Below are 72,089 nucleotides of genomic sequence, written 5' to 3'. Positions count from 1 at the left end.
TGGTCTGGTACAGCCCTGGGAGAAGTCCAGGAATTCTGAGGTGCATTGTCCTTAGAGACTAGACTCTTAAGTCAACCTTCAACAATTATTATTATTTATAGAATCTCTGCCTTCCAAGGACCTGAAAGTTTTGATCCAAATATATTCAAGCCACCTACTGGGTGGCCTCTACTTGGCCAACATCCCTCTTGCTTTAAAAGGCCAATTGCTTTCTTCCTTTCTCCAATTCCTTCCATTCCATTTCCCTCTGCTAAGGCCTTGCTGTGGTCTGGATTGACTTGTCCCCCAGAGTTGCTGTGCTTGGTCCTCAGTGTGGTGAGGAGGAGAGATGGTGTGGCCTTTCAGAGATGGGGGTCTGGTGGGAAGGGATTGATGTGGTGGGGAGGACCTGGTTAGTTCCTTTGAGACAGATTGTTGTTAAAAGACTGATCCTGGTCCATGAATCTCTGTGGCTTCTCATTTTGCCACATGATCTCTTCCATACAAACTTCTGCCTTTGTAGTATCACTGCCAGGAAGCCCTGAACAGAGCTGAACAGATGGGACTGGCCAGTCCTGGACTTGCAGTCTCCAAAACTCTGACCTAAATGATCCCAGTCCCTTTTTAAATAAAGTACCCAGATTCAATTCTTTTTTGTAATAACAGAAAACAGAATAAGACAGAATTTAAGTGTAGAGTGGCAAGTGGCTTGGACAGAGTTAGTCTCATAGCCCAATCTTGAATCTTCATTTAGACAATTATAGTTGCCTTTTCTTTTCTTTAAGAGAAGGCTATTTTTAAGGAATATCCTAGACAATGAAATTGACATGATTTTTACAGTACTCAGACTCCTCCATCATTGTATAAAGTTAAGATAAGTTGATATTTTGGGCTTGTTTCCATTAACTGTATATTCAGGAATGGATAAAGAAAATGAAATATAAAAGAAAATAAAACTCTTCCCAGAATAGTATTTACTAAGCCAGTGTATCTTACCAGTCCAGTAGGAGCATATGGTAGAGAAGACCTATCACTTCACTATTAGAAATCATTACTCTTGATTTTTGTTCCTAAAGAATTCATACGTGTTATGTCATCTTGGGTGAGAAGCCAAGGTTAAAGATTTAAGCAGTTGCTATAAAGAGATCACATTTTTATTGTTTTTCAGAAAGAAAATATAATTTTATGAATGCAAATTTCACTGCTCCTAAATGTCCAAAAAAATGCTTAGCAAAGGGAAATCTGAGCGAGAGATAAGTCTGTGCCTCTGTCATATGGAGCTGAGAGGCTGATGTCATCCTGCCTTTATGAGCTCCTATCTTGGGAGACTGAGTCCACTGTCTTGTGCTGTCTCTTGAGCAGTGGGTGTGGTCCAGCATCCATGGCAGTGGCTCCAGACCCTGCCTGGGGAAGGAGCCAGCTTCAGGGTACCTTCTAGAGAGAGGAACCACTTGCCTCCGCCTTCTCTAAAAGGCAGGAAACACCTTCATGGAAAAGTCCTGGCATGTTGACACAGCAAAAACTTAAGCACATAGCAAATATAATATGAAAAGTGGATGCCCTTAGTCCTTTTCCATTTAAAATTCATTTTGGAATAGGAAATGAATTTTTTCTCAAGCAGATATATCTATTTGTTCCTGAAGTATCTATATGTCACTGAGGAAAGAGGACAGAAATGAAAAAAATAATCTCTTACATTTTGTCAGCTTGTGACATTATTTGGAAATAGGGCCTTTGGAGACATAGTTAATATCAGGTTGTACTTGTCCTTGTAAGAAGAGAAGAGCCACACAGCGAGGTGAACAGGAGGAAGGGAGAAGTGAAGACAGAAGCAGAGGCTTGTGGGATGGAGTGGCAACCAAGGAGGCCAGGAATTGCTGAAGGCTTCCATAAACTAGGAAGAGGGATGGGATCCTCCCATAGGGCCTTCAGAGGCAAGATGACCCCACCAACATCTTGATTCTGGAGTTCTAGACTCCAGAACTCTAAGGGAATACATTTCTGTTGCTTTCAGCCATGGATTTTGTGATGCTTCATACTGGCATCCCCAGGAAAGGTACACATCACCCCAGGAAGAAATGGAGAGACACCTATAAAACAAGGTAGTCACCTGTGGATACAGCACAGGGAGAAAAATGAGTAGATAACTCAGAGAAGAGGCACGGACTGTCCCAAAATAGTTCCCACACATGGGAACAACAACCCAGACAGGGACCTGTGTTTTTGTACACAGGCCATTTCCTTCCATGGCTCATATACAAAACAAAGCAGTATGTGTGAGCAGGACTGAGTTCTTCAAGCCCAGATATGTTCACCTCAGCTGAAGAAGGTTCCATCCAACCTCTTTACTGAGTGACCATTCAATAAGGGTCTCCCCACACTGTATCTAACTTCTGTATGTTCTTCTCTCACTGAAGAGCTACCCTGCTCTTATTCTCTGCACTTCAAGCCAGCTTCTCAAGGTGGCTTGGATTTATCTAACAGCCAAAAGTTATTCTGTGTCCTTACACAGGTAGCTTGACATGATATAAGTGTCATTTCTGGAAGTAACTCCAGCAGCTGTGTACAGAATGAATGCTTTCTGTGAAACATAGCTGCATTTCCCTCTGAAAATATCACAAATCAATACCCTAAAGATCCCTGTTGTGGCCATTATTATCATTTCAGAGTGAGCTGCAGGTAAAGCCTTGCTAACATCCTCTTTTTCCTGTTAATCTAAGAGGCAGCTCAATAAGAAATTCGGATCTACGTTATTGTATAGCTGCACTGTATTTAGTCATGGGTACTTGCGACTTTGTCTCCAGCCCAAGCATGTGCACAAGGCTGGGTTTGCTAGCTTCCCCAGCTCATTTCCTGGTGCCCCTGAGTTGTTTATTTATTTTTATTATTCTGTTCCCACTTCAGCATCTTGTCCTAAAGGACAACAATATACAACCCTAATTTTTTCCATCTATCTTTGTGTACACAAGAATGTTATTAAGCCATCAAAGGAGCTGCACTGTGCCTGTGCTTATGAGTATAATTAAACTCAGACCCTCAATTAGTCATTTTAACCCATATAATGGATGAGTGCTCATTCCCATATTGCCACTAATTCTAGAGTGACCTTGAGAAACCCCATCATAAAGTAATGCAAATGATAATCACGCTCTAGCTGGAATGCTCCAAGGACGTTTATTTTATATGGTTTACTCTTGCATTAGCCATGACTAAGGAGGAGAAATAGTACTATTTTTGTGTTAAGGTCAGGTTATTGCCAGTATTTTTCATCTATTCAAAAAGTGTCTTAAAAGTGCTTTTAAAGTGTTGTGTGATGAACTGTGGACTGCCTTACCCCAGTCTCCACCAGGCCAAGGATATGCAGCTCTGCCTGGAGTACTCTCTTTCCAGGGTCTCTGGAAGGGACAGGACTTGGTATCTGTGGTGCGAGAACAGAGGAGACACTCACCCCTTGCCCCATCCCTCCCCATCTCCCAGACTCTCTCTGTAAAGCAGAAGAAGTTCTTTACTGGGCATTCTCCATATTTAATATGATCAGAATACCTAGTTTTCTTGAGTCAAGGCTCAACAGTGAGGTCATCTACTGTGGAGGGAACAGAATTCACTGGGAGCATAAGCAGGGGTCTTAAGAACTCATCTAACTGGTTGGCACTCACCAGAGCAGCCCCACTGGGGACAGGGCTTCCACTTCCCCAGCATGCCTAGCTCACTGACCCCAAGCCCAGCCAATAGGAGGTGGTGGTCTCTACTTGCATCAGGTTGCTCAGTTGACATGACAGAGTACCTAGGAGTGGGTGGCTTGAGTAATAGAGATGTCTGTAAGGATGTAGAGGCCAGGAGTCTGAGTCATGATCATCAGGGTTGGTTCTCTGAGGTCCTTGTCCTTACCTGTAGCTTTCTGTCTTCTCCCTGTGTCTTCCCATGGCTTTCTTTCTGAGTATGTGTCCAAATTTTCTCTTCTTATAAGGATTCCAGTCAAGTTGAATTGCTAAAGACTTCATGAATTGTTTCTTTAAAGACCCAGTCTTCAAATATAGTCACATTTTGAAGGACTTCAAGTGAGGACCTCGAGTATGAATTTTAGGGATATAAAATTCAGCCTGCAGCTCTCATAGTGAATTTCCCTGTTTCTTTTCACTCTGGGAAATAATTTTTAATAAATGAAACATTCTTATGGCAAGGTCACAATGACCAGTATGAAGCATATTTGATTCATGTGCAATATAAATAAAAATCATACTTATTCTCTAACTTTTAAAAAAGCTAATGTTATTAGTCTCTATTTCCAGATGGAAGTGATCATAAAAGTAGTCTATAGAAAATTTTCCATACATAAGCTAACACTCTCACAAAAGTTCCTGTATGAGGGACTTTCAGAAAAGTTCTCATATAGAAGATTATAAAGGCTGATTAATGAGTACTGGGCGTTTTTTTTTTTTTTTTTTTTTTTGGCATAGTTAACTGATGAAATCAATAGTTTCATTTAGTGATAAAATATGACTTTCAGAGAATCTCTGTACATATTCATCATCAATTCTAATTGATAAATCAAAGAGTAAATAAAATGACCTCTGATTAAGAATTAGGTGGTCTGCATTTGCACCCCAGTTTTGCAGTATCTTGTCCAGTGTCCTGAAGGAAATGTGGCAGCTTTATCTTGGCCTCAGTTTCCTGCCTGTGAAGAAAGGTTTGGCCTGCAGACCTTCATAAGGTGACAAAGAAACTACAACACTGGGGTCACTGAGGTAGCAGCTCTGTGTCTCAGTGTCTCTGTCTGTAAATGGGAATGGGCATGTCATGCAGGGCTGGGTTGAGGCTAAAGCGAGACCGAATGAGCTATGCCAGGTTGGAGCCCATCTTTACCTAAAATGTTCATTATGGATTTTTTTTTGCATCAATTTTGATGAAAAGTTATTTCCTTAAAATGTTATTTATCACAAACATGTGATCGCACACAACACTACTGAACTATATAAAATGGTTAAGAAGGTAGTTTTTTGTCTGTTTTACCCAAATTTTATGTACATTAAAATAATTAATGAATTTTTTTAGTGCCCTCTTAGCATTCCGAGCTGTAAACAGACAGTTGAGTTTCCATCTGTTTTCTGTGTCATATTTTTCAGTGAAGCCTGAACTTGGCAGAAAAAAAGGGGTTTGATTATTGGGCTGCCAAGTCAATAATTGAGTCTGAGTGATAATAACGTGTGACAACATATGTGCTGGAATGAGCAGAAGTCAAGGGGGAAAGAGGAGGGAGGAGGAATAGAGGTCTGTTAGTTCAGACTTCCTCTCCAGCCCCAGCAAAACAGCCCACTGAACAGATCCAGAAACTGAGGATCAGAGAGTCTCAATGTATTTTGCAAAGCCAGGCAGATAAAAAGAGTTGAAATGCCACACCAGAGTTCTCTGCTGCCCCAGGAATGCCTTAGGGAGTAGAAAATATTTCCATTATTTATAAACAAATGATGACATTGATATGCATAAACTCATATGGGAGAAGATCAGGACCTGACAAGGATGTATCCTGATGTGCTCCTCGTGCTCTCCATACCCTCTTCCTGGGTCTTCCAGAATGCCGACTGCCTTCAACTCCAGACTTTTTGCTTGAAATTCCTATGACATGCTTGAGATAGGAATGTTATCCTGGTTTCTTTCTAATTTCCCTGTGGAATAGAGGTAAAGAAGGAGAAGGCACCAGGAGAATGTGCTACTGCTGGCTTCCCTTTTTATCTCCCTTCTATAGCTAAAGTCCATTAATATTGGCATCACTTATTCTTTCTTTCTCCTTTCGTTTTATCAAGTTATCATCGATTTGACATTCAAAGAAATCAGTCACAAGCCACCATGCATATTCATTCACAGACCAACACTGGCTGTGGATGAAGACAGGTACCATGGAGGACGGCCTGCTGCCGGTTTGGGCTCTGGAGTGTAGGCACAGCTGGCCTCAGGCACCTATTGGATTTCTCTTGACCATCAGTCAGAGGTGTCCTTCACGATGTCATCTTTCATGGCTACCCATTCTTCCTTCACCCTGTGTTCTTGCATAGTCAAACGCAAGCCGTTCAAGTCACTCTTTATTAGATCTTCATCTGCTCTTAGGATAATTAAGCTTCCCTAAAGGAAATTTTTACTGAAGTTGATTTCCAAAGATTAGAGCCCCTACCTTCTAGCTTTAGCCCTTTTATTCACCAAAAACTCTCAAGAGGGAACTCTGAGCACTCAGGAATGAGGTACAGTTAATCATATTAACATGCAATTATTGTTAATTACTCTAAACTTTTCTACTATTATATCCACCAACACTTCACAAAATGAAAAAATAATTTCCTTGCATGTATGTGCTTTTAAAGCAACCAAACAATATGAAAGGAATCAAATAAGCCTGCTTTCCTTCCCTTACTTTCTTAACCTAGAAATAAACCAGTTAACTTTTTTATGTGTACATTCCAGAAAATGTATGTGTTTGTGGTTTGGGGCTTTTTGTTTTGGAGTTTTTGTTTGTTTGTTTGTTTTTGGTAAATCCAATATGCATCAATTTAACTATGTAAATACTCTCCCAACACTGGGTAAAGGCAAATTATACTATACACTGCATGAATTTTGGACAAGGGTCTCTATTTCCATCTCGATTTCCCATTGTTTACCCCAAGGAGCATCAGTAATTCTTCTGTAGCTGGGAATGAATGAGCTCTCCTCCTGTCCTTCTCCAGATGAGTGTGTCATCATAGTAGGAACTTTGAAGTGCTGGCAAACAGCACAGGTGTCCCTCCATACTTAGTTCTTGGGAATCATTAGTAGATTCACAAGCAAGCTTGAACTTTATTAGCCCATATAATGAATGAAAACAACTTCAGTGTGTTGTTTGCAAACAATTATTAGAATAAAGGTTTAGAATGTTGTGAGACTCACACTAACCTCCACGTTCTCAAGCCTCACTAATAACATCAGGATGCAGGTAGTCCCAAAGCGCAAAGAGGCAGTGAGAGGCTTGCTCTGCCATTGATCCTCCCGAGTTCCCCTGCTGTGTCAGGACTTCACTGACCAGGTTAAACAAGTGACCTTGAAGAATGGAGGGCATTCCACCACTGGCACAGTGGAGCCTGTGTCAGAGGAGAACCACCCCACCGAATCCAGCAACCTGCAAATATGTTGCCTTGCCTGACAAAAGCAATTTTGAAGATGTAAGTAAGAACAAGGGACCTTGAGATGGGAGACTGTCACAAAAATTCGGCCTGGGCCCAATCTAAGCATGTGCATGAGACCTCAGAAGCAGAGAACTTTCTCTGATTGGAGTCCGAGTAATCATAAGAATTAAAGATTGGCATACCATGGCTGGCTTTGAAGGTGGAGGAAGCCAGATGCAAGCCAAGGAATATAAGCAGCCCATAGAAATTGGGAAAGTCCTCAGCTGACAGCCAGAAAAGAATTGGGGATTTCAGTCCTATGACCACCAAGAACTGTATTTTCTCAGTATGTTGAATACTCAAGGAAATGCATTATCCCCTAGAGATGGGAAAGTATCTGTCCTATTGACACCTTGACCTTAGCCTTGGAGACAGACCTATGATGGGCTTCTTTTAGTCAGCTATTTGCTACTGTGACTAAAACCCCAACCACAACAATTGTAGAGAAGGAAGAGTTTATTTTGGGGCTCACAGTTTCAGAGGTCTCAGTCCATCGATAGCCAGCTCTGTTCCTTGGGGCTCTAGGTGAGACAGAACATCATGGTGGAAGAGTATAGTGCAGGGAAGCAGCTCACATGACTATCAGGAAGCAGAGAGAGAGAGAGACTCCATTTGCTGGGTACAAAACATATACCCCCAAAGGCACGCCACCAGTGCCCACCTACTCCAGCCATACCCTGCCTGCCTTCAGTTACCACTCAGTCAATCCCATAAGGTAATGAATGCACTGATTGTGTTAAGGTTCTCATAATCCAATCATTTCTCCTCTGAACTTTCTTGCATTGTCTCACACATGAGTTTTGGGGGGACACCTCACATCTAAACCATAACATGTAATCTGATGAATTTGTATTGTTTTAAGCTGCAAGATTAGAAGTAATTTGATTATTGTGGCAATAGATGTTTTTTTTTTTTTTGGTTATTAAATAGCTTCCGTTTCATATCTGGATAGACGGCTAACTTTGGTGGTATGTTCCATAGGTCATCGTGGATATTGGGACCGTTCCCAATATAGCATTTCCATATGTAGATAAGGACTTCCTTGCTAGCAAACATCATCATTGTGTTTGCTAAGGGTCTGTCTTTAACGTGCCTGACTCATCATCACCACCTGCTTCCCTTTTCAAAAGTATTCTTCCTCCTGTGCCAAAGTCAGAGGGCATCCCATACCCACTGTTCACTTGTCTTTACCTGATTTATTTCTCAGTGTTTATCTACAACTATGTGGAAATAAGAAACCAAAGCTTGGAGAACTACCCTGTTAAGTTTATCAGGATTAATCTTGTTCTTGCACATGGAAAGACATCAAGCAAGGAAATACAAGGCAAGTCCTGAACATCTTGGGGCCTGTATGCTATTTATAGTCTTTTCCAAATCATAACTTCCTTTAGACTACGATGCAACTGCTTGGCTAAGCTGGAATGAAGGAAAAAAGAGTTGTATATTTTTTATACCAAAGTTGATAAAGTTTCTGACTTTAGAGCAACATTTCATCAATAAAATTGAGACAATGCCTGTTAGTCAGTAAGTAGAAATGGAACAATGGATGCATTAATCTCTCACAGCTTCTCTGTCCTTCTTCCCTCCTGACAAATCTAGGGTAAGTTTAGTATTCCTGAGGTTTGATTATGGATACAGTCTTGGCAGTTCAACAGCTATTTATCAAGCTCCACACCAGGTACTGAGCTAGATGCTGATGACCTGAAGAAGAAAGGCCCATTCTCCATTCTTATGCATATGCAGGGAGGAGCAGTGGTGGGGTGGGGTTGTGATAGGGAGCCTTGAGTGAGTGGATGAGTCTTGGTGAAGATTTTGAGTTTGACTGTGAGTGAAATGGAACTTCATGGGGAGGACTCAAGTGCCAGTGAACATTTTCGAGAATCACTATACCCACTGTGTGGTGCCTCCTGGGGAGGCAGGGGATTGAGGAAAGAGGCCAGAGGCAAAGGACAGCAGATTGTGATGCAAGCTCAAGGCAGTGGCCTGGGGGATTCTGGAAGTGCTTTGGAGTTGGAGCCACTGGATTTACTGACTGACTGGATGTGAGTGTGTGGGAAAGGGAGGAGTCAAGGGTGTGCCAAACCCAGGCCTACTGAGTGAAGTAGGGTTTAGGTACATGAGGACCTAACCATTAAGGAAACCCCAAGTCAGCCTCCAGTTGGCACCGCCCCACTTTATCCCCATTTCACTTTCACCTGTCTTCCCCCCATTAATTTTTTTAATTTACTCCTTTTGAGCATCACTTGATCACTGTAGTTGTGAATATAATTTGCACTGGTTAATTTTACTCTTCTTGATATTTCCCTGTTCATCACCATTTTAACTCAAAGTCTCCAATGCAAGGTAAACTCAGAATTTAAAAGAAAACTAACAAAAAGGCTGGCTGGCTTCGTGCTGAGTGCTCTAATAAAATATGTTAGTCTGGGTAATCTATAAGCAAGAGTAACTTTTGCTCAGTTCTAGAGATGGAGAAGTCTAAGGTCAAGGTGCTGGCAGACTCAGTGTCTGGTGAGTGCTCACTACTTGATTAAAAAATGGGGCCTTTAGCTGGATGCAGTGACAATGCCTTTAATCCCAGTGGCTCAGGAGGCTGAGGCAGGAGGATCATAACTTCAAAGTCAGCCTCAGCAATAGCAAGGAGCTATACAACTCAGTGAGATCCTGTCTCTAAATAAAATGCAAATAGTGCTGGGTATGTGGCTCAGTGGTCAAGTGCCCCTGAGTTTAATTCCTGATAACTGACCCCTCCCCTGAAAAATGGGGCTTTTATGTACCCTCACATAATAGAAGGGGCGAAGAAACTCCTTTAGTCTCTTTTACAAGGGCACTGATCAACTGCATTAATGAGGGCTCCCTCAACCTGATCACCTCTCTAAAGCTCTCATCTCTTAATACCATGACCTTGGGGGTTAATTTTTAACATATGTATTTTGGGAGACAGAGCATTCAGAACTTAGCATTGGCCAATGCTGACTCCCCCCATGATACATATCAGATGGAGGATGGGTTACAGTTGTGGCTTAATCTTGCCACACAGTAAGTGACCAGTGCAGATGGGGAGTGCTAACCGTGGCCACACTGTCCTTGAGATGTGTCCATGTGCAGAACCATTGTTCTAAGACTGCTGCAATTCTTAATTTCTTCCATTGTAGTAACCTTGCACTATATATTTTATTTTTAACATTCTATATAAATATTCCATGATAAATATTTGTAATTAAAACTGAAATAGTGCAGTGTGTTTCTTGGAGAATTTTAACAAAGTACTGGATTAAGTGAAATCATTTTTGATCATTAGGTCTACTATTCTAATAGCTAGTATGTTTGCATGATATATAAGAATCCTCTCCCTGCATTTCTTCTTATGCAAAAATTAAATCTACTCTGTCTCCTCATAAATTGTTTTGTTCAACATATCTCTAAGACCTTTCCATGTACATATAAGAGATTGGTCAAAGGGGGAATAAAATGAGCATTAGAAAAAAATCCTGGTTCCTAGCTTTTGCTTTCCAGATTCTTCCTATGGGGCATGGGTGGCTTGGTGGTTTCCCATGAAGTCATTCTACGTACCTTGTGCTGAAGTTCTCAGATTGTTGTCATTTACCTAGAGCAGTAGACCTGAAGGAAGAATGTGGCCTGAGCAGACGGTGGAGGGCAAAAGTCCTCCCTTTTGTTTTTCCATTGTCTTCAGGATGGCCACCAAGCTGCTTAAGGATACAGCTTTTCAATAAAATCTTAACACTTTCTCAACAGAAAAAAAGAGTGGCTGGTGGGATAACAGATTAAAAGCACTTCGACTGCAGCAAGTATTTCTTGCTGAGAGGACAGGGAGTGCAACGTGACTCTTCCTGGCCACCTTGTGATCTGTTTTTTAATGGTGCTCTGTGGCTCCTCAGTGTCTTTGCAGTTCGACCTTTTTATGCAGCTTTATAATTCTTGGGTTTTGAAGCATTGCTCCCTGTACTTCTAGAGCAGTAAAAGGAAATTGTACACCCAGTGGTGCCATTACCCTTTACTAGTTCTGAGTACAAGCCAACTGGTGGCAGTAAACCAGGAAGAGTCACTCTGGGGTGTAACCTAGGGTTGGGGAGGAGCTTGTTTAGATTACCATCCTGCAATAGGAGGCTTCACGATGTCTGCATCCATCTTGTTATATGGAGCATCTAAAATGCCCTCATATGAAGACACAAAGTTTATATAAAATTTTTGGAATACTTTAACAGAAATGTTAAAACCAAGAAAACAGATACACAAATATTTGGTGGTTTGTTGTTGTTGTTCTTACATGAATGCAGTAGTTGTCCATTGCTGCTGTGATAAATGACTACCAATATTAATGACTTAGAACAATGCAAGTTCATTACCTCAGAGTTCTGCACACCAGATGTCCATGGGGGCTTGACTGAATTCTGTGCTGAAATCAAGATGTTGGTCATCAAGTTCTGTTTGGGAAAATCCTACTTTCAGTTTCATTCAGGTTATTGGCCAAATTGAGTGTCATACAGTTGTAGAGTCAGGGCCCCATTTCCTTGGGGGCTGTTGGAGGGAGTTTTTCTAGGTTCCAGAGGCCACCATGTTCCCTGGTCATGACCCCCTTCCTTCATCTGCAAAGTCTGAGTGATGGTCCTTCCTTTCATTGCTCCTCCTCCTCAGTCTGAATATTCTGCCATTCACTTTTTCTTATAAAGGTTGAGTGATTACATTAAGACTAGTGGGATAATTTAAGATTATTTCCCTATCTTAAGATTAATTCCATCTGTAAATCTACTTCCCAGCATTTCCTAGGTTCATATTTGATTCCACCAGGTGACCAGAATTTTGGAGGGACAGCTTTAGAGTTCTCCCCACCACAATGAAGAACAAAAGTGCAGACAAACCATGTAGGTGTTAATAGCAGCCTTGATTTTTAGATGAAGGAACTCTGCGCTGTGGAGTTTCCTTTCCAACATTATTCCTAAGTAGCAACTTGGTCCATGAACTTGAAAGTCCTTATTAGTGCTCCTCTTTACAGAAGCCAGCTCCAGCTTGCTTTTAATAAGGCTTTCAGAAATTTCTTTCCACAATTTAAACATATATCTCAATAACCAAGATTAAATATATATTCTTCTCCCTTTATGGGTAAAAGAAAGACCAAGTAATCTTAGTTTTACTGAGTTTTTTTGTGTATTTTTCTCTTGCATAAAGTAGAAATGTAATCTTATCATTTTTCTTATTTTCTTCCATCCCCTACCATCTCCACACTAGATATTTTTTCTTCTCAAAGAGTGGACCACAGACGTTAGCCATGGTTTTTTAACTAATCTAATTTAACTAATCATTTTTTTAACTAATCACTAGCCCAAACTTCCATTTGTTTCTAATGTCATATTCACCTAGCTAGAACCATACCATCATCGCTCGCCAAGCTATTTAAGTCAGCATTTTCTAGCATCACATGTTCTTTAGATCAAGTAAAAGACCACCAAGCGAGTTTTCAAAACTTCTGAGTTTATGAGGTAGCAAGTCACAGAGATGGGTAATTTTCTTAGTGATTAAAGGAAAACTGGTTTTATTTTTAATCACTTTCTCTCAATTTTGACACAGTACTTAAGCTGTTTTGATCTAAGGACTGCTTTTATTAGCATTTTAAGCAGTGTTTTCCCCTAGGGAATAGATATAGGAATATTGACTTAGTTGGGACGAGGGACTTATAAAACACAGGAGTTTGCTTCTCACCATTCTGAGATCAGAGTGGCAGTGTAATTGTGTTCTTATGAGAGTTCTTCACCATGTTGCAGACAGTTGACTTCCCCTGGGATCTTGCTCGTTCTCTCTTTTTTTTTTTAATTTTTCTTTTGGTACTGAGGATTGAACCCAGGGACACTTTGTCACTAAGCTACATCCCAAGCCATTTTTATTTTACATTTTGAGACAGGGTCTTGCTAAGTTGCTGAGGCTGGTCTCAAAATTGCAGTCCTCCTGCCTCAGCCTCCTGAGTCACTGGAATGATAGGCATGCACCTGAGATTTCTTTCTTAAGGGCACTAACACCGTGCATGAAGGCCTCACTTTTTGCTTAATTGATTTGTTTTTCCTTTGTTTCTTTCTAGTTATACTTAACAAGAAAATTGCTTTTGACATAATTATAAAAGCATGGAATATAATTTGCTCTAATTCCATCCCCAGTACTTCCACTTTCCCTCCTTCTCTCTTTTCTCCTATTCCCTTCCCTCTACTGACTTTTCTGCTGTTTACTTATAGTTTTCTTTTATTAGTATGAAGGCCCCACGCTTATGACCTAATCAACACTCAAAGGTTCCTCCTTCTCCTAATACCATCACTTTGAGAGGATTTCAACATGAGAATTTGTTACAGAGGACAGAAACATTCAGTCCATCACAAAGACCAAAGCTGCAGAGAGAGATGGGCACCCGCAGCCACTGTCCTGGAGCCCCTGAGCAGCTGGGACCTTCTCTTCCCCATTCCCTATCATGTGTAGCTGCTGCCAATTCTTTCACCACAACAGGCTGGGCAAGGCACTGAACAGTTTAGGGAGCTGCTGAGGGCAGCAGTTCAACCTTGAATTCCCAGGCTACAGTGATCCTTGGGAGGGTTGGGTGGGGAAGAAGAGGAGGAGGCACAGACCACTGGCACATCTTTGCCTCTGAATATACCTTCAGTTCTCTGATGGTGGTTGTTGGTGTTTCATAAGCTATCAGTGAGTGATCTGAGCATTCATAAAACCAAGAAGAGGCACCGAGGAAAGCTTACCATCTAGATAAGTGAGCTTTAAAAATCACATGTATTCTCAGCTTTAATCAGACTTTGAAGTACGCATTGTTAAATTTTCCTACAAGTAAATAAATTGAAAGATTACATGATTGCATATGGGGAATTTGGTGAGGAATCAACATAAAAGTTAGGAAGTTTGTTTTAATACTTGCTATTAATAATCCAGAACATAATGCCAAATCTTGAATGTCTTCAAACACACAATCTGACATTTAAAAGGAGGTAGCCAATTACCGATAATCCCTTGTTAGTTGTGTTCTTCCACTTCTTAGAAAATGGAGAACTTGAAATGGAAAGAATTGGTTCACATTGTTATTGCTCATGATTTGCTGAGGATACAATGCTTGTTTTCCTGAAAACCACCTGCTTGGTGAAGTGAATATTGCATTCTATTTTGCAATATTTCTTAGCATATATTATGTACCCAGTGAATGAATGAATGAATGAATGAATGAATGAATATATATATATATATATATATATATATATATATATATATATATATATATATATGTAGGTGTGTGTGTGTGCGTGTGTGTGTGTGTGTTGTGTGTGTAATCTAGATTAGCAGAGAAGAAAGAAAACTTGCTTTATCCATTTTTAATTTTATTTGCTTCTGGCCCAGGACATTTTCATTTTGCTATTGTTGCATTTGTGACTGGGCCATGTCAGGTAAAATGTTGAGCAACTTGCAGCAGTGGCGGTGGTGGGTGGTCTTGACAGGAAGATGGTATGCTGGATCCAAGGATGAGGGTGAGGGCCTTCCAATGTGAGATAGGATTCTGAGATTCTGAACCCACCACAAATATGGAAGAGGAGAACTTTGGGGGCATTATTGGATAACAGGGTAGGTGGGCATTCACCCAGGAGTTGAACTACATGGTACCATTTTCAGCTTCAGAACTTGTCACAAAACTAAACAAAGCCTAATGAGTACAGCTCCCACCCCAAGTGAGGAAACAACAGCGATGGCGAGCACATGCATGTTTGTGGAGCACAAAGGACCACATGCATAATTAGGTTTGCAACTAATGGTTTTAGCCACAGTGCATTTGCTCTTTTATCCCCCTTCTAATTTTCTTGTAATTTAGCCCAACGGGAAACTTCTAGCAGATGTTTCATAGAGCAGTTCACTCTGTGGTGACCATCAACTTTAATTGGAATTATGTAGCTAAACCCTAGGTAGCACTTGACAGGGAGAGGGTGTCTTGCTAAGTCAGGTATCTCTGGTTCCGCTCTGGGTTTTGTGGAACAATGTTCCCTCATGCATGGCTGACTCCAGAAGGCATGGACCCAGGCAGTTTTAAGAGGGCAGTGTTTAATAGTCAATAATGGAGGAGCTCACCTGTCTCTTTCTGATGGTTTACATTTATGAGGGGATGTGGGGAATATGGTACGAATTCAGCAACTACCGCTCTGAGTGCAGAATGGCAGTGGAGTTCACCACCATCCCCAGTCAGTAGCTGGGCTTTGGCCACTGAAGTATTCTGTCCCTGAAGATCAACAGTAATTACTGAGACATCATCATTCTTATTTATAAAGAAATTGCCTTCCTTGCGAAAAGACAGTAAGGAGCATTGTAATTCAAACAGCAAGACTGTGCTAATCTTTTTTAAAAAAATTAGGGGACTTTTTTTCTTGAAAATTGTTCTGACTTGACTGTGATGAGGTGCCAGCTCTGTACACAAATGTGGAGAGAGAGGTCAAGAGCTGCTCAGGGACGTTCAGCTTCCCAGTGAAAGTCTGCAGAGGTGCAGCTGATCCTAAAACAGATAATAGCACCTGGCACTTGTGGTGGGCATTCCACAGTGTTCTGGTCATTTACTGAAAATAATGAGGCCACCCTGCTGATGCCACTGGAACAGGGCTAGCGCTCTGCCATTTCTCTCCCCCAACATGGCATGCTCATTTCTGTGCAGACACAGTTGCAGGCTGCACTTCCTGTTCATGGAAGCTGTGGACTCAGGTTTTCAGGGGCCTCTTCTGGCAGAAGTAAAAGATATCAAGCAAACAGAAGGGCATTCTGAGACATGCTGATGCCCACAAATTTGTTGGCATTCTTTGGGGTAATGAAATCAACGATGGGGCAAAAAATAAAGTGGTGTACTTTGGCCTCAAGATGAACATTTCCACATCATATCTGTGTGTCTTATGCAGAGAGCCTCCTTCACATGCTCTGGGATATATCCAGGTGAAGGCAGATGACTGAAGGCAGATGACTTATGCCACTATCTACCCCCTCACACATATGCCCCTAGGAAGAATTTTGATTCTTACCTGGTGGAATTTGGGTACAACTCTTTGACCATATAGTAGGACCTTCTTTACTTGCACTCATCTCGTAGTGCCTGTGGGTCAGGAGTCCAGACACTAACCTGCTTCCCCAGTTGATATCAAGGTGTTGATAAGGATGAGTTCCCTGCCAATGGTTCCAGAGAAGAATCTTCTGATGGCTGGTTACTTCTAGTGTTGGCAGAATCCAATTCCTTGTAGCCACAGGACCGAGGTCTGTTTCCTTGCTGCCCACTCCTCTGGCCTTACCTCCAACCTGCTTCTCTCCCTTCCTTGCATGAAGCCTTCTCTATGTCAGAACGAGAATATCGAATCGAATTCTCTTACTTGGGGTCCCTGTGATTCCAGCCAAAAAAGCAGAGAATGCTTTCTGCCTTTAAGGTTCGTGTGATTAGAGTGCAAGGACACAACCTAGGACAATCTCCCTGTTTAAGGTCCAAAACCTTAATTCCATCTGTGGAGTCCCCTTTTCCATGTAAGGCCATCTAGTCACAGATTCCAAAGATTAAGGCATAGACATCTTTGAGAGGCCAGTATTTGACCACCTCTATGGCCCTCAAAGATACATTCATTCCCACATACTTTTATCTCATCCCAAGCTCTCTAAAAATTTATCCCATTACAGCACTTGATTCAAAGTTCTAAATCTCTTCACCTCCAAACTCCAAATCTGATTTATCTAAATCAGGTGTGGACGAGCAATCCACTAAGCAAAGCTCCCAGGAAACAGTCCCATCTATGTGAGACCTGTAAAAATGAAGGAACAGGTTATCTATTTCCAACATGTGGATGGGACAACAGTTAGAGACATTTGAGGTCCAAAAGGGAGGAAGTAGAAAGAAAAGTGGAGTCATGCCCCAAAGCAGCCTGGAAATCCAGCCCAGCAAACTCTACTAGGCTTCAAGGTCAAGGTCTTACCTTTTGTCATTCTCAGCTCTGCCCTCTGCATAAGATGTCAGAGAAAGGTGGCCTTGGAAATGCCACTTGAATGACTTGGATTCACCAAGCAGGTCAGGGATACTTGCTTCTGCCTGCCTTTGCATATCCTTATAGCATCATAAACCTTCACTTGCTTATTGCTGTGGAGACCCGTGGGGCAGCAGAGCCTCTGGTGATCCTTTCCCAGCACTCACAGCTGCCTACCTATGCCATCTAGTACCTAGAGATGTTAGGAGAGACACAGCACAGGTAACAGGGCTTGGTAAAGGGCACTGACAAGATCACTCCAGTGAACCAGGAGCTAGCCATGATGTTATGACACAGTGACTGGCTCAGGATACCAATAAAATGGAGGTGGTAAAAAGGGCCTGGTAAAAATGGAGAGGTCTTGTACCAGAACTGGCATTAGATGCAGAATTCTACCTCTTCTTGCCAGGTCCTCCCCTCTGTCAAAGGCTTTAGTGATCTGCTGACCCCACCTCTGAGCAGATGTGCTGATTGGTGTGCACACACCATTTAGCTGGACTGCACCTGAGCCCATATCTGTGATTTTATCCCACTCTTACCATCTACCTTTAAAAATAATTTGCACTGAATTCAAATGAGATTTGCTTCCTTGCTGGAAACACATTTAATGCCTTCTGTGTCCTTATTTCTTGATCACAACTCACAATTTTCTGCTATAAATATTAAGGAAAATTACCAATGTCCAATTTTATAGAATTACAATTTAAGGAAAGATTCTATTGAATGAGGTGAATGATAACCCTTCCATCCATTTCAGCCTGTGTTCATTTTCTATTGAACATTGAAGAGTCAAGTTCAAAGGTGATTGGTTCCCAAATCCTTCATATTGCTGGTTGCTGCTTGCAAAATATTTAGTCACATTACACACACACACACACACACACACACACACACACACACACACCTGTTTATCTGTAATCTTCTAAAGGTCAAAGACTAGGTATTATGTTGTCTTTTTATCACAAGATGGCATTGAGTATAGAAAAAGCATATATCTACTTTTTTTTTTAACTTGAATGGATTTATTTCTGTAAATTCTTTCTTCCTAGAATAGGTCCACAGCATCCATCTGACAAAATCCATAACTATGAACTTTAGCTCAATATTGTTAAGTATAGGAAAAAAGTTAGACATAACCTGAGTGTCCATTTAGGTGCAAAAAGTCTAAAAAATGTGAATCATGATCTCTTTATAAATGGAACACCAGAAGTCATTTTATGACTAAGTGAGATCTGTAGGTACCATCATAAAAAGAGACAATGATACATTTTCTAAGCATAAATGCAAATTTTCTGAGGAAACAGGTGGTTGAAAAACAAAATCATACCTGCCCAGGTCATTTATTAGGAGTAGAAAATAATCTTGGATGATAAACACCAGTGGTCACAGTGATTTCCATTGGGAGCTCAAGGACTGTGCTCTCATAGCTCTGCAAGAGAGCTCACAGCATACATTCAACTGAGTAGCCAGACCAGGGAAGGTGCACCTGCTGCAAGTGGCATAGGTGTCCGTTGCTGCTGGCCACCTTATGCCTCTGAGCCACCATCATTCTCTGTACTAGTTAAATCAGATGGAATACACAGTGCTCTCACAGACTATGCTGTGGAGCTTACACCACACGTTCAACTGAATGGACCTCCCGTTTCCCATAAAAAGTGCTTCTGGTGCAGATGGCCAACATGTGGGAGATCAAGCCAGAGAGAAAACCAAAAGATGGGATTTGAGGGACCAAATGCTTCTGGTTCCCTTCCTACTTTATTATCATTTTAAACCTCCATCATGGATTTTGTATTGGAATTACTGAGGCTGTGACCTTATTTCTGCACTGGTTCCTTACGGTGGGTGGAAAGTACATCATTCTTCTTCAAGTACCTGGTCATGTACAGCAAAAGCTGAGTGCTGTAGTTGAAAAAGTAGATCTTGTGTTTAGGAGGAAAAGGTGAAAAAAAGAAAACCTCATTGCCTACAAAGCAAAGCCCGAAGTTTCACCTAATGTGATTTTTACCAATTCTGTAATAGTTGAATAAAAGTAGAAACTTAGGTCCAAAGGCTTGTATGAAACCATTACCCATAAAAGAGACAAGCACAAGCACATTTGATAATATATATTGTGTCCATTTGATAATATATGTTGTCTCCTGCCACTTGCAGACAATAGGCATATGGGTGGATGGGTGTGTGTGTCTTGGTCCTTTTACCTTGTCTAGTGAGACTATATTCATCTTTCTTGTGTCTCAACATCATGTACATTTTAATTAAAAATGTTTTAAATTTGGGAGCAGACTGGACTAGAATCAAATAGAAACTAGAATATGCTGGAATTAATGTTGACAGAATCTAATGTTGATGAAATGTTCATTCTTGTTATTTTCTGCACATTTTTTGATTACCAGTGAAATTGGTAATTATTTTTTAGTAGTAATTGGACAAAATATCTTTATTGTATTTTTTTATTATTATTATGTCGTGCTGAGGATCGAACCCAGGGCCTTGCACATGCTAGACAAGTGATCTTCTGCTGAGCCACAAACCCAGCCCTGTGATTCATATGTTTAAAAACTTAAGGAAAAGTCTATGGGATATTAATGGGGAATGACATTAAGGAATGATAGGTTTCTTTTTAAAAAAATTAAGAAGTATTAGTTTTCAGTGTTATATGTTTCGTTTGGAAATGAGAGGGGTTGTTGTTGCATGATTTTTTATTTCTTTTAATTTCAATAACATCCATTTCTGGGCTGAGGATACAGTTCAGTGGTAGAGTATTTGCCTAGCATCTGTGAGGTCTTGGGTTCATTCCCTCTTCCTGCCATCAAAAGTTATTCATTTCTTATAATCAATGTGGTCTGAGTTCAAGGTCTAATCAATCACACCTCTAAAAATTTTATTTATTTATTTTTTGCAGTGCTAGAGATCAAATGAGGGTCTCATAGATGCTAGATAGCCAAGTATTCTACCTCTGAGTCATATCTTCAGTACCCTTGAAAGATATGGGCAGAGGTCATTTCTTTCTGTATATTCAGGACCTAGCAAATTGTTTATCATAGTTGCTTTCCCATATCTAATAAATAATTGGTTAAAGCTCATCATCAAAGAAGTCTCCCCTAGCTTTTTAACTCCACATCTCCCAAGACTTTACCTTTTCTTTGTCTTCATGGGAGCCATTGTTAGAAAAACACCGAAGCAGATGTTACTGCCTTGGGTTCCAACAAGAATAGTACAAGCTCACAGTCTCCCCTACGTAATGACAAAATGATTATTTCAGCCACCCAAAGCATTCTCGACAATAAGTCATGGCCTACTTGAGTATGCAGAGCTCACAGTCTTCAAGGGTTGCTCCCAAGTGAGAGATTTACACAAACACTACCATCATTCCCCTCTTGAGAAGTGTGTACAGCATTGTTCCTCAAAAAAGATCCACCAGCAACATTCATGTCATCAATTTGAGGCCAAGACTGGCCAAGTCAAGTCAGGCCCATCTGTCAGTTGGGTCAGTATCATGATCCCTGGGATCTCCTTATATTGATAATATCAGATAATGTCAAAGTACTCAGAGCAATATTGTTTGGTCCTAGAAGTGTGTTTGGCTTAAAAGATCTGATAAAGCCAGTCAGTACAGCCAAATACCTTTGGCATGTAGACTAGAATGAGCACTAAGCATCATTTCTGCTTGCAGTTAAGATTAAGCAGGGAAAGCAGCCACCTGTGTGTTGGGATTTTGGAGCATCTTGTTACAGAGCCCAACACTGCTCCATTCTCAATCCTTTTACAGTAACACACAGAGAGGATTTTTCAGACATGCTATTGGGAGCTGTTTGTTCAACATACATGTATGAAGAACATAGGATACAGGTAGGCCCGTGCTTGCCCTGGAATTACAAACACAATTACCAAAACACATGAGATAGGACCTCCACATCAGGGCTTTAATTGGGCTGAGGCTATGTCCTCGTTTGCACAGAAGCCTCAGTTTATGCCAATTATCCCCTAGTCCATCTGACTTGTATTGTCCTGAATTTCTCCTCGCTCGCTTTTTTTACTTTTTTTTTTTTAATTGAACCCTGGCCTTGTGTATGCTAGACAAGCATTCTACCACTGAGCCACATCCCCAGTCCTGGATTTCTCATTAAAAAAAGTATCATTATTAAAACTTTTATTAAAATGAGATGGGAGGGCTGGGGTTGTAGCTCAGTTGTAGAGCACTTGCCTATGGAAAGCATAAAAAATTCAGAAAAGAATTTTGTGTGTGTAGTTTCCATTCTTAAATATTGATGGCATATTGCTTAAAATCTTTTTCTAACAACATACCCACTGTCCCTTTTTTTTAAAAGGGTTCACATATGTGATTTATACAGCTCTTTCTTGCTGCCTGTGGGAGTCTCTCTCTTACAATTTATTCTGGAGCATAATTGGTTTTCTGGATTAATTAGGCTCTTTGTTCTCAACATTCTAAGAAGTGATAAATGTGAAGAGGTATATATATCTTTCTTTCTTCTGTGATGTCATATTTTTACAGAAGGAGGTGCATTTTCTTGTGAAATTACCTGGCCAGTTTTGCACCTGAGGTGCACCTCCCATGAGGATCAGAAAATAATGTGCTGCTTCCAGATTGCCCTTTCAGAGAGGGGCTGAACTTTTTACAGTTGTGCTGGGCTGTATGGGGAAACTAAAGAAAAGAGAGAGAGAGAGGAAGAGTGTGTGCCAGATGCCTTTTGTGTATGAGAATCCCAGCTGAGGAGACAGACAGGCTACAGCAATGGCACTCTGAGCATTCTTTAGCAGAATCAGGGTGGCCAGATACTGTGAAGAGTGGGGATTCTGCTCAGCCTCAAGGTGTCCTGTCCTTATCATGCTTGTGTTTCATTTGTTCCTCCTTTATTAGCTTTAAAATTCTTTATTATTTTTAAAATAAATGTTATTGTGCCTACTATAGTATACCCAAGTGGTGTTATGAAATTAATAGTAAATAAATAAACATATAAATGGTTATTACAGTGAAACAAATGAACATCCATCATCTCACAGTTACCAATTCTCCCCACCCCAACCCCCTATGCCTGGAGCGACTATAATCTACTAATTTAGCAAAAATCCTGAATGTAGCACACCATGTTTAACTGTGGCCCTCACATTGTTTACTAATCTTTAGACCTGTTCATTCTACATATCTGCTACTTATGTTCTTCTCTCACCCACCCACCCCACTTTCCTGGTAATCACTGTTCTTTCTGTATAGCTTTGACTTTTTCTTTTTAGATTCCATATATGAGCAATATTTTTATTTCTGTGTCTGGCTTATTTCACTTAGCACAATGTCCTCTGCTTCATCTATGTTGTAGCAAATGGTAGGATTGTTTAATGGCTGAGTAATATTACATTGTATAAAAGTGCCACAGTTTTTTTTTTTATTATTTTGTTGACAAGATACCTAAGTTGTTCTCACATCCTGAGTAATGCAAATAATGTTGCAACAGACATGGGCATGAAGATATCTTTACAGGTAGTAATTTAATTTCCTGGTATATACTCAAAATAAGAGATTCTGGGTTATATGGTAATTATTTTGATTTTTTTTAGGAACCCCATACTGTTTTCCATAATGTTTGCACCAGTCTATATTCCTACTAACAGTGTGAGAGGGTTCCCTTTTCTCCATGGCCTTACAAACACTTGATATCTCTTTCCTTTGCTAACAGCTATCCAGACAGGTGTGAGATGGTAACACAGTAGCCTGTTAGCCATTTGTATGTCATCTTTGGAGAAATGTCTATTCAGGTCCTTTGACATTTTTTTTGATACCAGGGATTGAACCCAGGGGTGCTTAACCACCAACCATATCCCTAGTTCTTTTTATGTTTTATTTTGAGACAAGGTATCACTAAATGGCTGAGGCTTACTTTGAACTTGGGACCCTCCAGCCTCAGCCTCATGAGACACTGGGATTGCAGGTGTACACCACTGTGCCCAGCTCCTTTACCCATTTTTTAATTGGGATATATGTTTTCTTGCTACTGAGCTGAGTTGTATGAGTTCTTTATAAATTTGGGGTATTAACTATAAGATATTTGGTTTATAAATGTTTTTTCCTAATCTATATGTTGCCTTTTCATTTTGCTGGTTGTTTCCTTTGCTACACAGAAGCTTTTTAGTTTGATGTAGTCCCATTATTTAATTTTTGCTTTTGCAACCTAAATTTTTGGTGTGATATCAAAAAAAATCATTTCCAAGGCCAATGTCAAGGAGATTTTCCCCTATTACCTTCTATAAATTTTATGATTTCAGGTGCTACATTAGGTCTTCATCCTTTTCAAGTTGATTTTTATGTATGGTATTACTGCCCAGTTTCGTTCTTTTAAATGTAGAAATCCAGGTTTTTCAGCACTATTTTTAATAGCTTTATTTTGTTTATTTAGTTTTATGTGGTGATGGTAATCGAACATGGTGCCTCACGCATGCTAGGCAAATGCTCTACCACTAGCCCACTCTTCCCATTTCCAGATCTATTTATTGAAGGCATTATTCTCTTCCTCTCATTGTGTTCTCTTGATGTCTTTTCAAAAATTAATTAGTTGACCATATATGTTTGGATTTATTTCTGGGCTCTCTATTCTGTTCTACAGTCTGTGTGTCTGTTCTTATGCTAGTACCATAGCATTTTGATTACAATAGCTTTTTGTTATAGAATTTAAAACCAGGAAGTGAAATACCTCCAACTTTGTTTTTCTTTCTCAGAATTGCTTTGACTATCCAAAGTCTTTTGTGATCCCATGAAAATCATAGTATTGTTTTTTTTCTACTTCAGTGAAGAGTTCCATCGGAATATTGATAGAGATCAAATTGAATCTGTATATTGATTTAAGATGAGCATTTTAGCTGTATTCTTTGGATCCATGAATGTAATTCTATGCTATATTTTTCCATTTAGTTGTCTTCTCTTCAGTTTCTTTTATTGGTGTTTTATAGTTTTGAGTATAGAGTATTTTTACCTCTTTGGTTAAATTTATTGTTTTTTTTATTTCATTTTTGGGGAGGTCATTATTTGGGTACATAAATGCCACAGAGTTTGTATGTTGATTTTATATTCTGAGGCTTTATGGAATTCATTTAGTAGTTCCAATAGTTTTTTGTTTTGTTTAGTTTTTGGTGTAGTCTTTCTTGTTTTCCACATATGAGATTATGTCATCTGCAAATAGAAAGACTATTTTTCCTTTAAGATTTGGATCCCTTTTCTTTTTTTCTTTTATTTCTTTTATTTTTTTCCTGTCTGATTGCCTTTGCTAGTACTACCAGAACTGTGTTTAATAGAAGTGGTAAAAGTAGGCATCCTTCCCTTGTACAACATCTTAGAGGAAAAGCTTTCAGTTTTTCTTCATTGATTATGACATTCGTAGTGTTTTTTTCATAAATGGCCTTTATTGTATTGAGAAACTTTCTTTCTAACCTAAACTGTTGATAGTTTTTATTTAAAAAAAAAAAGATGTAGCACTTTGTCAAATGTTTTCTCTGTGTCAATTGAGATACTAATGTGTGCTCTATCTTTCTATTAATATAAAGTATCACAGTGATTAATTTGTATATATTAAACCCACCTTGCATTTTAGAGATAAGTCCCTGTTAATCATAGTATACAATTTGTGATATATTATCAAATTTGATTTGCTAATACTTTATTGAAGATTTTTGCATCAATGTTCATCAGGTATATTGGCCTATAGCTTTTCCTTCTTATGATTTCTTTGTCTGTTTTAGGTATCAAGATGACTGAGGTAATTACCTCAATCACTTTTGTTATTCATCTCTTCAGACTTTCTATTTCTTCCTGACCTAACATTGGTACATTTTCTTTCCTTTAGGTCATCAATTTTGTTTGGCCTATGTATCTGTGAATTTTCCAAAATTTCTACTGTTTCTGATTTATAGTTTCATAACATTTTGGTCAGAAGATACTTGATATGACTTCAGATTTCTTAAATTTGTTAAGACTTGTTTGTGGCCTGCCATATGATCTATCCTGAAGATGTCCCAGGTACATTAGAGAATAATGTACATTCTGCTATTGTTGGATGCTCTAAGGTCCACTTTGTTTAAAGTGCAATTCTGTTTCCAGTATCTCCTTATTAATTTTCTTCCACTGTTGGAAGTGGAGTATTGCTATTTTTATATTGCTATTTCTTCTTTCATGTCCTTTTCATACTTTCTTTATATATCCGGGTGCTCTGATGTTGGTTAAGTGTAAATTTACAATTGATATGTCCTTTTTGAAGAATTAAGCCCTTTATCATGAAATAATTACCTTCATCATCTCTGTGACAGTTTTTGACTTGAAGTCTAATTTATCTGACCTAAGTATACTTACCTGTGCTCTCTTTGGGTTGCTATTTGCATGGACTATCTTATTCCATGTCTTCATCTTTAAAAGTCCATGTGTTCCATAAAACTAAAGCAGGTTTCTTGTAGACAGCATACTGTTGGATCATGTTTCCTTTGAATCCATTCAGTCACTCTGTCTTTTTATTGCACAATTTGTTAATTTCATTCAAAGAAATTACTGATAGGAAAGGATAACTTCCATTTTTTCATTGTTTTCTGGTTGTTTAATTCTTTCCTTTCTGGGATGCCAGGAGTCAAATCTAGCATCTTGCACATGCTAGACAAGTTTTCTAACACAGATCAACTCCCCGTTCTGTTTCTTCCTCTTTATCGTGTATCTGCTATTGTTTTTTGCTTTTGGTTCACCATGAGGTTTACATAAAATATCTTATAATAAACTATTATAAAAGATCTAAAAATTCTAGATTTTTATTTCTCTCAGTTATATTTTTTGATATTGTAATTTACACATTCTTATACTTTATATATATATTTTTAATATCTTCATTTTATATATTTAGCCACAACCCCAGCCCCTTATACTATATATTTAACAACATATTATAGTTATCGGTTTTTAACTGTTTTGAACTGTAGCATTCATACTAGAGATATGAATGGACTTACAGACTACAATTATAATGTTAGATTATTCTGAATTTGATTATATATTTACCTTACCAGTAAATTTTATACTTTCATATGCTTTTACATTATTAATTAGCTTTTCTTATTGAAGAACTCCTATAACCATTTCTTGTAAGGTAGATCTAACAGTAGACCCCACTCAGCTTTTGCATGTCTGAGAAGGTACTTCTTCATTTCTGAAGGTCAGTTTTGATGGGTATAATATTCTAGGCTGTCAGAATTTTTTTTTCAGCACTTTAAATAGGACCTTCACATTCTCTCCTATCCTGCAAGGTTTCTGCCAACAAATCCATTGAAAAACTATATCCACTAATATAAGAGATCCTTTATGTGTTACTTGTTCATTTTTGTACAAGTAAAATATAAAAAATTTTGATATTTTTGCTGCTTCTTATTCTCTCCTAGACTTTGCCTTTTGATGGCTTGAAAATAATGTGTCTTGCCGAGGACTTCTTTGGGTTGAATCTTTGAGCTAATGAATCTGAATATCCATTTTCTCTCCCAGGACTTAGGAATTTTTTCAGCAATTATTTTGTTAAATAAGTCATTTGTCCATTTCTCTACGTTCTTCTGAAATTCCTATAATGAGAATGTTTGTTCACTTAATGATATCCCATAAGTCTTGTAGCCTGTTTTTACTTTTTTTTCATCCTTTTTTACCCTAAGTAATTTCAAAAGACCTGTCTTCAAGTTCGTCAATTGATCTTTTGCTTCATCTAGTCTGTTGTAGGTGTTGGCACCAAGATTCCTGATAGGTTCTTTTAATGGTATCTCTTTGCTAAATTTTTTATTCAAATTGTGAATCATTTTCCTGTTTTCACTAAGTTGTCTCTCTGTACTCATATCTTATATCTTGCAAAGTTTCCTTAAAGTCATTATCTTGAGTTCCTTTTAAAGCAATTCATATATTTCCTTTTCTTTAGGGTCAGTTAGTGGAGAAACATTGGGTTCCTTTGATAGTATCATGTTTTCTTGATTTTTCATGTTTCTTGTGTCCCTGTTCTGATGTCTGTACATGTAATAGAATGGTCATCTCTTTTAAACTTTACAGAGTGACTTATGTAGGGAAAGACTTTCACCTGCGGATAGGTCTTAGGGTGGTGGCTGGGAAAGGTACATGACTATGGTTCTGAGTAGACATAGTGGTATAGCTTCCATGTAGGTTCTTAGCTGTGGTCAATGTCAGTGATGTCTGCTGATGTTTCAATGGCATAGGCTGTAGGAGATTGTGTCAGTGAATGTTTTTAAAAGAATGCTGAGTAACAAAAGTTTGGGGGCGTCTTCTTGTTCTCACTTTCCCTACAATGATGAGTTTTGGCATTGAGTCTGACATGGCCCACAAGAAGTTGCAGTGGCATTGGGCCCCAGGGTACAGGTTCTTAGAGCAGTTATAGACCCATGGTTCTGGGATCAGGGTCTCTCAAACCTACAAGGACACCTGGGACTTGGATCCTAGGTTCATTTTTCAAGACACTTTGGGAAGCAGATTGCCTGCATAGCTGATTCTGAAGCACACTACAGCAACTTGGATCAAGGGAACTGGGTTTTACTTATGATTCTGATCTTGGCGTCAGGGTCCAACACTGGCCTGCCTTCAGGAAAGATGGGGTGCTCTGGGGGTTTAGTCCCTAGAAAACAAGGCTCAGCTATGATTTGGGAACCAGAGCCAATAGGGACATTAGCAACTCTGATCTAGGAGATAAGGTCCCCAGTAAGATGACACTGGACCCTTGGAATTGTGGGACATGGCAGATTTCCAGTGACAGAAAGATCCAGAAATAGTAAAGCGTAGCTGTGGCTTGGACTCTAGGGGACAAGGATTAATGTAGTGAAGACTACTCCCCAGTAAGTGAAGACTACTCCCCAGCAAGGTTCCACAGTTCAGACTTCAGGGTTCTAGACCAGTTCCAGGGAAGAAGAGTGCTAGAGCTATTTGGCCTGCATACAGCTCTCTGTCCTGGAGGACAGATCGCACAGCTCACCCAATACTCTGCTTCAAGGGGGAATGGGATCCCATGCCAGCAGCTTGGCTCAGCCACTGCACTTTGTTCCCTAGGGGCAGGGAGTGCCATACCATTTCAGCTCAGGTTTCAGGCAGAGCATTACTTCCCTGGAAGGTCAAAGCAGGGATTCCCTGAGGGGCAGGGCAGTGCTTCACCTTTGGTTCTGTGGGCCATTACTGTTGTGGGTAGTCAGTGTATCATTCCCCTGAGAGGCAGGGCTCCAAGTAGGCTCAGATCCTGAGCAGCAGGGCACAACATTGACTAGGCAGCATGGGTAGAGTGGATCCATGCTGTTGGTCCCCCAAGATAGACTGTAACAGCATTTGGGCTCCAAGATGGTAAGTTATCAGATGGGGTGGTATATGAGTACTCTCAGGGGATAGAGAAGTTCAGTGGGTACTCGCCCCCAGACCAGCACAATGTTCTCATTCCACAGTGGTGCAGTTCATTAGCTGCACTGGTCACAGGGGATGGGGAGCAGTGTTGGCTTCTTCATCTGGGGATAATGCAGCTGTGTGGATTCCAGGTAGCTCCCTGAGTAAGGCTTAGTGCCTGTGAAGACTGCAGGATTCCCCAGTGGCAGGGACTTAGGTGGTCATGGTGGTAAGGTGGGCAGTTCCTCTTGCCTACCTTTTCCCTGCAAGGAGAAGTCCTTCCTGATTCCAGATTGATCCTGACTGAGGGTAAGGTGCCAGAGGTGAGGTATTTCCTTCCTCTAAGAGGCCATCCTGGTTTTCTGCTCTCTACAGGGTTTCTTCTACTCATTTGATATATTTCAGCATTCTTCAGTTATTTCCATCAAAATGTAGTTCTTCGTTTGTGGATTTGGCTGTCCTTTGGGGGGGGGGCACAAGCAGAAGGAGCTTCTAGTCACTCATCTTGCTGATGCCATTTAACTTTAGCTTTTATCAGAGAATATCATGATGAGATTTCACACAACCATTTCTCTCCCTATACTCCTTAGTACAGTACAGTCTCTCTTACCTGAGTTGGTACTTAACAATTGCTTCTAGAAGGAGGAGTTGCGTACAGTAATGAGCTAATTAGTTGAGTGAACATTAGCGCGCTGACATCCCCTTTGGAAGGACAGACTGCTTCTGCAGGCAGTAGTAAGTGATTTGAGCCACCATCAATGACTGCGACCTGGTGCTCCAGTGATTTCAAAAGCCAAGCATTTGTTTCTCTTTGCCTGTTTCCATGGAATTGACTTTTGCTCTTGCTTCATGAAACATCTGAACTAAAAAAGGGACAGCACAACTATTGAATATATTATTGAGTACTAAAGAAAGTAAGACACACCTTCATTCTCTGGGTGATTCTGTATCTGGAATGACATCACAGTTGCCATTACTCTAGAGCAGGGGTCAACAAACCTCTTCTATAAAGAACAAGATAGTAAAGATCTTTTACTTTGTAGGCTCTGTTACAACTAATTTACTCTTGTAATACCAAAGCAGCCTCAGACAATATATAAACAACCAGGTTCATTGTGTTCCAATAAAACTTAATTTATAAAAATAAGCAGTGGTCAGTTTGGCTCCTGTGGCCCTAGTTTGTTGGCCCCTGTTATAGATTGCTTCATGATCTCTCATGTTCTTTTAAAATTATTATTAATTAAAATATGCTTCTTTTGTGGAGATATGTCAGAGGGAGGGAACATGCCTAGCAAGTGTGAGGCCCTAGGTTTGATCCCCAGCACACAAAAACAAAATAAAACAAAATGTGTTCATTATCCTGTTCTTTTTCATTGCTTTTATGGTAGCCAATGAAAGGGTTGACTTATTTTGAATAGCAAGTTTTTTAAAAATTACTTTTAAAGGCATATGTGGTCAGGTTGGGCAGGAGGTGAAATGTATGTCCATAAAACATGGCTACTTAACAGAATGCCATGTTCTTCCCAAACCCCAGTCAGCTCAGCTTCATAACCAGTCCCTTTACGCTCTTATCCTCCATAGCGAGGGCCCCTCTCATATGGCCCCAAGACTCTGCCTCCCTGTAGCCAGCATGACACTCAGGCAAGACTAGTCAGCAGCTCACCCCTTCTCTTCTGTCACTTCAGCCTTGATACAAAGCTGTGAACTGAGTTTGTGCTGACCATACAAACTCTCTGGAACCTCTTTAGTTCCCTTCCCACAATACTGAGTTCAGCTTATGGTTGGCAGCCTTTGGTACCCTGCCCCTTTCTTCACCTGCCCTTCTCACTCACTTGCTAATCTTCCTTCCAAGTTAAAGGGTTATCATGAGGTTGAAAAAGCCAAGGTTTTCTCTCCACCATATTTTACTCCCCTAAGGACATGTCTTTGAGTCTAGATTGGCCCAATCAAAAAAGTCTGGTTGGCAGTTTTACTGGCTTTCTTTCAACAAGGAGAGTGAAATTGCTGGTTTCCAAGCAACATATATGCCATGACTTCTTCTAACAATGTGAGGTTCAAAAAAATAACAAGAAACATTTGTCTATATCATCATATCATGAGTGGGGATCCTGTGGGACAGTCAGGGCAAGCAAGTTGATACAACAACATACTATCTTTTCATTCCAACTTTGATGTCTTTCCCTGGAGACTCACCTGGAGACACAGAGGAGCAGGCCTTCAGCTTGGTGCAATTGATGGACAAACTTATCATGAAGAATGCCGTAGTATAGTCTGTCACCACCATTTGTAGATTCCGTAGTTGCAAATTTTCCTACTTGATAAAATTTTTTTCTAATTTTTTAGTTAGCTTTTTCACTGCTGTGACTAAAAGGGCCAACCAGAACAATTGTAGAGGAAAGATTTATTTGAGGGCTCACAGTTTCAGAGGTCTCAGTCCATAGAAGCCCAGCACCATTCCTCAGAGCTCCAGGTGAGGCTAAACATCACAGCAGAAAAGCGTGGCAGAGGAAAGCAGCTCACATGATGATCAGAAACAGGGAGAGTGGTCTCTACTTACCAGATACAAATATATTCCCCAAAGCTACATCCCCAATTCCCACCTCCTCCAGCCACACCCTACCACTTCAGTTACCACTCAGTTAATCCCTATCAGGGGATTAATTCACTTATTTGGTTAAGATCCTTATAAAGCAATCATTTATCCTCTGAACCTTCTTACATTGTCTCACACATGAGCTTTTGGGGGACACCTCATATCCAAACCATAACAGTAATCCCTGAATAATACTCAACGCACTTCAGAATCATTTCAGGACTTGCAGAGTAGTAGAAACTTTGAGTTTCCAACCCATATATTCCCCATTGAAATGGCACAGGGTGCTACTCTGCCTTCTTATGTCAGCTCTTCTATTTATAAATAAGTGTGCTTTCAAGTTGATGTACTGCTACATGGTTTTTTTTTTGTTTTGCATTTTTGTGTTTTTGTTGGTGATTTCACTGTTTTAAATGATCCTGTGCATGGTGCTAACGTGTTGTCTAATGTAACAAAGGACACGAAGGCTGTGATGTGCCTTGTGGAGGAAACACACATGTTAAATAAGCTTCACTCAGGCCCGAGTTACAGTGCTGTCAACTGCAAGTTTAATATTAATGAATCAATACAACAGTACATTCAGAAAAAGGAAGAGGAAATTCCCTGATCTATATGTAAGAGCACTCCAGAAAATACTAAGCTAATATCTGTAGTACATAATGAAGCTATCAAAATGATTTTATTTTTATTTTATTTTATTTTTTGAGAGAGAGCGAGAGAGAGAAAGAGAGAGAGAATTTGTAAATATTTATATTTTTTAGTTTTTGGTGGACACAACATCTTTTTTTATGTGGTGCTGAGGATCGAACCCAGGCTGCACACATGCCAGGTGAGCGCACTACCACTTGAGCCACATCCCCAGCCCCCAAAATGATTTTAAAAAGTAACTGAATTTGTAGATTCATGAGATGATGAACAGTTAAAGAAAAAAAAATCTGTAGCCCAATGTATTGTTGTGAGGCCAAAAGCCAAAGAAATTTATGGTCATATTACTCTGGTTCAGGAAATTATTGAACCCTTCTTGGTTAGTGTTTATTATAAAGCAATACTGCATATGTTTTAGTACTTATTAGGAATAGGTATTAAATAAGTTATCTTTCAACAGAAATACAAATAAAACAAGATTATGTAATGACCAGTTGATGAAACTTTTGTGACAGGATCCTCACCAGAGGCTCACTAAACCATGCATTTCCCCCAAAAGTCATGGACCATTATTCACTAATTCAGGACTCACAGGTATTTTATAGAATCTATATGATCATAACTATCCCAAATGGAACCCATCTTCTGCATCCCATATTGAAGACAAGGCCAAGGTGCACTGTCTTTGCCATAATAAGACTCAACCTCTCCACTGAATGGCTATGTCCATGATACATCCTTTCTGGACATGAAGGGAGTTAAATGTATGCAGCTTGTCCCTGGTGCCCCGCCACACCTCCCTTATTGCTTCTTTCACCACTTCTGAAACTGTCCTGGTACTGAGCCGTTGTGAGCTCAGCATCCTTGAACAGACACCTTAATTGGTCTCAGATGGGAAGGAAAACTATCACACCACAGTCTCTCCTACCTGAAGCTGGATTCAGGTCACATGTGAAATGGCCCCTTGTCTGTTGACAGTGGCCTGCATCTCCCACAGTCTGCTGAACTGGACAGTCCCTCCCCAGGGGGTTCAGACATGCAGATGAACTCCTCTCATCTGGCATTACAAACACATCGCAGAGATATGAACATAGGGCATGGGAAACACAGAGGCGGCCTCAGCCTTCAGGGGAGGGGATGCTCCAGAGATGAAATGGCACTTGGCAAATGCTGCTGATGAAGTAAGAAGAGGCCTTTTAAAAGCAAGACAGAAAAAAATGGTAGAACAAGTATAGGAATGGAAAAAAAAAACTTGAGACATTCCATTAGGAAAATACTTAAAGTGTCCAGAAACACAATCAGTAAACCCATGGGCCTCATTATCACCACTCTGGACACTCTGACCCCATACAGCAACTGAAAAGTTCCCAGAGGAGGCCTTTCTAGAAAGTTCTTTCAATTGCTGAGCAAGTGAGTGTTTGGGCTTGTTTCTGTGGTTCTCCACTTATCAGGAATACAAATACATTTTTCCTTCTGTGCTACTAGATGCAAATATGAGAATTAAGAGACAGTGAGGATAAAGTGGTTCCAACTCCTTGTAAGACATTTTGCATGTATTATAAACACATAGATCTTCAATACAAGTTCTCAGCAGGGAACTGCTTTTTGTTACAGGGATTGCCTGTGTGCAGACTTGCAGAGAAAGGCAGTGTACGCAGATAGCACGCTGTGTCACTGGTCACAAAGTCATTTTCTGTGATCCCTTCTTCCCATTTCTATTCCCAGGCCTCATTATGTGCAATGTCATATGCACACAGACAAACAGGAACACCCCATCACATCCAGGAGAGAAGTGCCCAGGGAGGTGTTTGCATGAATTTCATCTTTGGAGTAAGAAGCACTTGCTCAGCTGCCAACCACAAGTAGCCCCATGATCCCATGCTGGAAAATGATGCTAATTGGTGTGCCATTTAAAAAAAAGGAAGAAAAAAATACCAACCACAACAAAATAACCATGTACAGACCTAAAATCCTACCCTGACAGTCAATGTGAAGCATGGCCCACTAATACAGCCTTAATTCACTTTGTTTGCCAGAGAGAGCAAGCTCACCATGCTGCTTCTGGAGAGTCTGGGGAACATGAACTGTCGCATCACCATGAACACTCACATCTCTGCTGCAGCTGGTAACTATGCAGAAACCCTGTCTACCATCCAGATTGCATCAAGGGTCTTGAGGATGAAGAAGAAGACAACGAAGGTAAGCAGTTCACAGTGGGTGGAGTGGGTAATGGAGCTTTGGAGCCTTGCCCCAGTACTGAGACAGAGAGAGCCAAATCAATATTGCTGATCCCCAAACACAGGGGTGCATGTGAAAGCATCACTGCTGTGGTCCTCACTTGGGGGCAGGGAAACCTTCCCACTGACAGGAGAGAATCAGGTCTTCTGTTGGCCCTGGGCATCCAGTCTGACCTCTGACAGGTAGTGCTTGGTGTGCTTTAGATAAATTTTGATATGAAAAATGTTGGAAAGATGGAAATTATTTAGTTTTTCTCTTGCCTGACTTGTCCTATGTAGATGAAGACTGTGTCCTTCAATGAGTCAACTCTCTAAAGAGGGTTATTAACTTCTTGCTCATGTGGCCCTATTGCCCACCCCCATGTTCAGGAGTGATTTCCTGGCTGCTGGAATTGTCGTGTTAATTCAATGTTTTCTGCTTGATACTGAGTCTGCTAGATGCCACTGGGCTCCTTTCCTCTGGCAGAAGCAAATCCCAGACAGTGGCAGCTTGGCAAGAATGCCTGAGAGGACCATGGTAGTTGTGGCCACTCAGATCCTGGGGGTGGGGGCAGCAATTAACATGTGGGAGGGCTTTTCTTTCCTTCTCCTTTATGTATTTTTTAATGGGGGGATGGAGTATAAAACAGGGTTTCCCAACCAATGTTCTGTTGGTTGTATTCAGGAATAGCCCTTAAGAGGTCAGAAGGTGACTGCATCTCTTCTGCTGAGCAGCCTCTAATTCCTCAGTGTGCCATATAGGGATTACCTTAAGCACATACAGCTATGATATGGAACATTGGGCACTCTGGTCTGGCCTACTGGAGTCATGGTTCTGGTTTTCAATGTGGGAGATCAATCAAAGGGACCTTCAGGAGCTCCTGTTGAGTCAGTGGCTTCTACCATTTACCACATAATGTCAGGCTCACTGGGAGGGCTTGTCTCAGAGGTGCCACATTATTAACTGTTCTCTCACTCATAGTACATTTCGAGCTCCTCTGGTGGAGAAAGGCAGAAGGCACAGGCCCATCTAGCTGAGACTCTTCCATACCAGAGCCACGGTGGACCCCGACTTCCCCATTGCGCACCTGTCCAGTGATCCTGACTACTACTCCAGCAGCGAGCAGTCTTGTGACAGTGTCATCTACATCGGGCTTAATGGCACAGCCCCCTCTGACAAGGAGCTCACTGACAATGAGGGGCCCCCAGTCTTTGTTCCCATTGTACATGCCCTGCAGAAGACCAGAGGTGACAGCCAGCCCAAGAGGCAGGAGAGGCTGCAGCCAGCCAATCAGAAAGGGACTGCTTGAAGTGTAACACATTTGCTGAGCTGCAAGAGAGACTAGACTGCATTGATGGCAGCAAGGAGCCCAGAAAGTTCCCTTTTGAAGAGCTGCCTATACAGTTTGGGGCAGAGCAGGCGAGCAAATGCCCCTTGTTAAGCCAAGTGTCTAGGGAAAACTCACTTTCTGAATGTGATAAGGAAGACAATGGGTCAGTGACCAGCTGACTGATTGGGAAGGCCCAGACAACCTGGCCTGTAAGATGCAAAGGAATCATTCCCCTGTGTCTGCCACAGTATGCACCCCGAAGCATCCCAGGCAGCAGTGGCCAGATGGTGCAGAGCCCCGGCCTCCAGAGCAGCTGGGAGAGCCTGAACTCCTGTGGCTTCATGGAGGGCAAGCCTAGGCCCATGGGCTTCCCGTGGCTGGGCATTGCCAGCCTATCCAAGACTTCTGAGTACGAACCCCCCAGCTCTCCTTCCCAAAGACGCACAGTCTATACCAAGAAGGGGGTCCTGCCAACCTCTGCTCCACTGCCACCATTGAGCAAGGATTATGGCATGGTCTCTAGCAAGTCCTTGCTGTAGCCTGAGGTACGTATCCCTCCAGTTGGAATGAGCCCCCCGGTTTTGAAGAAATCTATGTCTGCTGGGAGTGAGGGGTTCCCAGAAACCCCTGTTGAGGAGGAGCATCAGGCAGCATCTTCTCCAGACTCCAAGAAGGAGATTCTGAGCACCACAATGGTGACCATGCATCAGCCATTGGAGCTGAACAGGGAGGATGAGCTGGTGTTAACGCTGGTGGAAGAGCTGAACATCAGTGGGGTCCTGGACAGTGGCCGTCCCACCAGCATCATCAGCTTCAATAGCTACTGCTCTGTGCAGGCCTTAGCCTCAGGCTCCCAGCCCGTCAGTATCATCATCAGCATCAGCGATGATCTGGAGGGCTACTCCAGCATGGCTCCCGTCTCTGAAGTGAGCATCACACAGTTCTTGCCTCTTCCAAAGCTAAGCCTGGATGGGAAGACTCAGGAGACAGGCAGCAGGCATTCTTCTATCAGCTCCTGGCTAAGTGAGATGAGCGCTGGCAGTGATGGCAAGCAATCATGTCACAGTTTCATAGCCCAGACATGTTTTGGGCATGGGGGAGGCCATGGCTGAACCTCCAGCCTCAGAGTTTGTTAGCAGCATCTAGAACACTGCTGTGGTGTGCAGAGAGAAGCCCAAGGTAGGCCCTGATAACCTGCTCATTTTGTCTGAGGTGGGGAAAGTCTCTCAATAAAGCCACCCCCATCAAAAGCTGCAAAATATCCACGCTGGGCAAGGCCATGGTCACAGCCAACCTGAGCAATTGCGAAGGGTACACACCCATGAAGACCAACATCATGGTTTACCCGTGCATTGCCATGAGCCCTCGGAACGTGCAAGAGCCTGAGGCTTCTACTGCCATCTCCAAAACAGCTGCCCGAGCAACCCTGTCCCAGGAGAGTGAAGAAACCAGTGCAAAGAAAGAGATGAAATTTGAGGACCCCTGGCTGAAATGAGAAGAGGAAGTGAAAAAAGAGAATGATTTTCACAGTGAATAAGGGATTAGATATGAGACTGCCACAGGCCCCACTAATCCTGAGACCAGACCAGAGCAAGAACAGGATAGGCCGGGTGACAGGCTCAGCAGCAGCAGTGGAGAGGTATCTGCCTCCCCAGTGACTGACAACTTCAAGAAGGTTGTGGATGGCTGTGATATGGCTCTGCCTTGTTTTGTGGCCCAGAGCCCAATACATTCCAGCAAAAGCCTGAAATTCAGCATCCTTCCTAGAGCATTTCAGAAAGCCAGCAGACACAAGGAGCTAGACAACCTTTTCTTCCACTGCAGTGCTGACACCAATGGCCTGGGGATAGCATCAGGCACCCAGGCCTCTAAGGCAACCCTGGAGCACAAGGTAGCTTCACCCAAGCATTGTGTCCTTGCCCTGCCTAAAGGGAATCCCCCTCTGCCCCCTGTCCACAAGTCCAGCTTGGACCAGAAGAACTGGTCCAGCCCCTAGCACAGTACAAGCAGCAGCAGCAGCAGCAGCCCCTTGAACCAGCCAGCCACCTTCTTGACCAGCTTCCCTGATGAGCCCAGCAGCAAGATGAAGGATGCCAGTAGCAGCAGCAAGTTCTTCAGTGCCAAGCTGGAGCAGGTGGCCAGCAGAACCAACTCTCTTGGCAGAATAACAGTCAGCCACTACGGATGCTTGTTGCTGGAGAGGGCGGAGAGCCTGTCCTCCATGAGCTTACAACTGCACACTGGCAAAGACAGCACCATGCCACTTGCTGGCAGGTGCCTGGACCTGCAGCACAGGGCCTCACCACCCAGCTGCAGCACCAACTAGTCAGCAGGGGCTTCGCCCAAGGCTAGCCAGTTCAAGATTTCAGCCATAAGCAAGCTCCTCCTGGCCAGCCCCAATGCCTGCAGCCTGTCAATCTCCACCACCAAAACACTCAGCTTCTCCACCAAGTCGCTGCCTCAGTCAGTGGGCCAGAGCTCCAATATGCTCCCCAGCAGGAAGCACATATCCTGGTCCATCCAGTCACTCAGCAGGAACCGAAACTCTGGATTGGCTTCCAAACTGCCTCTGAGAGCAGTCAATGGGCACATCTCCGAGCTGCTGCAAGGGAATATGGGCGCCTGGCGCTTGCAGGTGTGGGCTGGACCCGAGGTGGAGGAGCACAGTGGGGCTCCTGTGGAGGACAAGCCTGCAGCAGCGCACCTGCTGTCCTCACCCTACAGCAAGATCACCCCACCACGGAAGCCACACCGGTGCAGCAGGGGGCATGGCAGCAACAATAGCAGCGTGTTGAGCAGGGAACTCCCGCCGGCCATGGGGAAGACTGCCCTCTTCTACCACAGTAGTGACAGTAAGTGGCTAGGAGAGCATGATGAGGGACAGCGAGGCCACCGGCAGTGCGTCCTTGGCCCAGGACTCCATGAGTCGAGAACAGCAGCTTTGTTGGTGGCAGGTGCCGGAGCCTGAAACCCCCAAAGAAATGGTCCAATTCAGGCAGGCGCTTGAGGACAGGGTCCCAGGGAGATAAAGGGCAGGTGTGTGTGAGGTCCACTGCTCCCCTGTCTTCTGATGAGGGGACCTCCAGGTCCTGGGGATTGAGGTCTCATCTCTTCTTTCTGATATCCTGTCACTTGTAGTTCTTGGCTAGGGATAGGACCACAGAAGGCTTCACTGTAAAAACTTGTTGTTCTGTGTATCATTAGACCTTGAGTCTGCCACATCCCTCACTTTCAGCAGGGGGAAAGTCCAGGGTGCTGGATGCACAGGAGCATCCATGAATCACTGGCTCTTCATCCATGGTGTCTCCTTACCTGGTCCCTGAGCCGTGGCTTTATTTGCTCAAGCACTGTACTACTTTTTAGAGGTCTCTGAGGGATCAGGTCAAGTTCCCTGACCTCTGGACTACAGAAACCTGTATGTGGGACCGAAGGTCTCCAAGACCTTGGCAGCCTCTCTCAGGGATGGAGTATACTTTGATTCACTGAAGGTGCAGTGGGAGATGCCTTCCTCCACTTCCACCCCAAAGACAGTCATGGACAGTCAGGAGTGAACTCCAGCTGCAGGGGTTGCACTTCTTCTGTTCACACACACACAGTGCCACACCGTATAGAACCACTTATACACTACCACCACTGTGGTGGGTGGGAGTCTTTGCCACCTCTAGGAATCTGTTGTCTAAAGGCACGTACTCCAGAACTCAGGAAAACCACTGACATGTTTGTTGGAGTTTAGTGTGACGTGTAACAGTAAGTTCTGATGGGCAAGGAGAAGAGAACTGGGTAGGTGAAGTGAAAGGATTGGAAGGAGAGAAGGAAGCAGGGAAACAGAAGCAAAAGGTACCAGGAATAATGAGATACTTGAGAATTTTGCCTGGAATAATTTCTATTCTTCAATGACTTCTAAAGAAATTGTCCCCATTCATTCTTTAGCCTCATCATTCAAATAAAAAAAGAATAATGCCAAGCCCCAAAGGCAATGCAATTCTGTTACTTGGTTGAAATGCAGGTGGCAGGGGGCCTGTCCTCTGCCACCCCTCCCCCTTCTGTGGAATTCTAGGCTCTCCAGAAGCCACTGCTTTGCAGAATATGGGTGTCAACAGCCTATTTGGGATTAAAAGACAGGGTGATGCTCAGAAAGGGGGTCCTTTTTCTACTGTACCAGCTGCATCTGCAGCTCCTGTCCCAGAGACTTTTTCTATCAATCATGACATTGCTTTTCCATATTCCACCATCAGTGAGTTCCAGCTCTGGAATGCTCCAATTCAGATGTAAGGATTCTGATCAGAGCACATCATAACCCTTTGTCTTCATCAAATCAAAGAAATGGCCTTAAGGGATCATGCATTCATGCAGTTTTACATCCCCAGATGTCCCGCCAGCCCACCCCACCCCATTGCAACTCACAGAACATGGTGGTGAGGATGTTGCATTCTAAGAATGTTTGGAAAACTTCATGGCTGTCAGCACCTTAAAGTCTTTATTTCCCAGTGGTGTGTGTTTCAGCATCTGATGCACTTGGTCTGTGCTATGCTTCACCCCCCTCAGTCTCAGCAGCAGACATTGGGGCAGAACCCCATATAAGACAAGTTGGAAGTGACAAGCTACTCAGTAAAACAAAACAGCTGCTGTGTCCTATCATCAGGGCCAAGGGCATAACAATGTGTTGTATTAGTCACTAAACATAACAAAGTTTATCTACACCACTATCTTTTTTTAATATTTATTTTTCAATTGTAGTTGAACATGATACCTTTATTTTACTTATTTATTTTTATGTGGTGCTGAGGATCGAACCCAGGGCCTCGCACATGCTAGGCGAGCACTCTACTGCTGAGCCACAACCCCAGCCATGCCACTATCTTTGTGGGGAAGAAATATCTGCTTGCCTCCCCAGTACTTGAGTGACAAACCCCGTTATTTCAACCTACCCAGTGTTGATCTTCAAATCCAGATGATTGTGTGACATTTGCTATATGGTCATCTGTGTTTTAGTGTTAGAGAATGCTTTCATTACTTCTCTCTAATTAAGCACCTTGAATTGATTGTTCTTTAACTGCTTTTTATTCTCTTTCAAGACATTAATTTATTGGTTTGCCTGTTGTAGTGGAACAAAGAGGAGGAAAAAGATGTGAAAGAAACAAATGTGCACAATAGCTCCTTGGAGAGTGGCCGAAGGTTCTGCACATGACCTTGCCCAGGGCTGAGTCCTTTCACAGGCACTGTCCTTTGAGGGCCTCTTTTTAGGTAAGGCCTTTGGAGGAAATAATATGAAATTAACATGTGATGGTAGGTGCTAGAGATAGGATTTCATATGGAGTGCCCAGAGCATCAGACCTTTGTTATCTGCTGCCACAGATTCGGGGCTCCATGATGGATTTGGTGGTGAAGTGGAGCTCATTTCAGGTTAGGTGACCTTGACTCACTTGTTTATGATTATTAAGAGAAATGCTGGATGTCAGGTGTTATAAGCATCCATTAAAAACCATTTCTTTTGGAGAAACCATATAACCCCTCAAAGGAAATTCCTAAGTAGATCGCTAACGTTTTCAATTACTAGGCAGTTGTCTTTTATTTGAGATGGCTTTTGAGTTAGGAAAATTTTAATGCTTTGGTTATTTGCTTTACAAAAAGGAACTAGAATTTTATCATTGGGTAAATAATGGTGAGCACTCAGATTTCCTTGTGATGCATATAACAATAGAAACCATCAAATATCACCACAGTTCATTATTCCAGCCTCATTCCTAGAGACCCATGTTATTAGTAAAGAGTGAACATAATCAGGCTTATTCTTATGGTCTTTGTGCAGAATGGTGCAGTGAGAACATTAAGCCAGAAAGTAGAAGACATGGGATCTTGAGTTGTGTGATCGCTCAGAAATAATTAGCCATGCTGGGCTTCAGTTTTATCATGTACAAGTTAAGTAAGGGATTTGGTAGATAATAGCCATGGTCTGCCTGCTGCCCACATCAAAAGAGACTATGTCAATTAATACAAAAATATTGATGGCAATATGACATCCTTTTCATAAGGCAACCCATTGTCAGTAAGCTTTATTTTTGGTTGTTATATCTGATAGTTTTCCATTATTGTAACAAAATACCCAAGTCAATCAACTTAAAAAGAGCAAAGGTATATTTTTTATTGTGGTTTCAGAGATTTCAGTCCCTGATCAGACAGGCCTGTTGCTTTTGGCAACACAGCATAGTGGGGAGTGTGTGGTGAAGCAAAGTCATTTACCTCATGGTGGCCAAGAAACAACACCAACAATAAAGACACTGGATTCTCATTATCCCCTTCAAGGGAATATTCGGGTGACCGAAGACCTCCTACTTGGCCCCGCTTCCTGAAGTTTCCACCACCTCCCAGTCATGCCATGGGCTGGGGACCAAGCCCATAACATATGGGCTTTGGGGGTTATACCCAAAATTACACCACAGCACTTGTTAAGCATTCATCAGGCATGTACTCTTAGAGCTTAGTGATATAGAAGGCTCCAGTGAGGGAGGAGTGTCAGCAACATAAATTACAAGGTGACTATAAGGAGTCTGTAATTTAATTAGAGAGAAATGAAGAAAAGCATAAAATTGAGAATGGTGGAGTCAGGGACTGAGAGCTGCCCTGTGTGATTGGGGAGTACAGAAATAAGCATATCAGATATTTTAGGTAAAGGCAGGACCCTGTGAGTCAGAGCAATGGTAGAAGGCTGCAGGGAAATACCAGACTGGGGCCTGGTCTTGAAGGATCCTGATATTTTCACAGGCAGAAGGGGTGGAAGGCACTGGAGACTGAGGGAGTAGAGCCCAAGCTCCAAACTGCAAGACCACGATCCAAGAGGGGCCTATTCTTATTGAGAGACTACAAAATGCAATCCCAGATTAAGTTACTCATTGACCATCTTGGATCTGAATAAAAGTGCCCACTATCTTATACTCTATATCAGTCTCTAAAACTAGAATATATATATATATATATATATATATATATATATATATATATATATATATATATATATATATATTTATTATTATTATTATTTTAGAAAGAGAGATAAATTTTTTACAGATAGAAATAGAGAAAGAGAGAGAGAGAGAGAATTTTTTTGTTTATTTTTCAGTGTTTCAGTGGACACAACATCTTTATTCTATTTTTATGTGGTGCTAAGGATCAAACCCAGCGCCCCGCTCATGCCAGGCGAGTGTGCTACCACATAAGCCACATCCCCAGCCACAAGAATATATATTATTGTAGTTGGCAGTGGGGAGTCATTACAGGTTGTTGACCAAGGAAGCCATGAGAGAAACTTGTAAGTTACTTTAATGGGTAGATTTTTATTTATCCTCACCCAGTTCCTAGCTGGCCCCTCTGTGGTCAGTGACGTGTAATTGTATATAGTCTAGGGCTATGAATTAGAGTAATGCCAGCCAGCCCAAGAGGGGATCCCACGTCTGTCCCAAACAGAAGGCATGCAAGTTGCTGAGGGTCTATCAGTCTATCCTTGGGTGGTGTGTGACAGATGCCAATGTAGCAACAGTCAAGCCCCCTATCCTAACACTACCACCTCCCTCTAGAGTCTCACCTCAATCATCATGTGATCTCTCCCCAGAGCATCTTTATCTTCTTCCCATGGTCCTTCATCCCACCCTGCCCTCTTGGCTTATTTCTCTTTTACTGGAAAGGTAAAGCCAAGAATTAGATGAGCATCTTGGCCTGAATGAAGCTCATACATACTGCAGGGAGCCCAGGCCTGCTGCGATCCAGCATCCAGAAAGCTCCAGGGTGTGGGAGGGTCTGCCCACAGAGAAGCAACCCCAGGAAAGCCTGCTGGTTCTGAGTCACACGGAGGCCTTGACCTTATCAGACATGAGCTTCTACATGTCCTGTTTTGCCCCTGCCTCAGCCTGCCTGAAACTCAGCACTGAGCAGGTGCAGGTTAACCTTGGATACCACTGATTCATGCATCAGTTGGTTGGTTGGCAGCATATCCCTAAAATTCAGCTCATATTTCTTTTCTATGTATTTTTCTTATCTTGTCCTGTTAGTGATAAGTACTTGAAATGTTGAGTCTAGTCTCCTATTTCCTTTGTCAAAAAAGCACCAATCATGTGTCTTCCCTTCTTTTGGTGTCGGATAAACATTACTGACTGATGGGCCCATCTTGTGGGTTGTGATTTGCCACCTGTAGTTAATTAAGCTCCAGGGATACCAGATTCAGTTCACAGAGTGCTACACAAGTATCTGTGACTAATCATCTCTCACCAGCGCCTGAGAACACCGGTCGTTTGCTTTGCTTCTCATTTGGTTCTCACGTGCATGTCCTGGTTTTGTTTTAATGGATTCCAGAAACACAGTGGCCGTGGGCTTAATGAAGACTGGAGGAAGGAGAGCCACTTTCTGGCAGATTTAAGATTTCAAAACTGTTTCTAAGAGGCTGAACCTAGAGAGAGAGGAGAGAACCTTTTTGAATATGTTATGGGGTAGGGAGGATTAATTGACTTCCTAAGGCACCAAGGAAGCTCTTTAAGAGTAAGACCCTAGATGGGGGCAGAGGGCATGATGTGGTCCCAGGTACAGGGCTGAGAGTCACAGAGAGTGTGTGAGGAAGCTCAGACTCTGCTTAGAGGGGACCTGGGAGGCCCTGGGGCACCTGCCTCCTTCTCATCTATCTTCCTCATTTGACTCATCAGTTCTAGTATTCCAGGGAGCTGGCTTCTTGCAGATCAGTAAAAACATACAGAGTCATATTCCCTCATTCCCTTTCTCTCACTCTCTCACTCTCTTCTGTGTCTGTGGTTTCATTTCTACATAAGTACTTCATGCTTTCCAATTCATTGCTCTCCTAGTGCCTGCACCTTGACCCAGAATGTGGTGGGTGATGAAGGGGAAAGCTCATGCGGGAAGATTCCTATCCTAGAGACAGGCATTTGGAAATAGACAGAAGTACATGCCTGGAGAGTGTTGTGAGGCCTCCTTGCTCCAAATGCCCATGTTTTCTAGGCAGCAGAATCTTCAGCTCAGTGATGTCAAAAGCAGAAGGCCCCACATCAGACTGCTCACCTGGTCTGTCTGTACTGCAGATGACAGAGAGAGATGGACAGTGATGGGTCATGAATATTGCTGGTGGCCAAACTCAGAATGGGATGACTGAGAGGGTTCAGCCTCCATTTAGTGAGAATGGTTTTGTTGAATGTTTTGTGAAAGTAACAGCGGTGACTTTCTCAGGCCAAACCTGGGACATTTCATACAGCAAAGTTATGTTGGCAGTTATCAGCCTGAGTATTTCTTTACATTCTGTATTTTTCAAGTGCTGTGCTATTTGAGCAGAAAGTGGTCAGAAAGAGAGACATCCCGATCCTCTAGCATTAGAAGGAGGCTGATTTCCAGCGCACCATCACAGACCCAGCAGGCAGTTTGTGGCGAGTGCTACAAGACTCCTGTCTGGCTGGGGTGCCCCACTGGCCATGGTTCCTGCCCAGACCCCACCAGCAATCTGGTAAGAATGGTCAGTGGCAGACTATGCCCAGCAAAACTTGGAAACATCTGCTTACAAGGTGGATATAGTAGACCTTGCAGAAAGTCCAAGAACTTTACATGGGGACCAGACAAGACCCTGGGGCCAATCTTCTCCCCATGATGTCATAGCATGTCAATGTCATTGCTCCCTGGGTCCTTTAAAGGAAAGGAAGGACACCATCTCTACCTCTGAAACGTCCTCCACATGATTAAACTCCATTTCTCTACCCTGACTACATCCCTTTTGCCCCTGTCCTTGGTTTTCTCTATCATCACCAAAATCAGGTTTATGATGGATGTTTTAGTGGCTTTTTCCATCACTATGACCAAAAGACCTGACAAGAACAACATAGAGAGGAAAAGTTTATTTTGACTCATGGTTTCTGAGGTTCAGTCCACGGTCTGCCAACTCCATACCTCTGGGCCCAAAGTGAGGGCATGGTGGTGGAAAGCAGCTCAGGATATGACAGCCAGGAAGCAGACAGGGGTATTCTCACCAGAAACAAAATATAGACCCCAAACGCAGGCCCCCACTGACCTACCCCTTTAGCCACACCCAATCTGCCTATAGTTAACTAGCCAGTTAATTATATCATTGGGTTAATGTACTGATTTGGTTAAAGCTCTCATAGCCTAATCATTTCACCTCTGAATGTTCTTGCATTGTCTCACATATGGGTTTTTGAAGGACACTTCATATCTAAACCATGATAGTGTACCTTTGGAGGATCCTCAATTGTAGGTATAAGAATTGGATGTCAGTTTATTCTTGGAATTGATGAAAGGGAAACCAAATTCAAAACTTCGTGAACAACTAAGTTTCCTGTTCATTAACATTCAGGAGAATCTATTCATAGGTCCCAAAGCACAATTAACTCAGTATTGGGTAAACTTCCCAAAAAGGAGTGAGCTAGTGATGGAAGTTCCAAAGATTGCCAGATGGAGTGCAAGGAAGGCAATGGGAATTAGTTGGCTTTCAAGATATTTCCGTGAATCGGATATCACTCAGTGAAATGCCACTCTCCATTCAGGCTTGTTTACTTTTCTCTCTGTTCATCAGGGTGATCTCCACTCCCATCCCATGTGATGCTCTTGTGTGAGTGTTGGTGGGACACAAAGGGTGGTCCTTGTTCAGATAGTTCTCCATCTGACCACATGTCATCAGTGGTAGCCAGACTCCAAGATGGCCCCCACCAGTCCCTTCCTCCTGATATTCCCACCATACCAAGGTTGGTCTCTGTGAATCATAGGATAAGGCAGATTAGGTTACAGAAGACACTGTGGCTTCTGTCTTAGCTGCTCTCACTCATTCTCTTGGATCACTAACTCTGGAGGAAGCCATTTGCTGTGTCATAAATGCCCACATAGCAATGAACTAATGCTTCTACCAAGGGTCACATGAGTGAACCTAGAAGTGGGTCTCCCAGCCCCCATCAAGCCTTCAGATGATTTGTAGTCCCATGTGATAGCTTAGAGAACCTAGGCTAGAATCACTCTGCTAAGCTTTTCCTAGACTTCTGATCCAGAGTAATGTGTGAGCTAAGAGTTTCCATGGCTAGGATTCCCCAATCATTTGTTAAGCTGCAGTGGATAATTAATACACTGTCCCATCCCATAAATCTCCTTGGTTCTTCATACAAACAGAGCCTTAGCAGGGTCATCCTAGAAATGCCTGAGCTACCCAGAGCTGCCCAAACACTGTGACCCCTGCTCCAACTCTCTCTCTCTCTCTCTCTCTCTCTCTCTCTCTCTCTCTCTCTCTCACACACACACACACACACACACACACACACACACACACACACATAAACACAAACAGCTTCAGTTTCGGAATGCGTATTTCTACATTCTCAGGATAGGTAAGGAGGAAGAGCATTACCCTCTCCATTGATCAGACTATTTTTTAAGCATTATCTTGTTCATTCCCATTTTAAAAATCTTGGACACTACAGAGACAGACATTTACTTTGCCCAAGGGGTTGATGTTTCTCATAAATCAGTGCCTGCATTTTGTTGAAAAGTGAATGTAGGAATGGTGTGTAAGTGTGTGTTTGTGTGTACACAGAGTAAAGATCCAGGCTTTTAAAAGCTATACCTGATGTGAAATTTAGGGAGCATAGGGTGCAAAAGATGTTTTGTGGAGAAAATTAACTCTGGACTGGGTATTCCTCATCAACTGACAGATACTTGCTGTCAAGTTGGGCTTCAATGTGTGATCATCTTGCCTTGGTGTCCCACGTAGAGAGGATACAGCCTTTTCTGGTTCATGTGAGGTATCCCCCACCCAGGCTCCTGTGCTAGGGCAGGAATAGTCAGAAGTGGAGCAGTGGGATTGGGAGAGCTGTAACCTTATCAGACCATACTTCATTGAGTGAACTGACTGACTGACTACTGTAGGCAGGTGGGGCATGGGTGGAGGAGGTGGGTCCCTGGGGTCATGACCTGGGAGGGTGCTGCATCCCTGTGACTTGCCCCACCTTCTTTCTCTGTCTGTGCCTCTGCCTCTTTGCTGCCTGATGGTAAGCAGCTTTCCTATGCTGGGCTCCCCCATCATAGGCTGCCTCACCTCGGGCCAGAGCAATTGACTCAGTCTTCTATTGTCTGAGATCTCTGAACCCCTGACCCCCCCCTGGTAAACTTTTCCTCCTCTATGTTTCTTGTCAGGTATCTCGGCCATAGTGATGGAAAAGCTCATTAAAACAATACCATACGCCATCACTCCCAGTTTGACAAACCTACTTGTGTGTGTGTGTGTGTGTGTGTGTGTGTGTGTATGTGTGTAGGGGAAGTGAACCAGTTCTTTGTGCATGGTGTAGAAGCACTCTAAGGTACATATCCTATCCCTAGGGTTGGAGCCTCATGCCCTAATTGCCCCCTGAAGTCCCACCTTTCAGTGCTGTTATGTTGAGGCTGAAGCATCAACAGGAATTTTGGAGAGACACATACATTCCAACCACAGCACCCGATAAACAAGAGCCCAGGGAGTTGGTCCCCTCTAGATGTGCCCTGTGGGAGGGGAGTCCCTCAGCTTGACCTGAAGGACACTGTATTAGGAACTCAGATCTCCATGAAGGCAGAAAGATCTCTGATAAAGCAAATTCCTGACAATTGTAAAAGCTAGAGCCACTGTTGTTTTTTACAAGTTGTAAGAGAATAATGTAGCAGAAAACCCCAACTGTATTCTATGGTATTGAACACACAGTGTGTCTGCATGTACATCAGCAGCTGAGGGGGTGGGGATGGAGAGGCACAGCAGCAGCATTCACTACACTACTGAAGTTCCCTTGCTGCAGAGTCACACTAGGGTGATGTCCCTTTCTCGTGTTAAATAGAACCCCCCAATGGGAACCACAAAGACATAACCTGAGGACATACCCACACTAAGAGATACAAGAGTAAAAATGTTTCACCACAAATATCAACAAAACAGGTGAGAAGATAATCGTAGAATGACATAAGTCACACTGAATCAAAACTTGCCCTGCTCTCCTTATAAGGACACAAGCCAGGCTGAACCAGGAGCTCATTCTAGCCCCTTATGACCCCATCATAGGTAATTTTATCTTAATAATGCCACTCTGCAAAAAAAAGATCTGATCCTTAGCTATGGAGTTTTGACCTACACATGTCTCTGAGGGATACGATTCAACCCATAACACTCCCTGCTCTTACCTATCTGAAAGTTTGTAGTGATAAGTGTTGACTTTGGTTGTATAATTATTCTACATCAATCCATAACATCATATTGTCTTTCTAAGCTTGTCCATAAGTGCCTGATGTAGGAATATTTGTATCTACCATTCACAATGGATTTGGGTCTGTCAGTTTGGGGTTTCTTTTGTGATTTTATGCTGGCACCATCTTTTCTGGCTTCATGGCCCCATAATACCTGCTTCATGAAATATATTGTGAATTGTTCCCTGTTGTTCAACTTCCTGGAAATGTTTGTATACAGTTAGTATTAATGAGTATTCAAATGTGGTAGAATTCTCCAGTGATATCTTCTACAACTGAAGATCTTTTTGGAACTTTTCCTATGAGGAACTTAATTTTCCTGATGGTCACCCAGCCATATAAATGTTCATGTTCTTATGGTAACTCCTGCTTCTCCAGAAATCATCCATTTCATTCACATTGTACAGGTTTGTAGAGTGTCACTGATATTAGTCTTCATGTTTATTTTTTTCTCCTTGTGCTGGTTTTGGGTTTATTTTGATCATCATTTTCTGTTTCTGAAAGTAGAAGTTTAGATTATGGATTTGAGAAATTTCTATTTGTCTAACATAAGCATTTGATGCTACGAATCTCTAAGCAATGTTTTCATTGCATGCACAAACTTTGATATGATGTATTTTAATTTTTGTTCAGCTCCAGATATGTTCTCAGTTTTTCCTTTCAATGGTCAAAACATATCTTAAAGAACTCAAAAGGAGAAAAATAACATCTTCTATTTACCTACATATTTGTTATTTTTTTTTTATTTTTCTCTTTATCCCTGATGCCAAGTTCCTTCTAGCATCATTTTCTGTCTGTCGGAAGAACCACCGACAGATTATTTTTGTTAACAAGTCAGCTGGCTCTTAGCTTTCTTTTATATGAAGATATAATTATTTTCCCTTCCTTTCTGAAGAACATTTTTGATATATGAGCTTTTGGCTTTCCTATGTTTTTCCTTTGGGCACTTTAAAAATGTTGCTTCGCTGTCTTCTCTCTTACCTAATTTCTGATAAGAATTCCACAGTCATTTAAATGGTTCCATGCCAGCCAATATGGTATTATTTTCTTCTGGTTAACTTCAAGTGTTTTCCTTAATCCTTGGTTTGTAAATGATCCATGTGTCTGGGCATGGACTTTGAGTTTCTCCTACCGAGGTTTGCTAAGCTGGTTAAGTCTGTAGATTCATGAACTTCACCACATTTGGAAAATCAAGTCCTAATTTCTTTCTGTGGCATACTCTATGCTTCTCATTTTGGATCCCTGATGACATGAATCCTAGACCATCTCCTAGTTCCTGAAGCTCTATTCATTAAAAATAAGAAGAGCAGAGCTGGGGTTGTGGCTCAGTGGTAGAGCTTGCCTTGCACCTGTGAGGCCCTGGGTTTGATCCTCAGCACCACATAAAAATAAACAAACAAAATAAAGGTATTGTATCCAACTACAACTAAAAAAAAAAAAAAAAAACCAGCATCGACAAACTTTCTTCTCTCCTTTGTTTGATTGGAGCAAACTCTGTTGATCCATCTTCAGGTTCACTTTCATGGGGCTTCCCAGCACCCTATGCATAGTGGCCCTCAGGGCTGCCATCTTGCTCTCACTGATCAGTGAGACCTGCTTCTGTTCAGAGTCTGTGAAGGTGTTTGTCACTTCTGGCTTTCTGGAATGCTACCCATAAACTCCTCTGAGTTGTGGATTCGCACTGACCCAAACATCCATCCTACCCTCCCTACAACTGACCTGAGGGTTTCTAACTCTTTATTTTGGCTCACTTCACTTTACAAACTTCAGGATCCCTAGAACCAAAAGAAAAGAGCAATTCCACATGGGTGCATTTGGCTACGAAGTTAGTAGCAACGCTGAGATGGTTTAACACCTCCAGTTCCTGAAGCCCATGTGCTTTCTCCCTAGGACCTCTAGCAGGAACCAAGAGGGGATTCTGGGTGCAGAGACCGAATGGCATGCAGTGAAGCACACAGCCACTGCTGCAGGCCACTACGTTCTCCTCTCACTTCCCTGAACATGGGATTATGGGGATGATGCCACAGAACACTCTGGAATCTCCAATGCCTCTCCAGAGGTGCTTTCTCCAACAGCTGCCACATAGCCTCTCCACACACCTCAGGGAGGGGCCTATAGACTGGGAAAGGGGTACTTTCTGGCCAAAGAAATCTGCCCAAATGGAATCAATCATACAATTGCTCAAGGGGAGAATCTCTGTCTACACATAGCCAAGGGGAGCGAGTCCTCACCTGCATTGGCTCTAGGCAAGTGAGTCCCCATCTAAACTGGCTCACGGTACAACCCTGAGTATCAACCCTGAACAGGAAAGGGAGGCACTGTGACCCAGGTCTTGGTCTGAGGTCTTACCCTTCCCCAGAGGTCTCCCTCTTTGGTTTTGTTTTTGTTTTTTCCTCTCCGTCTTGTTTTAAACATGGCCTCTTTTATTTATTATTAGTCTTTGGAATAACAATTTTATCTCATAATTTGTGGGAATAGAAGATTATTCAGATCCATCTCTGCTATCCCAGAGAACAGCAGGGCAGGTGGAAGAAATAGAGGCATTCCCACGTGCCTGGGTCCCTTCCTGCAGCTATAACAAAGCATCTTAGACTGGGTAATTTATTAACAATAGAAATCCACTTCCCACCTTTCTAGAGACTGGCAAGTCCAAGGTCAAAGTGCCTGATTGCTGTAACCTCACATGACGTCCTCCAGCTACACCAGTTCACTGACACATATGGGCATCTTCAGGTCCTCCAGGAAAACTGCCAGGCCTCGCAGCCTTCAGATTGCCAGCACTCCACGCCCTCTCATTCTCATTTTTTTCTCAGATTTGACTTTATATGGGGCTCTGTATCCTTTCTATCCTAAGGAGCATCTACAAAGGCTTCAGGCAAACTTCACCTTCTTTAGTCATTCTGGAGTAGGAGGAGTCAGAAATTCAGAGACACAGTGGATCAGGCCCCCTTCAGCCTCAGGATGAAAAACTATTGTGATTATGTTCGCTTTCCCAACACCCTCCTGCCCAGGAGAGAGCCCCTGATGTGCCTGTCCCTTCTGAAGGAGTACTCAGGATCACAGTCCAGCCTTTAACAGATTGAGCAGAGACACCAAAACTTCCCACAGGCAGAGAAACCAGGGAAATGGATCAAACCCTCTAATTCTCAAAAGCAAGAGGCAAGTTTCCTTTCATACATGGGTGAAAATTTCACGTCCTGTGCTTAGAAGGCCAGAAGGCCACAGCTCACTCACTTATGACTCTGGTCATAAGGAAGATGATGCTTGGGTCAGAGAGAACTATGGACCTTGTTATAACTTGTTATAACTCATGTGCTTGTTATTTCTCTTTAGAGATTGGCCCCTAAGGACACAAAGGAGCTGATCATCTCTGTTCACCATTCCCAAGTCACTTCTTATTTGTTTTCCATCTCTGAAAATAGACATAAGTGATCTGAAGACAGGCAATCAAAAGGATATTTATCTTTAATGAGCATCTCCTCTCAAATGCTCATTTTGGCTCATATGTACCAAATCCTGTGGTATTTAGACCCAACACATCTTGTCAGTCAGCTTTACATTGCTATGATAAAATACCTGAAATAAATAACGTAAAAAAGGAGGAAAGATGTATTTTGGCTCATGGTTTCAGGATTTGACCCTGTTGCTTTGGGCCTGCAGCAAGACACCATAGCCTGTTAGGAGCCAGAGGTGGATCAAAGCTATCACCTCATGTAGGCCAGGAAGCAAAGAGAGGGAGTAGGCAAAGGGATCAAGGTTCCAACATCCCCTTTAAATGCACATGACCAATGACCTAACTTTCTCCCACTAGGTCCCACCTTCTAAAAATTCTACCATGTCCAATAGCATAACCTGCTGAGGACCTAACCTACCACTCATGGCCTTTGGGGGGCATTTATGATCCAAACCATTACATCCTTTGGAGAAATCATTTGTTACCTGATTTTGTTAGTGTGTGTGTGTGTGTGTGTGTGTGTGTGTGTGTGTCTGAGAGAGAGAGAGAGAGAGAGAATATGAGCAATGGATTTTTTTTTCAACAAAGAAACACCGAGATCTTGGGTAAGCTACTAATGGTCTTTGTACCTTAGTTTCCTCTTTCCTCTTCTGTGAGAATTAAATGAGATACTGTGTGTATATTGGTAAGGATAGGTTTGTCTAGGACAGAAAACCCCCTACAGCAATATAGAGATTTAGTGTCATGTGGTAGTCTCCAGAGTGCTGGGAGACAAGGATATCTGTCTTGTTTTTCTTCTTTTTGCTGATTGTTTCTAGCAGCTATACATGCCACTTCTACTTATATCCTATTGGTCAAAATCATGCCGGAGTATGGTCTGCACTGGATTTGGCCATGTGCCCTGCTGAAATAAGGGTGTCTCTTGCTGAGGAAGAAAAAGAATATGGTGCTGCACAGATAGCTCAGTGGTGGAGAGTTGCCTAGCATATGCAATGCCCTGGGTTCAATCCCCAGAACCACACACACACAAAATAGGACAGATATTGGTGGTCAGCTAATAGTTTGTAATAGTGCATCCGGCATGGTGACTAGTGTCTGGCATGCAGTCTGTGTTTACTGTAGTGCTGTTGTTATAAACAAATACACAGTATTTTTTGGAAATCCTATAACCACACTATCAAACACTGGGACCTTTTTTCCTAACATGGATGTATCTTTCATTTCATTTTGGCACATGTCCCCATGCTGAGTACACTCAGGGTGGTTCACAGTTCTAGGCTGCACGTTGGGGGTTCTAAGAGCAGAGCAGGAATTTTACTGGGCTTCTCCAGGTAAATCCCTGGGAGTTCATGCTGGGGTCAGGGGTGGGAGGTCAGAGCATTTCAGTGCAGCTTTGCAGGTGACCACAGGGTCCCTGCCATGACCCCATTCCTTGCATCAAAGAAAGATATCAAAATTTGAAGTGCAAAAGAATCGAACGTGGCTTATTCCTCTCCCTAGGTTCTCAGAGACATTGGCTCATCCTAGCATTGTCCCTCGATACCTCCTCCCCTGAGAGAAAACCCACTGCCAGCACAGGGGTCCGCTGGGTGGATGGCCCCTTGCGGAGCACCCAGAGGGACCTCGGGGAACCATTTGAGATCAAAGTCTATGAAATTGATGATGTGGAGAGCTTGCAGAGGTGACGTGGTGGCGCCAGCAAGGAGAGTCCATTTCCTGCAGTGGGAGCGGTTCCCCATGGTCCTGCCCTGAGAAGGTACCTGCTTCTGTTGTGGGCAGGTGGGTTACCATGGGCCCATAAAGTGGGATAGACACTTTGGAGGGAACTCTGTGTCCTCTCCTGAAATGCCTTAAAGACTCATATGCTGGGGGACACAGTGGTCTGAGAGGCTTTTCTGGCTCCTTGTCTTGAGGATTCATACTTATGCAGACCAGCATTTGCCAAGTTGGAGCACCATCTGCTTTCTACATTTAATAACAGCCTGCAACAGTCTCCCCCATGGCTGAGCTGCCTGGTTTATCAAGGCAGAAATCCCACTGAGGTCTCTGAAGACCCTCCCAGACTTCCCAGTGACCATCTCCTTTCTCATAGACATTCTTTAGAAGTGTTCCTCTCTAGAAGAGGTCATGTGGACTGGAGAGGAGCAGAAGGATCTCTTTTTCTTTTGAATACACTGCCCCTTTCCTTCTCCGTCACTGTGCAGGAGGTCATGTGCTTTAACGCAAAACTGAAAATTCTGGGGCATCGCCAGCAGAGGATCGCAGAGGTCAGAGCCAAGTACGAGTGGCTGATGAAGGAGCTGGAGATGACCAAACAGTACCTGATGCTGGACCCCAACATGTGGCTCCGTGAATGTAAGGCCCATGGTTCATTTCTATCACTGTGGCTAACAGGTTCCCCAGTGACAGAGGCCTGGCACCTAAACCAGGGTGACCTCGGCACACTTCATCTAGGGGCAGATGGAGACAGTTGTTCTGAGGGAAAAATCCTACTCTTCTGGGGCAGGTGGGAGGGGCTGGGAACAGCAAAGGAGTGGTGAATACTGCTCTTGCAAGATTATTTCTTATGTGTTTTAGTTCAAAGCACTTGAAAATGAGATTTTCCCCCCCTGCATGTGACAGATCACCCAGACATGAATACTGTATGACAAATCTCCTAGGCCACAAAATCACACTGCTTATCTAGCCTGAAATAGACATTAATTTATAGAGCTCTTGATAGGGTAGAGTGTACAACCATAGTAAAGCCTCACGAAGGACCCAGAAAGCAAGAGGAGCGGCCTGGTGTTATTTCCATTTAATAGAAAGCCCCGAATGACAGTAACCATCTAATAATGATTCAGAGGAATTTTGTTCCCTTTGAGAGGTGGATTCAATTGTCTCTTATTTATTTCTTCCTAACCATTCCATTTACTGCGAAATAAAACTTAAATCTGGTCCCAACTAATACACTGATGTGGGAAACAATCCCACAATCTGGGGGATAAAATATGCTACTCTCATTAAAATTCTCTCCCTGTTTCCCATCTGGCTCTTTTCTCCAGCCCTCAGCTGCCTCTGTCCCCTCTCAAAACACCCCTCCCCTGCATGTCCCCCTTTCCTAGTGTTCCATGGCAGTGAGGATAGCCCACGAGTGAGGTCTGAGGCATAGATTTGTGTGCCAGAGAAGCTGGTTTTTTTAAAAATATTGGGTGAAATGATTTTTGGTGAAAAAGAAAGTGCCAGGATTTGTCAGACGCCTGGCTCATCCCAGCACCTGCCACTTGTGACAGGTTTCTTTTTCATATAAATGGAGTAGTACCATGTCCCCCGAGTACATCAGTGGATTCTAGTGACCATACCCAATAGAGAGAGCATCCTTTGCTTCGGGGATGCAGATTTGTGGCTAAGCCCACTGTCCCACAAACACAGCCTGTAGGCACCATACGGGAAATGAAGTCCTCTATTAGAAATTTTCTTCCTTCAAAGGTATTTTTATCAAAGGTATTATGGGGCAGACAAGACAGAACATTAGCTAATGTCTGACTAGGGCACAAACATGGAGCCTAGTTCTTGTTCCTCTCCCACCTGTGGCTGCCTTTTCTTTTTTTTCTTTTTTTTTCCCCATAAATCTCTGGACATTTTGAGATCCCGGGGCATCCCTTGAGACAGTCCCTTCATTTTTTAAAAAATGTTTCCTTGTAGTTGGACACAATGCCTTTACTTATTTCTATGTGGTGCTGAGGATCAAACCCAGAGCCTAACATGTTCTAGATGAGCACTCCACCACTGAGCCACAACCCCAGCCCTCCCACAGTCCCTTCATTTTTAACATTTTCATTAACATTTTATTTTTCAAGAACTGTTTATGCCCAAGGCAGGCTTGAAAATGATCCTCATCTTACAAAGCACATTTTCTCCCAGGAAGGGAGCAGGCTTACACCTCAGTACACCTGTGTTTCAGATGCTTCCAAGAAACATATGAAGACATTCCTTCTTGCCTTCGTATGTGTCAAGAATTAGGTATTGTTGATGCTAAGAAAGAGAATGAACAGAAGGCCACATGAAAGGAGAAGCACAGATTGTTTTTCTAAGATGAGTGGAAAATAAGAATGGGGAAAAAATTTAAAAAATACTATGGAGGCTGCATGCTGACTATTCCTGTTGTTGGGCTGGCAGGGTATTGGCAAAGAAATAGATGTGCTGGGTCCATTTTTATTTTTTAGATTTGATGCCCTTTTGAAGTGGTCCAGTGATGAGGTCTGATGGGGTTATGGTATAGTGTGGTGTTGTTTCTTCAGTATTAGAGGGGCATTCAGCCTGTTAGACTGGGTCTCCCTCCAGCTGTAGTCCTTATTAACTGTAACCTTGAGTGAGTGTCCTCACAGTCTTGATCTCAGGGATGCCCTCTGTATAAAGCAGTTTGCTTCTGTTACAGTCCCTGATAGTCCTGTAGCATGACATGGTTTTCAAATATGTTCACATTCGTTATCTTCTTTTTGAATTTATTCTTCTCAACAACTCAAGGTAGATAGAATAGGCAGGTTAGGAATTATTACACTCATGTTACTTTTAAGGACATGGGTCCTGCAGAAGTTAAGGTCACAGAGCTAGTATGGAGCAGCTGGGAATCAAACGCAAGTTTCCAGCTTTGGATTCCACGGCACTCCACCAGCCGTGGTTGCCGCCCCTGCTGTCCTCCCCATATGGGGACTCCTTGCAGCACCTCTGGAGTTAGTACCAGGCAGACCACCCCTCTGCCTAGCCACCATGGACATAGTAGGAAAACTGAGTCCAGGTGGGGTTGACTACAGACACCTGCTCTTCAGAAACTGGAGGACTCAAACTTTTCACCCCTTGTAGGCCTGAGTGTCAGCATCCTGCTCCTAAGTGTCAGCTTGTCTTCTGAGCTTAAGAAAGCTCACCTATCAATTTAGATCTATTTATCATATTTCCTGAATGATCATCGAGTACCTGAGACTGCCTAGGAAGACCAGAGACAGGTCAGGTTTCTCAGCCTGAGAGGTGGATACAAAGTGCTCATGAAGGAATAGGAAGCAGAAACAGCCTTTATCTAAGGAGGCAGAGGGATTTGTCATGTTAGATCACAAGGGAGTGATTTGTCCCACACCAGCTTCAAGATCTGCATTCTTCATGGAGAATAATGGTGTCATCTTTCACAGATGCTGTGGTGGAGATGCCAGAGGTGGGGGCAGCTAGATTTTTGCCTTATTTCTCAGAATAATCTCAACAAAATGTTAAAGATCTAAAAACTGGTAACCAGTGTTTCAATCCACTGGCTGAGAAGCCAAGGATTAGGTAGGAAGGACACCAGGCCTCTGGAGACAGGTGAAGAAATCAGATCTGGGGACAGAGGGGCAGATACGGGCAGCCCTGTGGTCTGGGCTGAGCAGATGGGATGGCTCTTCCTGCCTGCTGGAGTCTCCAGGCCCTTCCTCTTTTGCAGTCAACTTGGAGCAGGTGCTGGAGCTGGATTCCCTGGAGTACCTGGAGGCCCAGGAGTGCATTACCGAGCACCTGGAGAGCCGCATCACCTTCTGCAAGGACCATCTCATGATGATCACTTGTTTTGACATCACCTCCAGGCGCTGATAAGGAGCTGCAGATCCCCGGTCCACCAGTCCCTTTACTCCCCAGAGGGATGTCACCCTCCCCCAGGCCCTCTGTGCTGGCAACACCCCAAAGACTATAGAATGAGGATGAAGGTTGATGGCAAGTCTGGAGGGAGCGTTGAGCTGAAGGTGAGTTTTCTTTTGTTTTCTGAAGTAGAGAAGGTGCAAACCCCGAACCCGTGGAAGGAGAGAATGATAGGAAGCCCAAGGGACGTCAGAGCCCCATGAGACTGAAATAAAAGCACTTTGAGGAACTTAACTTGTTCATACATAAGAACTGCTGGCAAAAAGACCTCTCCCTTTTTTGTACTTTTGTGAGGGGGAGGGTGGACATAGGATTTCTGTGGAAAGTGAAAACAAAACACCCATGACAAGATGACCCAGGATGACGGATTAAGTACCTTGCAAATCTTTATGATTACCCAAACATTTGTGTTCATACTCTTCTCTTGTACAGATGGTGCTAGTCAAGACGCAAACAACAAAACCCACAGAAGAAAAATTCCCACACGTTTTTGAAATGTACTCATGGCTCATTTTTTTCTTGGTGTTTTATCCTATTTCTGACTTGCTGTTTGTAAGTAAGTTGTGTTTGTAGAGCTAGTTCCTAACCAGTATTGCATATGAATAAATGTTAACTGTCTTATATGACGATTCTGGTAAGGCCACTCGAACAGAACAGAGAGACTTTCATCCACACAAGCAAATGTGTGTTTCCAAAAAATGGTTTTGGAAAGGCAGGTGATGCTCACTGCCTCCTCCCACGAGCAGCAGTTGGGCCAGCAGACCCAGAGGGCTGATCATGGAGCAGCATGAGTGAACTTGAGCCATCAGGAGAGGAGACAGGGCTTGCATCTCTAAGGGAGCAGTTGTCCTTTGTGACCTGGGCCAGACTTCTCCATCTAGGTAGGCAATTGTTCCGTCTCCAGCCCCCCATCCTCATCCTTGCCCCACCCATCCAGCCATACAGGGTTTTTAATATCCTCAAAACAAGTTCATGCTCATTTCTATTCCAAAGACTTTGGATTGAAAACTTGAATCAATTAAGCAGAGCCATATTTTTTTGTTTTTGAGTTTTGTGGATTTATTGAAGTGGCAGTGGAGGACAGGGGGAGGGGTGGTGACTTTGAGTTGAGAGGCTTCTTCTGCTGGTACGTACTTATAGACTCCAATCACATTGGTGTAGAACAAGAAGATGCTTGGGAGCACACTGCTTTTCTGTTATCCAGAGTCCTGCCCAAGAGCAAGAAGTTCAGTTCTTCCCTGTCCCAAAGCCTGCATACCACCTAGGAACTACGCTTGTTTCCTAAAGCTTGGCACCCAAAGTCAGAGAGACGTTCCTCCTCCCTAAATCCCATAACTATAGACATGTAGAGTAGAGTTGAATGAATATGTATATCCAGGTCTTGGCTCCCAAAACCTTATTCTCAAATTGCAAAAGTTCCCTTCAGGATTATTATATCTGTGTTAGGGACAAAAACTTGAGGTACAGAACCGCCAACGGCATTGTAGTACTGAGAACTGTTCATCTTTGCCCTCAAATGCAGCTGAGCTTCATGAGCCTCTTTCCAGACTAGTTGTCCCCACTAACCAATTTCTCAGCCTAAACTCCCCGCCATGGAAAATTAGCCTTTGCATTTGTTGGTTGTGCCTCTGTGTTGGTAGCCCAACACAGCTGTCTCACCAGCAAAGCGGGGCTCAGCTAGGTTCTAAACAGGAACTGAAGTCTATGAGCATCAGAGCATCTGACTTGTAACCTCTTCAGAACAGGGCACATTAGCTCTCTTGCTTTGGAAGTCAGCCCCATGGACTGACTCCATAGGTCAGGAGTCCAGCTTTGCACACTCTGTAAGAGTCTGCTTCTATGCAAATGTACCCACACAAGATCTGCCTGAATATGCTAGTTGAATGGACTAAAATATGGTGAAAGGGGTCATTTTCCTCTTTGTGCATCCTACAAGTTAAACAAGTGTGTTACCTTAGAAGTAGAGCTTCCCCTAACTCCTCAAAAAACCCATTCTGCAGAGTTCTGGGACTCTGAGCCCATCTCTGGCCTCGCAGTACTTGCATGCATTGGCTTGCTTAACAACAACATTCTTGGAAGCATATGGACTCCAGGGGATGCCAGTGCTTTGAGTTGGTTGTTTGTCCTTTGGTATCCCTTTGGGTTGCTAGTTTGAAATATACCATTTCATGAAAAGCCTTTCTTTGAGGAATTTTCAAAGGTGAGTATGGCTTGTTTTTCTGTTGTGAACAAATACATTTGATAAGTCATCAGTGAGCTTGGCTTTTTGCCACTGCTACATTCTCCCTTAGCCCTGAGGCCCTCATGCTGCAGTGACTTCCTTTGGAAGGTCACTGACAGAGCCTGGTGCTTTCGCTGGGGTGAGATCAAGCAGAACAGTGAATTCTCTCCTAGGGAGTGGCCTTCAGCTTGCTTCCTGTCTAAATGTGTTTATATACATTTTTAACAAATTCATGATATAACAAAAGGTTGGTATTACCCACAGTGATCTTACCAAGTCAGATTGACTTCCCAAGAGATCCCATCATGGAACATCCCCAGGATCCTACATGCCATGGTATAGGAGAACAACTGCCTTTTTTTCTTTCTTTTCTTTATTTATTTACTTAACTGCAAACATTTTAATTTACCAAGAGTTGATAACCATGTGAAGCAGTCATGCATTTGACATTATGATGAGCTTATTCCTTGCTCTATGAATTGATGATACAAATGATGATCTTTGAGCACAAGAAAGAAGATACTATATCCAAAGCAGCCCCAGTAACTGAAGGATGTCAAATAGGGTCCAGATGGGAGATGGTTCCAGGTCTCCTTTTGGTTTTAGTGACATAGGGCCCAAGAAGGCCAAGGGAACACCCAAGAACTGATTTCTATTTCATTATAAACAAATAAAATGTCTCTTTGAAATTCACACTTAGAGTCATAAACCTTATTCAATTCCTTGTCTGAAACTTATCCCACCAACTCCTGCTCCAAATAGTTTAGCGTGAAGTAGAAACATTGCCAGCAGAACAAAACTGAGATTCAATAAGGGAAATAGAGATCATTTCCCCTGGAGTAGATCCACATTGCAATTTATGATGGTGTTTTATGCTGCAAGGGAGCCATAGTTTGCTTTTTCCTGGGCTTTCAAATCCCGACCTGAGAGCTGGAACCTTTGATCTTCTTGTCCTTGAATTCCTCTTGACATCATGAGAAACTGCCTCTCACTTTCATCTCTTCCAGATATGAATCAGCATACCTCCCTATTGTTTTATCTGCAATTGCTATTCTGAACATGGGGGAACTTCAGATGCAAATGTCGAAACGAGTCCTGTGAACTCAAACAAGTATCCCAAGCAGGGAAAGGACTCCAACAGAGATTTTTTAAAAAGAATCTCACATACACACACACACACACACACACACACACACATGGCAAAAGGGGATCAGCTAGGTTCTAAACAGGAACTTAAGTCTTATGAGCATCAGAGCACCTGACTTGTAACTCATCAGAACAGGACAAAGAAGACCCATTAGTTCACACCAGAAAAAAAAAAAAAAGTGGAGGTTTAGCGGCAGAAATTTGGCCCAGTTTGTCATGAAGTAGCCTTAAGCTGGAAGTCTGATCACAGACACTTATTTCATCCACAGTGGTGGTTCAAAAAAAAAAAAGTCTTTTTATACACACATCCAAGTCTTGTGCTTGTTCCAAAGATTTTCATTCCATGATTGGAGTTGAAGAAGAAGGGAATTTGTGCCCACTTGGGTATGTATCTCGTGTCCTTATAAACTAGCTACCTTCTTTAGGCTTCAAATTCTAATGCTTATCATTAAGTTGGGTTCATACAGAAGCCTTCATCACAGATGTGTCTATTTAAAATCATCAACCCAACCTTGACTTCTTGGGATAGAAGGCAGGTCTGGTAAGAGCCCACAATTTGTTCAAAGCAAACACAGTTGCTTGTGTCACTGGTAACTGCTGATCTATACTCAAGCCTTCCAAAATGATGATGTAATGAATGTTTTTAGGTTCTTTATTCCAACAAGAATTTTGGCTATAAAAATTACTAAAGAGTAATTCATTTCAAAATCGAATAAGATTCATGAATTTAGTTGTTCTTCCCCACTGGAACATCATTAACCCACTTTTTGAGCATATGCAAAAATATCTCCTCACTTTTCAGGGCAATATTTATCTTAAACCCTGCAACCATGCCAGTCAGAAACAGGCTGGGAGTTCTGTGTGCTATTAGTTGATGCTATCTAAACCACTCCGTGCCCTTGTTCCTGGGCTCACTGCCTCTGCCTGGACAGTGTGGCCTTCCTTTCCACAATGCAAGGACCACTCTATAGGGCCACCACATATGAGACTTCCAAGCAGGGAGAAAAAGAACAGTTCAGGCTGCTTTACTCTAGGTGACAAAGCCAGGCATTCAGCTTCACTGGAACTGCCAGTCTAAAATTGTTTTGGCCATGTGGCATTCTTTGGATCCTAGTATATCTTTCTTTTCCTCCAAAATGTGTCACAATTTGCAGGTTAAATCTCATAAATCGTGTCACTTAGCAATCTTCCTGACAAAATGACATATTTCTAAAACACAAACTGTTTCTTATTTCTGCATTAATAAAAGCAGAATTCCAATCCAGGAGAAGCTATTAAAACTTAAGCTTCTCATCTCAAAAAAGTACTTTGATTTTTTTTTTTTAATTTTAAATCCCAAGAGCAAATTCACCCATCCCTAAACAAGCATATTCTGCTTTTGGGTGGCCCTACTTAAAACCTGAGGCATGGTCTTGACATTGGACACCAACTAGTGCTTAGGTAGTATCACATCAACATTGCATCTTATTGATATTCTCTGAATAAGTTGTTTCCTGTGTGCAGATGTGACTCAGATACTGGTACTCACACATCTGTTTTATGTATCACACAGAAGTTACCTTCAAAATTGGCAGAGTCATGCTGGGATTGTAGCTCTGTGGTAGAGTGCTTGCCTAGCATGTATGAGGCACTGGGTTTGATTCTTAGCACCATATATAAATAAAATAAACATCCACCTACAATTAAAAAATATTTAAAAAAGAAAACTAGCAGAGTCTTCATCTCTAACGTCCCACATTATCATACCTAATTTATGAAGAGTTATGATTTATTTGTAAACTCAGGATGTTGTTTTATAACACTGCTTGTGTTTTAGAATTTCTTTATACATCATGGTTGGAAATGGTCTCTCTTGCTATGCATTGAAGTGTAAGTCTCGTGGATATGTCTGTGACAATGTGGGTTTTCTTGTGCTTTTGTTTTCATGTTTTGCTTTTCTGCTTTTCTGTCCCTAGCAAAATCTGTCAGCAGAGACATGAGTGGGGGTTGGGGGAGATAAATAAATCAGGAGAACCAGGATTAGGGTCCAGTCCTCAGAGTACAGGGCTAAATTCAAAAATCTCAACTTTTTCTATAGTAAGTAACCAAATGGGAAAGGATCCTTCCTTTTGACTTGGATGATAATGAGCTTAGAAATCAGCATTCATGGGCCTGGGTGAAAGAGGATTCAGCTTCTCTTACTGGTTCAAAATCAAATTCCTGAGAAAAGTGCTGACAGTATTAAGTTCCCACATTTCCTTAAGACCCCCATTCCACCTGCAGTACTACTGAAGGGGGCTGGGAAAGCAATGACAGACCCTCACCTTGGATATATCAGAGCAGTTTTTATTCTGGAGCAACCAAAGCACTTTAGTTAGTCTTACAACCTGTAATACTTAAGGCATCTTGTCCCTTGATGGATTCCTGAGAGGCAGGGAAGGGCTGGGGCCAGTAGTTTCATTTGAGAGGAAACTAAAACTAGGAGGAAAGCCTGGAGCCCCAGGAGAAGGTGACAAGGGGGCCACGCCTGATTCATCACTAGCTATGCAACCTGGGTGAGTTGCTTCCTTTTACTGTGAAAGGTTGGGGTCATCATAGCTATCCTTCTAGGATCGTGTAAAGAGGGAAAACAGTGGCAAAACTGAAGGGGGATGAGCTTTGAAGAAATTAAACCTCTCTTTAGGAGCTGGGGAGAATCATTTCTAGATCAAGAAACTGATGTCAATGGTCATCAATTGGGCCATGTACACAGAACACTTTTATAGCAGAACTGGACTTGAGTCCAGGACTTCCTGTTAGATGGTGTTGCACCAGATGTGTGGACAGGAACATACATCAGTCCTCTGTACTTCTGTGTGTGTACATATGTAGTGCATGTGTGCAGAAGGTATGTGGCATGGCAGAAGAGCACAGGACAGAAAAACTGAGTTCAGATTCCAGTTTCCACAATAGTCGCATCTATATACACCTTATCAACATCTCTGGAACTGTTTTCTAATTTATAAAATGAGGACATTGTGCTACATGATCTTTGTGCATAGCATTCGTGCACTTTGTGGTTCCTTCAAGCCCTGGTTCTATGATTCCATGATTAGTAATGTATGTATGTATGTATGTATGTATGTATATTTACATACATATGTATGTGTGTGTGTGTGTGTGTGTGTATATATATATATATAGATAGATAGATATAGATATAAATATGCTTATCTGTAGAAATGGACCCATTTGAAGATTGGAGACAAGGCCGGCCCAAGTGCATTTATTGTGTCGGAAACAGTGAATTCACAAACATGTTTAAAAAATTCTTATTTGAAGTAAACAGTGTTATTGAATGTCATTGTTTAAAATTCACTCTTTAACTGGATAGAAGATTGGTGCTGTTTTAAAAATTAAATTCTTAGTTCATAAGCGTTTGCTGTTAATTTTTTTAAAAAATAAAGCTCATTTGTAAAGGTCAGAAATTAACTATTTAGTACTTCGGTGGGTCCCAGCAGCCTATTTGCAGGCTGGATTTTGTGTATGGGCCTTTATATAGCTATATAAAAATTAGTTGTTGGCTTGGTCATGATAACTATGAGCAGGCTTCCTGGAGAACAGTCTGGAACAGAGTGTTACATAATTCTCACAAACTGGTGACGTGAATCCATTGAGCTGTGTGCCATTGTTATGTGAAGACATTGTTTGCTGGCTATGATCTCTGACTTTTTGAGGCATATGAGGTGTAAAATGTTGTCAAAAAAGAATCTGGTGTTTAAAAGAATCAAACTATGTTGGCATTAAATGTTCATGAATTCTTCTCTCTCCAGTTTATCCTTCTGTACACAGGGTGCGGTGTTCTTATTATTACAACACCTGGGCCTGGGTCTGCCTCCCACGTCCTTCAGCACTTCCTGAGGTGAGTCCTGTGGGGCTGGCCTCTAACGTATTTGGAAACCAGCCACAAGTAGGTGGAGATGTGGCTAAGTCACAGAGCTTCTGGAATTGTCCTTCCCAGATTGTCAGCCATGAACTGATCACACATGAAAATGTTAAGAAGCTTAGTGTTGATGTTGTACATTTTATGTGTTTATTCATTTATTTTATTTATTTAATTTTTTTTTTTTTTTGTGCCCTGTGTCCTTAACCCAGTGTCTCTGGGACTCACATAAAATCAGGGCATTTGCAGTCATTGCAGAGAGTTTGGACCTGGACACATGGTCCCCTTTTCACATGGATACTTGTCTCAAATGCAACTAAGCACACTCAAGCAAGAAAGCCAAACCAGATTGCGACTGGACAAATGTCCCCTAGGTACCCTCTGCCCCTAAGGACCACCTCTTCCCCTCCACTGTAGACTTATTCTCTCAGCAGTATTAAGGCTTCTTCCTCAATGTTGGTACCACATGCATATAATCAGCTGAATGCACCACAGTCCCAAGGACAGGGCCAGGTGCCCACCAAAGCAAATACACCCCCTTGCTTCCTGGCAAGGGCCCTGCTCTGAATTCCTCCTTGTCTCCTACTCTGTGGAGCTCGCTGGCATGCACATCACCCAGGCTTTCGGCCATCTACTCCCTGAATCCTTGGCAAGACCTGCCTGGGCTTTCTTGACATCACAGGAAAGAAACCTTAAGTTAAAAAGCTGTGATTTCCTAGGGGGCAAACACCTTCAAGTGGAAAAGCTAATGGAGGTGCTGCCTACTAGATCAGTTCCTCAGAGAAGAGAATGCAAGGGCCTCATTTGGAATTGTTTCCAATCCCCTTGCTCCTCCCCTCTAAAGCCTGCATCCTTCAGTTCACCCTGGTCTGGCAAGGCCTGTGATACCAGCCCATCCTCAATTCCCATCAGAGCCTCTGAGGGGGCTGGAAGGAGGATACATGTGGTCATCAGAAGTATCTTCTCACTGGGGAAGAAAATTCTCCAAATGTATAGTCTTAGGTGTATTTTTCTCTCAAATTATTAACATTCTCATACTGTACTGACAGTACATTTTATTTTTCTCAGCCATTTTGATCTTATCCTTTTGTCTCAGGGACATCAATCAGCATCTCCATGATTATTATGTCTGCCTAGGACTTGGAGGACATAAAAAACAAAGCAAGGTGACACCTTCATCTAGCAACACCTTCATCTAGGTGCTGGTCAGGCTTTTCCAGCACCCAGACAGACGAAATGCCCCTGTGTCTCAATTTGGGCCTATTGCAGTATAAAAAGCTTCCATTGGCTTTTCTAATTGAAGGGTATTTCTAGAAAACACTTATAATTATATGCAGAGCACTTAGAGTGTTGGCACATGGACCTGATGGCGGCTGGTATCTCTAGCACCATAGGTGTCTCTTGTTCTTCTACATCCCAGCATCTAAAACTGAGCCTGGAACAACTCAATCGATATTAGCTGAATGAATGAATAAAATAAAGAAATCAAGTTTGGAAGAGGAGGCAATAGAGAAACCTGGTCAGAGTCTGCATCTGTCTATTCCCAGGTGGAATGAAGAGAGGCCCCAACGAGAATCCCATATTCTCAGGCTCTTTGGCCTCCCAAGTTAGTGACCCACCTTGGCCTTCAGGTTTCCTAAAGCATATTCCTCTTCAAAAGATGAAAAGGCATAGCATTAGTGCACTTCAATTCTACCCACATTTATAAAGCAATTGTTTAACAAACCTTTACTGAGTGCCACTTGCTCTGTCCCACACACTTCCAGTGGCTGATGAATAAACAAATCCTGGGCTTCAAGAGCTCCGCCCAGCACCAACAGGCAAATGTGCCCCCTCCCCACAATGCAGGACAACAGCTTCTCCTGCCAACCCCAACACACACCCTTTTCCCTCCAATTTAGGCCCCTTTGCTAAGCATCGCCTCCTGAAGAGTCTTCTAAGTCATGGGGTTGAGAGGGTGAGAAGAGGGAGAAAATGAGAGTTGATCACCTGCCTAGGCGAGGTGACTTAGAGTCCACCAGGCTGCCACCTGAGAAAGCTGTTGCAGTGTGCCCCATCCATCTGCATGCAGGGTAACAGTGTGTCGATTGTTCTTCATTTTAAAAAATATTAAAACCATCCTTGCCTGTTCCATCCTTTATACTCTTTCCCTCCTCAGTGGGTCTCAGGGTCAAGATATGTACATGACACACCTTGAGCATGCTCAGAAGACAAGTTTAAAAGACTTCACACCAGAAACAGTCCCACAGACCTATAAGTTTCCTGACAACCCAGTGAGAGAAAGACCTTTTTCCTTCTTAAACTGAGCTTTGAAAAACTGCAGATACAGGCTGGGAATATAGCTCAGTTGGTAGAGTGCTTCTCTTGCATGCACAAGGCCCTGGGTTCAATCCCCAGTACCAAAAAAAAGAAAAAATGCAAATAGCGAATAAAAATTACCTTTAATCTCACACCAGAGAGAAGCACTGTTACTGCTTTGTAGACACCCACACACGTGCATATATTTTTACAAATTTTGGATGATCTTAAATATGACCCTTTTGGATTCACTTTCCTCTTAATATTCCCATCATGTACATTATTTTTCCAGTCGGGATACGTGCTGTGACAACATGACTTGAATGGCTGCAGACTATTCTGTGACGTAGACTGAATGCCATTTATGTGCTGCTGTTCCCTGCTACTGGACCTTATGATTGCTTCTACTTTTTCACTATTCTCAATTACCCTGTAATAAACATGTGGAACATAAATCAAAATATCTCTCTCTCTCTCTCTCTCTCTCTCTCTCTCTCTCTCTCTCTCTCTCTCTCTCTCTCTTTCCTTCTGACATACCCCCAAGGATAAATTCCTAGATGTGAAATAGCTGTAACAGGATGAGTAAAACATTATAAGGCATTTCACACACATTGAGTGATCACTCTGTAAATCATCCAACCCGAACTATGATGAGAAGCCTTCCCTGGTGGCCATAGATAGAGTCGTCTCTTCCTGTCTAAACTTCTGTTTCCCTGATTCACTATTTATTTGTTTACCAGTGCACACCAAGGAGCTCCCACTTCGGACAGTGCTCCCGTAATAAGCTGCATCAAATTCTTTGTATATGTATCTCTATCTCTAAATACTAGGTTTCTGGAGGCCAGAGGTTAGGGTTAGGGTCTCTGGCTCTCTGTGGGTAGCTCAGTACTAGGCGTACAATTGGGTTAAAATATATAATGTTTATGAAAAGCTGTTAAAAGAAGGGAAATATTGGGCTGGGATTGTGGCTCACTGGTAGAGCACTTGGCTAGCATGTGTGAGACACTGGGTTTGATTCTCAGAACCACATATAAATAAGTAAATGAATAAATAAATAAATATCCATTGACAACTTAAAATTTTTTTTTAAAAAGAAGAGGAATGTTATATACAGAATAAGGAAATAAAAAATAAGGAAATACAGAATAAGGAAAAGGAGGTGCCAGGGTCCCTCAGTCCATATTGAGGGCACTCCTCCAGAGGCCTAAAGACCTCTCACTGGGCTCCACCTCTTAAAGGTCCTGCCATCTCCCAATAATGTGACCCTGAGGAACCAGGGTTTACACATGGGTCTGTGGGAGACACTTAAAATTACAACTATAGCAGTAATGATGTTTAAAGTGCTGACTGTAGGGCCTTCTGGAATACTGACTCTAACACTGAATTTCTCAGATGTTAACTTACCATTCCTGAATTGTAGATTCTAAATTATTACTGTAGAAGTGAACTCACCATTCCTAAGGTATGGAGCAAGGTTTACTCTGTTCCCCTACTACTACTGTTTACATGGAGAACTCTAAAACAAGATACCATCCAAATAATAGAACGGTCTTCCAAGCTCCTTGCTTGGAAGGAGCCCTGGCCTACTCAGCCCACACCTGCTCCTCCCACCCTGCTCTGCAGCTTCTCCACCCACCACTGAGGAGCAGGGTGGACTGCAACTTTCCATTTTCCATGCTTGAACAAAGCAGATGATAATAGTCTTTGTCTAACACTGTTTCTCTGAGAAATTAAGAGTTATATAGATTTTAACAAGAGCATGCCTTTCTATGAAAAGGGGAGGAAACTCCTATCCTCAAGGAACCTGTGGGCCTTCTAGGCAGCCAAGGCCCATATCTAATGTAAGAAATGTTCACACCATGCTCCAGGCCACGCCTTCACCCCAGGTTTCACAGAGCCCACCTGAGATGAGCTAAGGTGAGCGAGAGGCAGGGGAGGTGGTAGGTGGTGAATGTGCTTGTGCTCCTGCTGGGGACCACTGTTCTGCATCCCTATCAGGTATGGAAGGTTAGCCCTGGAAGCTGAGAAGGAGAGCTGTGATCCTGAAGTCTGGCTTCCCACTCTTGAATATTTGCCCTCCCAATGTATAGCAGCACAGAGGTTCCTCTGTTTGTGCATACCTGCCCTGAGAGAAGGAATGCCTGTCAGATGCAGAATTTCAATAACTTCAATGGATGTCTAATTGGAAGACACCAGCCTGGAGCTGTTGATTGTTTTGAGACTGCGTATTTTTATTCTGGAGATGGCAGACAAACTGAGGAGTCTGCTTTTCCAAGAAGCAAAAGAAGATAGATTTTACCCTCTAGACTATTTTGTTCAACCCCTGGGTTACTGTCCTGTGAGTTTCCTTTCTAGATTATTGACAACCTACACAGATTTTACTGGCTACGCATGAATCTCTGCTCTCCTGTGAATGTGTACTTTAACCTGGGATAGACAGTATTCTCATTTTCCTTCCCTCCTCCTGGCCCTCGCCCAGTTTATCTAGCATTGTGTGTGTTTTACGGGGTGAAGGAAGTGTGCTGCCAAACACCTGATAAGCAGTCTATGTGGCTGTTGATGCAGCAAATTGGGGAAGGGAGCAGCTTCCAAAACCTCAGGGCTGTGCACAGCCTCATGAGGTCACCTAGCCCTGCCACATCTCCATGCAGTGTGCTCCTGCACCATAGCAACAGTGTGAGCACTTCTCACCATAGAGAGGTGTCAGAGGAAGATTTTCCCTTTCCTGAAGGCACATTGGAAGTCACCCAGACCCTGGATGCCCCTCTTCTCAGCCTCCAGAGCCATTGCAGGTCCAGAGTCAGTGCAGGCTCTTCTATTATTATTTTGTTTGGGGGGCAGCACTAGGGATGGAACCTAGGGCCTCCTGCATGCCAGGCCAATGCTTAGGAACCACGTCCCCTGTGCCCCCTCTATTATTTAGGCATGGTTCTGCCCCCTGGCATTCTGGTGTGAATCTGCTGGTGTAGGGAGTTGGGCATCCTCTTACTTTGCAGACACGCATCCTGTTGGTTGTGATCCTCTGGAGAAACCTGACTTAGAAAGGCTACTTCCCTTCCAGGACTGTGAACTTCCTTTTTCTCTAATAAGAGCTCCCTTTGGGGCAGTCCAACGAGAAAAAAAGAAAACCCCTCATTAGGACCTTCCACATGAACAGAGACTGCAGGAACCCTAATTACTGCACCTGAATTATTCTCTTCTACTTGAAAAGGAGGGAATCTCCAAGGTCCTTATTAAAACCTACAAAACTTCTGAAGAATGGTGAAATGATAATGCTGGAGTCTCTTCTGCATTGATGGGAACATAAATAGGTCCAGAGGACATCTGAACCCCAAGCATGTCAGCCCAGCCCAGCTTCACCCAGTATCCCCCCAGAAGGGAAGAGGCATGGAGGAGGGAGGCGAGTTTATAAAGGCTTTATAGTATAGCCAGTGCCTTCAGATTTATTATCATCTTTGATCTTCAGCACCACCCCACTGAGGTGTTAGCTCACAGCTTTGGACATGGACAAGACAGAAGGTAAGAGGGACAGTGAAAAAGATACATAAAAAAATAAGGATTTGCTGTTGGTTAATTTACGTATTCACTGCACAAATATTTATTGGTCACTGCAATGTGTCAGATGTGGTTGTGTGAGTGGGGAGCCGACAGTGTGTGAGACAGACATGGTTCAAGCCCTCATGGAACTTAGGTCTAGAAGTGTTTCTTCAGCACCTGCCTCTGGCTGGATACTGCTGGCAAAGTCCAAGCATATGGCAGCTCAGGTTAATGGAAAGTGGTCCAAACTTTTTAAAATCTTTAAATGTGTTTCTAATTAATTATACATGAGAGTAGAAAGCATTTTGATACAACATATATAAATGGAGTATAATTCCTCATTTTTCTGGTTGTACATGATATAGAATTCCTTCAGCTATATATGCACATTCTATCCTTCTTACCCCTATAACCCTTCCCCTCCTTTCACTCCCCTCCACCTAAAGTATCGCTTCTTCCCTAGCACTATCCTCTTATTGTGAATTAGCATCTGCACATCAGAGAAAACATTTGGTCTTTGGTTTGGGGGAATTGGTTTATTTCTTTTAGCATGATATTTTCTAGTTCCATCCATTTACCAGCAAATGCCATAATTTCATTCTTTAAGGCTGAGCAATATTTCATCATACGTGTGTGTGTGTGTGTGTGTGTGTGTGTGTGTGTTTTATCCATTCATTTGTTGAAGGGCAACTAGGCTGGTTCCATAGTTTAGTTATTATGAGTTTTACTACTATACACATTGATGTGGCTGCATCACTGTAATATGCTGATTTTAAGTCCTTTGTGTATAAAGCAAGGAGTGGGATAGCTTTGTCAAATGGTGGTTCCATTCCAAGTTTTCTGAGGAATCTCCATACCGCTTTCCATAATGGTTGCATCAATTTGCAATCCCAACAGCAATATATGAGTGTACCTTTTTCTCCACATCCTCACTAGCATTTATTGTTGTTTATATTCTTGATAATTGCCATTCTGACTGGGGTGAAATGAAATCTTAGTTTTGCAGAAGGTGGTCCAATTTTGAAAGCTGTCCCTCCTGTGAACTCCTCCACCAGTTCAAGCTTCCTCTGCCACAGTCATGGTGATTTTGTCATCCTCAGGAGCAGGATCATCACCACCCAGCCCAATAGAGACAATGTCTGGCTTTCAGGTCTTAAGGCACATTTATCCAATGATGACCTGCTATGAGCAAAGTGTCAATAGCTGAAGTGACAGAGAGAAATGAGACCCAGGTCTCTTTCTCCAGAGATCTGGAATTTAGTATAGAGGAATAAGC

General features: G+C 42.5%; 1 pseudogene; it reads left to right on the top strand.

Moving 5' to 3' along the window:
- Positions 1-27,516: 27,516 nt before the first annotated feature.
- Positions 27,517-57,747, top strand: LOC143410662 (kinesin-like protein KIF26B; annotated as a pseudogene).
- Positions 57,748-72,089: the final 14,342 nt, after the last annotated feature.

This window comes from Callospermophilus lateralis, chromosome 11 (genome assembly GCF_048772815.1).
Source record: "Callospermophilus lateralis isolate mCalLat2 chromosome 11, mCalLat2.hap1, whole genome shotgun sequence".
NCBI lineage: Eukaryota > Metazoa > Chordata > Mammalia > Rodentia > Sciuridae > Callospermophilus > Callospermophilus lateralis.
This window is presented reverse-complemented; position numbering and strand designations above follow the sequence as displayed.